We start from the raw sequence: 72089 nt of genomic DNA on the forward strand, positions 1-72089 counted from the left end.
AAAAAAAAATGTATTTTGGCTTTTTTTTAGACCTATAAGGGCTACATGAATAGAAAATTATGTACTTTACACACCGACGTGTATGAATTAATTAAGTTCTTTCGATTCTTGTTTCTTTAATTTGCTTTTAGCACCTTGGTTAATATTAATGTAAGTGCATCATCATGTACTGTTATCAACTGAAACATTAATCATTTAAAATATGGCATAAAGCAGGTACGTAGTACTATATATAACGGGAGATCATGAGAATAATCGAAATATTCGAAGTTGTAATCACATTAATATACCTCCACTATGCATGAGTGGGGCCTTGGAATAAATATATGGATCGAGGTATCAATTATAAGAATGCATATATATATATATATATATATATATATATATATACATGCAATGGGTGCATGGCTAGCTAGCTAGCTAGCTTGGATGATTCACAAACCTTCAAACAGCAACGCCCCAATATCCCTTGTCCCTCACATCATTTTCGCCAAAAAGTTATATGAAAGGGTTGGTAAACCAAATGCCTCTCTGAACTTAATGTACATGAATAATGTTATATGTCATGATATGCTCACATTTGCCAATAATACCACACCAATATGCCATTTTTAGGAGTGGTTGAGCTACTTGCTAGCTAGGATTAATTAACACATGCACTTGACTTTGTTGGAGTTTATTTGGAAAGATCCCCTACTTTGAACTTTAGAAAGATAGAGAAAGAAAAAAAAAGATCATGAAAACAATGGTTGCACTATATATATACTACTCCATCTCACTAAATTAGGATGATGATGAATGGGTGGGCATGTCTGCCTAAACATTCACAACTTATATTTTTCTCACAAAAGGACATGACTAATATGAGATCTATTTTCAATATTATAATGTGATCATGATATGCCCACTTTTGCCAATCATAGCATACCAATATGCCATTTATAGGTGGATGCAACTTGCTAGGATTACTTAGCACAATGGACTTTGTTGGAGTTTCTAATGTAGAAACATATGTCCCCTAGCTGCTCTCAACTTTCTATTAGTTCGAGAAAATTAAGAGAGACGAAATATAGTTCTTTATCTTGAATTTTATGGTCGTGATGATTAGTCATATAAGGTGATATGAAACATTTTAAATGATTTGGTACGTTAGTTATTTCAATAAATTAACTTGTTAGGATTACTTAGCACAATGGACTTTGTTGGAGTTTCTAATGTAGAAACATATATTCCCTAGCTGCTCTCAACTTTCTATTAGTTTGGAAAAAAATAGGAAAGATGAAATATTGTTCTTCATCTTGAACTTTATCGTCGTGATAATTAGTCAGATAAGGTGATATGAAACATTTTAAAAGACTTAGTACGTTAGTTATTTCAATAAATTTAACTTAAAATGTGATATATTAGTCAATCTAACCATAATAAATTATAAAATTTAAGATGAAAAACAACAATTATCCCTTAAAAGTATAATTATGTTCACACTAAGTTCGATCTGACTAAAAGATAAAATGAATGGGTGCGCATGTCTGCCTGAACATTTACTATTCATCTTTTTCTCACAAAAGGACGCTATTATCATCATGTCCTCGAATCTTGATTGATTACAAAGTGTTGTCGTTTCCTTTGTTTTTTTATGATGTGGCTTAATGCCATGGAGTAGGACAAGTTCTAAAATAGGTGCAATTAGAAGCAACCACTTTAATAAATCTTCATATAAATATATATATATATATATATATATATATACACACACATATAATAAATATACAAATAGAGTGATGTGATACGTTAAATCTACTTTACAATAAAAATAATTTTACAATCTAACGTACAACATCAACCCACGTATATCTGTGTGTTTACTTTTTGTGGGATGTTTTTGTGATCGATTAAAGTATTTCAAACTTTGAAATAAGGTCTTTTTAGCCTCCAAATATCTATAATATTTGTTTTTTTTTTTCTTTAGAAATAAAAAAGACATGTATTTTACATTTCATTAACTAAGAATTTAGCCCTAAATTAGAAGAAATATTTTTATTCCTTCTTAGATTTCAAAAGTTTTGTTACCCTAAAGTTTTTTAAAATGAAAAATAAAATATTTAAAAACAAACTCGTAAAGGCAAAGCTGATTTTTCTATCTCTTTTCTCGAGTCCCCTTCAATCTTCTCCATGTTCTCATCTACTAATTTCTCTTTTCTCCACAACTCCAAGAAGAAACGTTGAATATATTTTAAAGTGAAGATATTTTTCTACCATAGGTCCATATATAGATGTGCATCAAGCATATTAATTGATCATAATATCATTGTATCTTTGATTTACAATTATAATATATATATTATTTTATATTAAATCATTTATTAAATATATATATAGGAAATCATTTAACTTCACCAGTGATATCAGAGCACAAATTTTTTTTTTTACCGGTAAGTAAAACTTTATTGATCATAAAAAGAGATAAATTAAGGCCTAATAAGTTGTGTACAGGACATATACAAGAACAACGCATATACATACTAGTTTAATGATACAAACAATTCATGAAGAGTCATGCCATTAAAATCAATTTCAATCGACAAATATTGAAATAAATTATTTAAAATATCACAAAACTTATTTTAATTAAAAGTTGATTTATACATGTGTGTGTGTATTTTTATGTAATATATAATCTCCTGATTCTGATCATGAGCATGCTTTATCATAATAATACGCATGATAATGTTTTTTTAATTTAAACTGAAACAAAATCAGACCAGTACCAATTTAGAATCGTCTCTCATATTCTAGGCCTTTAATTAATTAGGCCAAAAGTATTAATCATTAACAGGTTGATCATTATTAATTAATTAAATAGTCAAATTTACAATAATATCGAAAAATTAACCTTGAAATTATTAAATGGTACTCAAGAGTACTGTGATGTTTTCCACTTTATGATTTAAAGAAAATTAAGAAATGATGATCAGAAGTGCTGAGATTTTTTTTTTTTTTTTTTTTAGGGGAACGAAGATGGGTTTTCTTTTTTCTTTTTTCTTTTTTCTTTAATGAGTGAGATCAGACCAATTTTAGGAGTAGGGAATTAGGAGGCTAGGGGGTCTAAAATTTGGAAAATTATAATTAAGTAGTCTTGAATTAATATAGATAACATGGTATATCTATTTTATCACTATATATATATCATGACCTCATAATTAATTATTTGCATAATTAAGCACTAATATTTAATGATGAAAGCATTTATATATGCATATATAAATGATAAAGTAGTTCATCCTATTTGAAAAGAAAATGGGCTGCTTTTGCTTCTAATTCATAATTTATGTATATTATTGTTCTAATTCATAGAATTTGGACAAGAAGGAATGGTTTTGTTTTTTAAAATAGTTTTAAAAGTCCGATAGTGATATTAGAATTGGCTCGAGATGATCTGTTTTCTTACAAGCAAGTGCATCAAAAGAATTCTAGTCCAGCAGTGACAAGTCAGATAGAAACAAAAGGACAGAGATGGAAACTAGCTTTCTGGCCTAATTTGACAGTTAATTTTGATGTTGCTTTTGATAAGGGAAAGGAAAGGATAGGTTTGGGAGTTTTTATCAGAGAGAGTAGAGGGAATCTACAAGCTGCTATTTCTGCTCCTAAGGATTATGTTAACTCAGTTTTTGTTGCTAAAAGCTATGCTTTGTTAAAAGAGCTATGGAACTGTGTATTGACTTGGGTTGTCATCAGGTTCACTTTGAAGGCGATGCCAAGGTTGTTATTGATGTTGTTCAGTCTAATTCATATGATAATTCTTGGTTGGGACAAGTTACAGATTATATAAAGCAGATGTTGTCAAGATTTCCATTGTGGAGACTCTCTTTTATTCATAGGTCCGGTAACAAAGCTGCTCATATGGCAGCTAAGTTGGCTGTTAATACTAAATATAAAAGGGTGTGGTTAGAGAAGGGTCCAGCAGAGGTTTTGTCTGTTGTTTTGGAAGACAAGTTATGTATTGTTTAATGTTTTAATGAGATGAGGTTTTCCTTTCAAAATATATTTATATATATATATATGTCCTAATTCTAATTACTTAGAGTGGCATATATATGTTTTAATATTTGAAACTTCCTAATTTATTATTGTTATCATTTTTAGGGCAAAATTAAATATACTTTCCTCCTACGCAACGTCTATGTACTCACATACATCTAGTGTTTTACACTTTGTTTAACCTCCAATTACCCAAAATTAATAAAGAGAAATGATATTTTGCCGTCCTAGTTATATCACTCATATTGTCCCATTGACATAGCACCTCCACTTAATGTCACTTGACTTATTAAAAAAAATAAAAATATATATATATTCAAAACTAAATGGCATCTGAAAATCCAAAAAAAAAAAAGGACTGAAACCATAGATTATCTCTATCATTTTTATATTTGTATTTTTAATTTCCTTTAATAAGCCAAGCACATGTCGTCAATGGGTCAAAGTGATCAGTGGTATATATAACTGAGGAGGCATAGTAGCAATACTCGTTAATAAATATCACCCTCTCCTCCTATTATGACCGATAAGAGGAATGGAAATTAATAATTAAGGTGATATGTTAGATCTTAATGAAGGATTTGAATTAAGAAGTTTAATAATTTGATCAATTTTGGTATTAGGGTGAAAAGTTAGTTAGTTAGGGAAGTACCATATCAATTCAAGCGTGGAAACTATATTTTTCCCAGAAGAGTTGTATCAATTCTAAAATTTAGTAGAAGATAATATATATTTAGTTTGAGTTATGTAGTACTCTAATAATAACTATATATATATTCACTCCTCTATGTTGCAGCTTTTTAAAACACTAACAGGTTCTATGGACAGTCAGATTCTTCAAGAGTTTGTGGGGGTGGCAAAGAAGACTTGGTGGAGAAGGAACTGCTTTATTTTCAACAATGAGTTTTCACATCCTAAGTTCCTAACTCTATTGTGAAGGAGGCTAGAGTCATTCTTGACATGCTAGCTGAGGAGGACTTTAAGAGCAACAACATAGTTAGACAATTATGCAGATCATCTGAAGAATGGAAGGCCCCTCCTTCGAATTGGTTCAAGTTGAATTGGGATGGATTTGTTGATAAAATTCATGGTCTGATTGGAGTTGGTGTGGCTGTGAGGGACAGTGAAGGACATATAATTGCTACCTTGAGGCTAATTAGAAAATAATTATTTCCAGACCCTCTATTGGCTGAGACGTTTGAAGCTTTTCAGTCTATTAAGTTTGGTTTAGATCTAGGCCTCAAACAGGTTATTATTGAGGGGGACTCGTTGCTAGTAATCAATGTATTATAGGGTGATAAGAAAGGTTAGAGCAGTGTTAGTATGTTTGTGTGTGAAGTAAAACAGTGAATGAAAAATTTTGTAAAATGAGAGGTTTCTCATGTCAGGAGAAATGTCAACTTTATGACTCACTTATTGACAAAAAATATTCTTTTTATTTTAGATATAATTGTAACTTTGAAGGATACTCTTTCTTATTATATCTCCTCTTTGTTATAATAGAATGGTAGAAGAGTTTTTCCTTTAAAAAAAAAATAATAATAACTATATATATTATAAGGATCACATAAATGACCACCAAACAATTAAATGAAGTTTATAAGATAAAAATGTGTGGTAGTTTGCACTTCAGATGAATACTAATGAGCACATGACGCGTAACACATTGATTTGGCGGATATTGATATGCCTATCACGACAACCAGATTTGGCGGATATTGATACATCATCAATCACATCAACCATTAAATGAGTCCTGTTATTCGCATCACTCTTGGTACAACGTTGTCCGTATGTTTAAATTAATTTTAAATATCATAATTATGATATGATTTTATATATGGAAAACACTACTATGTTCACTTTATTTGATACCTTTATTTGACCGCTGGTCAATTATTTTTTTTTTTAAGTTAATGATTAAGAAAGTGATTTTGAATGTATTGGTGTATTTTTTTTATTTTTTAAATGTATTTAAATATGTTAAAAAAAATGTGAGAAGAAATTGAAAAAAAAAAAAAAAGTTTTTACGCTGGGCATAATTGCCCAGCGGTCAAATTGGGGCGGCAGAGTAGCCGCACCCTTTATATATATGGACCTTTTTTTTAAAAAAAAAATTTAAGTTGAACAAACAACCTAAAAACTTTAAATCATAAACGTTATTAAAATTAAGTTTTGAAATAAAAATAAATTAAATAAAATTTTTTAATTTTTAATATTATTAAGATAGAGTTTCAAAATGAAATAAATGACGATTTTATTATATATTATTTGCTAGTCTATATTAAGAAAGAATATAATAATTAATTAAAAATATTGAGATCAATTGATATGTTAAATGTTTTTATTTTTTATTTTATATTTAAAATTAAAATTTCTTATATATTTTTCACGCTTTTAAATAATTTTCTAACTTTTATTATATATAAATTTTTATAAATCCTACTGCTCTTCTCTACATAAAATCTGTCTTTGTCCCTGAATACAAGTACTCCAGAACGTACGTCATGCAAATCCCATTCAAATCTTTGGAAAAAAAAAATGAGCTTGACTTTTATGTTTTAAGACTATTTTTTTTCAAAGGGTTTGTACCAAACAAATAACACACCCAAGATCTGCACAATCATTTTTTTTTTCAGTATCTTGTGTTCAACTTTCAAGGACCAATCCCTTTGATTTATGGTCATAAGTCGCTTTCAGTCTGTGCCAATGAATATATGCTAAATAATTAGGTAGATATTATATATATATATATATATCCAGTTTAGAATGGGTATGGGCTATATATAAAGGGCATTAATACTGATAGAAGAGAAATGCTAAAAAAAAAAAGTTTATATAAATCCTACGTATCTATCTAATTAATATGTGAGGTATCATTTATTTTATTTAAATATGTATATTTAAAAATTAAAATTAAATGATGAAAATAACAAATTATATATCAATTAAATCTAGACTTCTACATACAATTTCTCATACTCTTATCTCATCGATACTATTATCATGCCCATTAAAGATAATGCACTATTAGAAAATAATGAAAAAAATTGGATTCAATTGTCAATGGTTCCTATGAAAAATAGGATTGACTACGGATTCGAGCATATATAGTAATTATCATTTTCAAATAGGATAGATGGCTGAGTGGACTAAAGCGTTGGATTGCTAATCCATTATACGGGTTTTTCGTACCAAAGATTCGAATCCCTCTCTTTCCGCTTTTGTCAATGCCTTGGTATTTTTTTTATTTATCTTTCAATTTAGACGAGTCAATTTTTATTATTTAATAGTTAAAGATGTGGAATAGAAAAAATCTTATGTATATGTATATATATGTATATGTATGCATATTAGGGGTGGCAATATGTGACACGACCCGTTAACCCAATACGAACACGACACGATAAAAGCGGGCTAGGGTTTAGTGTTAACGGGTTCGGGTCAAAACAGGTTGACCCGTTAAGACACGATTGCTTAAAATTTTAAAATTACCCTTATATCCTTTACCCTTATAGCCTAAAGGCTAAAACTAAAAATAGTAAAAAAAAACCCTAACTTGGTCTAATGATCTAACCAGCCGCCCCCCTTTCAAAATTTAGTGTTTCTTCGTTTCTTCTTCAGAAACTTGAACTCCTCGCGATGACCACGCTGCCCTCCAGGCTTGCCGCTCCACTCCTCTTCACAGTGCCGTTGCGTCGCCTCCAGTAGTCCAATGCCTTCAGTCTTCACTCCTCACGGTGACGTCGAGTCGCCCACACATATTTAAACCACGGATTCGCACTTGCCGCCACCAGCGCCCCGTCGCCCACGCCCGTCGCCCATGCCCGTCACCCACGCCGCGCCCCGCCGTCCATTATAAGAAAATTTAATTTTCGAGATCCCCACAATCACAATCTCAATTTCTCAATTGATTTTTTACACTGATCTAGAACTTTTGTTTGGTTGATCGACACTGATCTCGGCATCGTTGAGTTCTCTATTCCTTTGTTTGGTTGATTACCCAAAAAAAACCGTAGGAGAAATTTGAAAAAAAAAAAAACCTTCCCCTAATTAATGACTGCATAGCGTCATAGGGTCAAGCATCTGGTGTTCTATATTTTAACAACTTTTTCTCGGCATCCAAACACCTATGGATTCCGTCATTATACTGGTCATGGGCAACAAGACAATAATCTGAAGAGGCTGCTTTTTCTTATTGGGTTTTGTGTTCTTCTTACTCTTATCTGGCAATAGTTTAGATCTGTTATCAGAACTAAAACCTGCTAACAGATGTGGGGGGTCAAACTTATGCAATTGTAATTTGTTAGTGCATTTTGGGTTTACTTTTCTATGATCAAGGAAATTTTCCATAATATACTTTGTGCGTACTTTTCTATTTGCTTTTAAGAATGTAAAGTGTGATTTTCTTGTCTTTCTCGCTATGTTTCAACTTCTCTCCTATTAAAAAGTCTTTTTAACTTCTCTCTCTCTCTCTAGCTCTCTCTCTTTCTCACACACACACACGCACAAACCCAGAAATGAGATTTATCACTGTGGTAGTGTATTATGTAGCCATGGTAAAGCAGTTTTGGTGTAGCAGCTTTCCATTTTTCGGTAATTGTTCTTTTGTTGAGAGAATAGCGTGGTGATATCTGATGATTTTATTGTTTATCTTGTTACCATTTCTCACTGGCATGCCTTATTCTTTTTGTGGGAGGGAATTTCTCTACCATATATATATATATATATATATTGTGACTGCAAATGCTAATTTATTCATATGGAGATGTTTGGGTTGGCTGAAGTTGCTGTTGAATTATACTTTTTCTTGAAGATATGGTCCTTATCATGTTGTAATTATATTAAATAATTCTTGAACTTTTTCCGTCCAATTTCAGTTACATCTTCATTTGATTACCAGAGCTTATTTAATATGTTGAGCTAAAAGTACCTTATATATAATGTCCTACTCTTACATTTGTTCTTGTTGTTTGTTGTCAGATGAGTTCGGCAGCAAGTAAAAATGACAAGATGATTGATTTGGACCCGTTTGACGCAGAAAGTTTTCAAAATGAGGAAGTTAAAACAAAAAGAAGGAAACAGTCAAACATGTGTGCTTTTTTTGAAATGGCTCCTGATTCTGAGATCAATGATGGCAAGCCATGAGCCAAGTGCAAGATGTGTGGAGTTATTTATATGGCAGCAAGCAAATATGGAACCGGCAATATGAAGCGTCACATTGACACATGTCGTAGGAGAAGTTCACGAGATATTGGTCAGATGATGTTATCACAAAATAGTAGAAATATTTCGGTAAGCACTCATAAATTTGACACTGAACAATATAGAGAAATTTTGGTAGCTGCCATTGTGAAGCATGAATTGCCTTTTCGGTTTGTTGAATATTCGGGGGTGAGATCTTTATTACAATATTTACGTCCAGATGTTCCAATTATTTGCAGGAATACTGCCAAGGCTGATTTGGTTAAGATGTATCATCGAGAAAAAAAAAATGATTAAATGCATGTTAAATGATTCTCCTGGTAGAATTAGTCTAACATCTAACTTATGGACTTCTATAACCACTGATGGTTATATGTGCATTACAGCACATTTTCTAGATAAGATTTGGGTTCTGCAGAAAAGGGTTTTGAACTTTTCTTTTATGCCAGCACCACATAATGGCATATCTTTGTCTGAAAAAATTTATAATTTGCTATGTGAGTGGGGAATTCAACACAAGATTTTTTCATTGACTTTAGACAATACTTCTTCTAATGATGTTTCAGTAGAGTTGTTAAAAACTCAATTGAACATTAAGAAAGCTCTTCTTTGTGATGGTGAGTTCTTTCATCTTCGTTGTTGTGCTCATATTCTGAATTTGGTAGTACAAGATGGATTAAAAGATATTGATGTTGCTATCCAAAAAGTTCGTGAAAGTATCAAGTATATCAAAGGATCACAAACAAGGAAAGTAAAATTTATAGATTCAACAAATCAAATGTCTTTGGATAGCAAGAAAGGGTTGAGACAGCATGTCTCCACTAGATGGAATTCTACTTATCTTATACTTGAGAGTGCTCTTTTCTATCGTTGTACATTTAGTTGACTGATTCCAATTTTAAGCATTGTCCATAAATATCTGATTGGGAAAGAGTACAGAAGATTAACAATTTATTGAGAGTTTTTTATAGCAGTCCCACTACGTACAGGAGATTTTACGAAGGAGAGTTACGTAGGCACGACATATCAGCGTGTATTAAAAAATTAAAAAAACTAAATAAAAGAAGGAAAAAGCAAATAAAGATGGAAAGAAAAAGAAAACTCTGCACACACAGATACTTCAAACAATTTCCGACTCGTGAACCCTCGAAACTGCAGTTCTCCATCGTTGTAATCCAGTTGCAGTTCTCATCGCTATAATCCATCTCCTACGGAAAGCATCTAGCATTTCAAATGCCCCCACCACACAACCAGCCAAGATCCCTCATTTAATTGTTTTACTTTTATACACAAAAATCTGAATCCAAAAAACCTCATTCCCCTGCCCCACACACACAGGTTTGCTTGAGTGCGAATTTTCTCATTACTGTTTGGGAAGAATATACTCGAAAACTTTCACACTATTGAGTTTCTTTCAACCCAAATAAGGATTTTAGAACCTGTACATAGCGGGACTATTAAAGAAAAAGAAAAAAAAGATGACCCAACACAAACGAAACTGGGAAGGAGGGCTGAAACGTATAAAACACGAATGGAAGCCAGTTCTTCGTCGTTCCCTACCGTAGAAGAATTGCAACCCATTTCCTTGCCATTCACAAACAAACCTCCCCATTGGCTTTGCTGGCTTCATTTCATTTCCCAAAAATTTGTGCCTCATGGCTGACTCTAAAAACTCTTCTTCTAATGGGGTTAGAACTTAGGAATGAAACCCCTTCCAATGAAACTTTCACCGACTCTAGATCAGGTACGTACCCCTTTGTTCATAATTACTTTCTATGCTCTCTCTCCATATCTCTCTTTTTTTTCGGTTCCCTTGCCTTAGAGTAGGAAGTTTCTATTAAGTTTCCCTAAATGATCTTTCATTGGTTTATTTATTCCAAAGGAAACAAGTGAAGAATCTAAGCTAGAGTTCTCCAGAGATGAGGAAATGCCTAACATAAGAATGTTCAATCTGATTGCCAGAAGGATCCCAGGAAGAACAACTGAGGAAATTAATAAGTACTGGACTTCTTGATATTCAACAAGTGAAATAAAATAACATATCAAATAGGTTGGCGCTTTTCTCCAACCAAAGCAAATTAATTGGGTTTAACATATTTGAGGAGAGAACTCCCAGTCAAGGGGATTCATTCCATCCCATTTTTGCAAAATCTGGGCAAGCTTCAGAGAGGAAGAGAGTGAGGTGGAGGAGAAACTTTGGGGGAGATGAACTGCAATCCGAACAGTGAGTTTGTGCAAGACCTGTGGGAGATGGAATTGCAATCCGAATGTGTTGGGTTTGTGCGAAACGCACCGTTTCATTTTCCGTTCGTGCGCAAATCCTGCCCCAAGTCTCCTGTATATATAATTTTCCTTTTTATAGAGACACCTGTAATTTTTCTGGGATAAAATACCCTACAGCCAATCTCTACCTTTCATCAGTATTTTTGATTTATTGTACATTAAAAAGGCACTCTGAGGGTAAAGATGACTACATGAAGAGAATGTGTTGTAAAATGTTTGCTAAGTTTGAGAAATATTAGTCCGAGTTCAATGTGTTATTGGCTATATCAGTTATATTGGATCCTCGATACAAGCTTCATTTTGTTGATTTTTCTTATACAAACCTTTATGGAGAATGTTCCATAGAGTATATGAATGTTCGGAGCAAAATGTCATCTCTTTTCATGGAATATAGTTCTTCTAGTACTCCTCCAATGACATGTTCTACCACGACTTCTGATAGCATTGTTACTAGAGGGGAAAGTCAGTCTTCATATGATAATTTTTTATTGGAGGTAATATCAAATAATATTTTTTGTTTAATGATTTATATTATATTGTTGTTTCATATCACATATTGGCTTGAAAATATTTTTATTTGTTTTTTGTGTACAGGAATTTGATACATTTAGACCTGATGAACTTTCTGGCTATATGAAAAAAAATCAATTGGATCTTTACTTGGATGAACCTAGGGCAGAAAGAAATGCAAAGATTGATATTATTTCCTTTTGGAAAGGAACTGAATTTTGTTATCCTGATCTTGCTCGTATGACTTGTGACATTTTGAGTGTTCCAGTTTCTACAGTTGCATCTGAATCTACTTTTAGTGTTGGTGGGCGTATCATTGATCAGTTTAGAAGTGCACTAAAAGCAGATATTGTTGAAACATTAATTTGCCCTAGAGATTGGTTATATGGCGAGGAGCAAGGTAATATTATTTTTATTTTATTAAATAAATGACTGTAATTTTTCAATAATATAAAACTTTACTAATGTCTTTTTTTTAATAGAAATATAAGAAAAAGTTAAATTGGATGAGTTAACTGAAGATGTACTGGAGTTGGAGAACAACAAGGGCAAGGGCTTGGAGGACGCTTCACCTCATTCTTCAACTTCTAGATTTGTTTAGATTTGTGTTTTTAATTTTTATTATATTTGGGATTATAATATTAATATATTTACTATGTGTATTTTGTTTATTATATTTGAGATGTAATTTTAATATATTGTTACAATGTGTGTGGATATTTGATTGGATTGTAATTTTAGACTTGTAGTTTTTTTTTTTTTTTTTGTAGATATTTATATTTAAAATTTATAATGGGATAAAACGGGTCGGGTCGTGTCGTATCGTGTCTATTCAATCTATTAACGTAAACGGGCTGGAACGGGTCGGGTCTGTCAATTTATTTCCTAATGTGTCATAATGGATCGTGTCGCGTTAACCCGTTATTAAACCATGTCGTGTTCGTGTTTGAAATTTTGACACGAAACCCTTAACGGGTCGTGTTCGTGTTGACCCATTAACTGTAATGTATATATTCTGACACGACACGAACACGACCCGTTAACACGATTTGACACCCCTTGCATATATGCTAAGAGAAAAGGTAGCAATACAGAATTAAATTATTGCATGCTCCTATAAAAAGTAGCCTACAAAGAAAAAAATGTGAAATATTTAATGTACTATATAGTATAAAAAGTACAAAACTGCTACGTACAACCGTGTGGAGAAACCACGATGTAATCGGATGATGTCAGATGATTTAAATAAAAAATAAAATAATAAAGGCAAATGAAAGAAAAAAGAAGAGAAAGTGTTCTCAAGTCTTCCATGGCCAAACCAGCTAGTGATTTTCTATCCAACAATTTATAAAATACTTTGCATGCATTCTTAACACCCATCGCAACTGCTCTTCTGCATTTACATCATTTCTTCCTTGATACAACCAAGCCAATAGCAAGTTTCTAAGACTCCAAATACAGGAAAATGCATCACCTCTCCTTAGCGGCCAAGTAGTGCCTCGCCGAGTATCCTCGTGCGGCTTCCTCGCCCTCCCCAAGAATAGTAAGTTAATTGAATTTCTCATGTTCGAACCAAGATTGTGAAGAAGTCTTCATGCCAGGTGATTGAGAGGTACTAATCTCGGATGACCTTGGACTTCCACACCTACAAGAAGATATTGGAGGAGGTTGCCATCATCCCCTCAAAGAGGTTCCGCAATAAGATTGTTGGCTTTTCTACCCACCTGATGAAGTGGTTTCATAGGTCCAGTGCGTGGCATCTCACTGAAGTTGCAACAAAAAGAGCAGGAGCGTCGTATGGACTTTGTTCCAGATGAGTCTGCTATTAAGACTGATGAAATTAAGGTTGATAAGGAGACCCTTGATATGCTTGCTACTCTTGGTATGTCTGATATCCCTGGGCTTGTTGAAGCCGAGCTACAGCATGTTGTTCCTACACAGGTGTTTAGTCGTGGTGCAAGTGGTGCTCCTAGGAGGTACTGAGATGATGGAGTCTCTATTCTTTTAAGAATCAATATCTTAACTTTTATTGAAGTACGGGAAGTATTTTGGTTAGTTTTGATTTTTTTTATAGTGACGAGGTATTCGGATTGTTAGTTTTAGTCATAATTGAGTGTTTAGATGTTTTTGAAGTACAAGTAAGTGAGTGAACTAAAACTGGTTCTAGAACCCAAACTTAAATTCTCCAGAACTCTCCAGCCCACACTCTGATACTTTTTTTTTCTTTGTTGTGTGAATTGTGAGTGTTTAGCACGATGAAGAAGAATCTTGCGATGCGGAACAGTGAGCGTGGCGTTGTTACTGTCCATGAGGAGTACCAAGGAGCTCCTGATCCTCACGCTTGCGTAAAACAAAAATGAGAGGAAAATCAGTAAATTAACTAAATCAATTCGTTAGATTAAAAAATTTCTCTATTTCTCCAAAACAACTTCTCAACAACCAAACAATGGGCGGCCCCCAAAACTTTAGATTAAAAAATAAAAAAGAACATACTCGTGAAGCAGTCGAGTTCCCAGGCAAATGTGAGGGCCTAGAGTGATTTCAGAACAAGGGGCCATGGTATTTGAGCATGCGGCAGAGGCAGAGGCAAGTGGCCATGGTATTTGTGCTTCCATTCGTGCAAAAAACTCATCTCCAGAGTTTAGTAAGGGAATGATTAGCGTCTTTGAGGGGAAGGGAGACGTCCGACGGAGATGAAGATGGAGACGAAATGAGGGAGGGAGAAATGAAATTGAGAGAGAGAGAGAGAGAGAGAGAGGGGGGGACGAAATGGAGAGGAAGATGAAGTAAAAAATGAAATGAATGACATGGACAAGTATCTATCATTTTTTTAAAAAGTATGGATACATGCACAAATATATAATGTAAACTTAATAATTTGGAATATGTAGATGATCCCGTTGAGCATTTTGGTGTTTGATTTGGTAAAAGTTTAACCTACTTTTAGTTAAAATCTAAGGAGGTCTTTTTTTTCTATTTTGGCTAACTAATATGAAATGCATCAATAGAGGTGGATTAGCTCCCTTTTTTTCCTATCCTATTAAAATATTATTTTCTTATTACTTTTTATTTTTTATCTACTTTTATAATGGTCACATCTTTTAAAATCTAGTAGTCATATTTTGTTCTTTTATCTAACCATCGTGTTTTTTTTTTAATTAAATGTTTTTAAGGGTCTTTTTTTCTATCTACTTTCCCATGGCCTTATTTTTCATAATCTAACCATTACATTTATTCTTTTATCTAATAGTCAAGAAATTTTATATATAAAAAGAAAAGAAAATCCTTTTAACACACAAAAAAAATTATTGTCTATAACGGTCAAATTTTTAAATTCTATATAGGTGCTTATAAGAATAAGTAATTTTATTCACAATTCTTTTTATCATCATTCTCTCATTATTTCATAACGTTGTATTAAATTATTAAAAACTATTTGTTATGTTGTACTTGTGAATCAATTATTTGATGTCACATCAATAAATGCTGAGAGTATGATGATAAAATAAATGATAAATAAAAAGACTTCTATGAATTTGGGAGAAACTGTTGTGTATTACAGGTTGTTTTGTTAGCCAAATCAGCTCGCATTTTCTTATTTATCATGACTATATTTTTTCTATATCATGACTATTTGTTTGTTGACTATACTTCCTCTTGGTCGACAGTGTGGCTAGGTTATAATGACGTAATAAATAACTAACTCTGTCGTGTTTGGTTGTGCAATAATGACTGTGAAAAAGGGTTGCGCATGTACTATTACTTGATAAAATTATGTGTTTATGCTATCATGTTTCAATATATTTGGTGAGGCAATGTAACTCTCAAGATCATTTTAGCTAAGTTGTAGCTAATTATTTAATGTGGATCGAAATAAGAGTGTTTTCTCTAGGTTTTAGTCTCTTCTCTGTTCTATCTCTCGAGTTAATAGGTTAGAGTTTTTGTAAAATTCATTTTTCCTAATCTTTACACTACCACATGTGGTGTTGAGAAAAGGAAAGGGAGGAATCAGAGATGGAGGAATTGGAGGATCAATGGGGAAGATTAGCCTTAACGGAAGAGGAAAACTCAATAATTGAAGTAAATGGTGATAGTTTGTTCGAGACTTAGAGGAAGGTCGAATGTAGTCCAGTTGGAAAGGTTTACACTGAAAGAACTATTGGGAAGAAAATCATCGCTTCAACCATAGTTAAAATATGGAAGGTGAGCAGACCAGCAAAGTTCTAAGATTGTGGGGATAATATGTTCACAGTAACATTTGCTACACATGTGAATAGACAGAAAGTAATGGCAAGGAGGCCAGGGTTGTTCGATAATAATCTATTTGCTCTCAAAGCTATTGATGCTTTCACCCCACCTAGCAAAATTCAATTTGATAGTAAAGTTTTCTGGGTTCAGATGCATAACCTAAAATTTGCATGCATAAATAAGGAGTGTGGTGAGCAAAAAGGCAAGTCTATTGGTGAGGTGATTGATGTGGATATACAAGAAGATGGGATAGGATGGGAACCTTTTTCTCAGAGTTAAAATTGAAGTTCCTCTGCAGAGTGCACTGGCTAGAGGACGTACCATTTGCATTCATGGTGAGAAAGTATGGATCCCACTAAAATATGAAAAGTTGCCTCGAATTTGTTTTGATTGTAGATGGATTGTACATGGTGCTAAAGGGTGTCTGTCTAAAAGGAAAGAAAGAGTATAGAAGGGAGATAAGCAGTCTCAGTTTGGGTTATTGCTGAGAGATGACATGAGTTTGATGAGGAGGATACAAGGTAGGCTGGGAAAAGGTAATAGTGGGGAAAGGAAAGAAAGATTGGTGGAAGACAATCAAAGCTTTGGAAACAATGAGGCTGATTGTAGTACCATGAAAACAAAAGTAAGGCCAGCGGAGGGGAGAATTCCGGTGACGGAGTGTCGACCCTAGGGGAAAGAGATCAGAGATTATTGTGGAGGAAATCTTAAAGGGATATTGGAAGTTGGTGATCAGATGAGCACAGAAGAGGAAAAAGGGGAACATAACAACCAATTTTTTTTTGAAATTCAGATGATGAGAGAAAAGAGAATAGTAGATCAGAATAAGCAAGATGGCATGGATAAACAGAACAACCAAGGAATACATTTTGAAAATGCTAAGGATACGGGAAGGATGAGTGAAGATTTGAGCAATTTCCTATGGTTCAAAGTATGGGCTTTGAATGGGAGGGAGGAAAGCCCAATAACAGTACGTTGGCTGTTGAGAGTAAAGAAGGGTTGAAGAATAACCAGATAAAGGAGTTGGATTCAATAGTGGTCCAAGACAATGAGATCAAAGACAAACAACAAATCCCAACATACCAAACTTGTAGCATGAAGCAGAATAAAGGAAAGTGGAAGAAGACAGTGAGAGCCAAAGGTACAAAGAATTTGACTGAAAATTCAAATATACTAAAGAAAATGTGTCTAGTAGATGAAGTGATAGAGGACGGCTTGGGAGAGCTTAACAAGAAATAGAAGATGGCTAACTCTATGGTGGATATTTGTGAAAATGAGCAATTGGTGGAGGCTGCACAGTAACCCTGCCAAGAGCCATGAAAACATTATGTTGGAACTGTCGGGGGCTTAGGAACCTCCAAACAGTTCATAACCTTCACTAGATTGTGAATAAAAAGATGCATGATATAGTTTTCCTATTGGAAACTAAATTTAATAAGGGTAGGTGGAGACTTTGAAGAGGAAGTTAAAGTATGATGAATGTTTTGCAATGGAGTCGTGTGGTAGAAGTGGTGGATTAGCTTTGCTACGAAAAATGGAGGTTGAGGTTGATATTCAATCTTACTCTCAAAATCATATTAATGCTTTAGTTAAGGCTGCAGTTGGGTTGGAAAACTTGCAATTCACTGGATTTTATGGGCATCCAAAGGCCAGTAAAAGGCAACAAACGTAGGATCTATTAGGCCTTTTAAAACCTAAGGATCAAATGTCATGGCTTGTTTGTGATGATTTTAATGAAATAGTCTCACAAAATGAGAAAGTTGGGGGAAATCTGCGGAGCAAAAGTCAAATGGAAAAGTTCAAGAACACTTCAGAAGCTGGTGAGCTGTATGATCTGGGATGGTGGGGTTCCAAGTTTACTTGGCGTAATAGGTATAGAGATGACACGTATACAAAGAAGATGTTGGATTGATGTGTTGCAAATGCACAATGGATCAGTTTGTTTAAGAATGTGAGAATTGACATATTGGTGACAGGTTGTGCTAATCATAGACCACTACTAATTTGCTACAATAGATAACATTTCAATAGGTTGACTTACAAAAGAAAATTTAAGTATGCTGGGGTATGGAGGAAGATTGTAGAAAAAGAGTGGCAAGCTTGAGGTGAGGAGAATAGCCTGCTTGGTGACATACAGAGGAAGCTTTAAAAGTGCAGTACTACTTTAAAGGAGTGGAGTAGACAGAAAGGTTCAGAGGGAGAGAAGAGAATAAAGCATTATATGAAAAGATAAAGCAGATGCAAGATGTTGAAGGTTAACACAACATGGAAGAATTGCAAAAATGTCAAGAGGAGCTAGAACTGCTGAAAAAAAAAAAAAAAAAGATCTATGGTGGAGACAAAGGGTTAAAAGTCACTAGTATAATCTTGGTGACAGGAACAATCTTTTCTTCCATGCTTGTGCTATACAAAGGAGGAAAAAGAATTTTACAAAGCAAATCCAAGACAGTGAAGTAAAAATAGTGTATGAAGAGTCTGGTATTGTAGAAGCCTTCAAGAATCATTTTCAGTCGATCTATTCCTCATCTGAACCTGAAGATGTGCTGATAGAAAAATGTGTCAATTATGTAGAGAGAAGAGTCACTAAGGAGATGAATGTACAGCTGGAGATGTGTTCTAGTTATAATGAGGTTTATGAGGCACTAACATAAATGGGGCCTTCTAAATCTCCTGGACCAGATGGCTATGGTGTTAGGTTTTTCCAAGAACATTGTAACAGTGGGGGAAGAGGTATGTAAGGATGTACTTGAATTTTTAATGGTGGAAGTATGCCAAGGGATCTAAACCATACAAATATAGCTCTTATCCCCAATATCAAATCTCCTTGTTCTGTTAATGACTATAGACCAATATCACTTTGTAATGTATTTTATAAATTGATTGCAAAAATCCTTGCAAATAGGCTCAAAAATATGCTGCCTAACATTATCTTGCAATCAGTGTGCTTTTGTACCACGTAGATCAATAACAGACAATGTAATAGTGACTTATGACGTTCTTCACTCCATGAAAACAAGAAAGAAAGGAAAAACTGGATGTATGGTACTAAAACTTGACATGTCAAAAGCGTATGATAGAGTAAAATTGAGGTTTTTGGAAGCCATGATGAGAAAGATGGGTTTTAACGAAAATTGAATATGGTTGCCGATGGAGTGTGCCAAGTCAGTACCATATTCAGTATTGATAAATGGGAAAGAAGGAGAAGTGTTTAAACGAGGGAGAGGTTTAAGGCAAGGTATGTGAACTTGTGTTGATTATAAGGACTTGTGAGAGGCCAACATTCAGAACTGAAGGTGCGCAGAGATTCATGGTCAGGGTGTTTTTGATGAAGAATGAGAAAATGAGATGAGTTATTTAGAGATGAAGAAGATAACAAGTTAATTAAATAAACTGCATGAAGAAAGGCATATGACCAGAATTTCAATGGAAGCGACGCATAAGAAAGGAGAGCTAATCTCGTATCGACAATGTGACGATATTTTCTTTCAATTATACCGATTTGAGTGTGGGTATGGAGACAATTAATACGATGGATAATATCATTAGTTGCTAGGTAATTTTGAGAAAGGCCGAAACTCACCTCTCCAATCCGATTGGAATTGTTTAATCTTGGTGTTAAATTGGAGTTCGACATGTGCTTTAAACTTAAGAAAAATATCAAAAACTTGAGATTGGATTTTAAAAGGAAAAGCCACGTAAACCGAGAGAAATCATCGACAAATGAAATATAGTATTGATAACCATCATTGGATACATGAGGAGATGGCCCCCAAAGGTCTGAGAAAATTAAATCAAAAGGTGCAACAGATTTATGTGGCCGTGTGTGAGCCGGACGCCTATGTGACTTTGCTTGAGCACATGCATTGCAAAAAGAAGAAGGCTGAGAAGGATCATATGGCAGGCCATGTTGTTATAAAATAAAGTAAACAAGCTTGATGGAGGGATGGTCGAGTCGAGAATGCCATTATGGAATCGAGGAGATAGTGCTAGTCAGTGCAGAGGGATGGACAGATGATGGTGAGAAGGAGTAGAGACCGTTATATGTGATACCACGGAGTAGAGGTTTCTTCGACTTGCAATCCTTAACACAAAATGAATCAGAGAATAATTCAAAACAGACATTATTATCAATGCAAAATTGGCCGACATAGATAAGATTTTTTTGGAAAAAAGGAACACAAAGCAGTTTATTGAGAAGAAATGTAGAGGTGAGAGAAGAGAGGGAGGTTGAACCAGAATGGGAGACGAGAATAGCAATTCCATCACCAACACGTAGTTGATCCTCTCCATGGTATTCGACAGCTTGGAAATTCAACTTGGCCAGATCATTTGTGATGTGATTAGTGGCAGCAGTGTCTGGGTACTAGTTTGCATCTGAGGGGTAATTGGAGAAGTTTGCAGTCGCAAGTGGTACAACAATATATGCTTGATTGAAACGATATAGGCAGGTAAGGGCCGAGTGACATCGATGATTGCAAACCTGACAAATCAGTAGGGTCAGTAGTAGATGAAGAACTAGTTCTTACTTGAAAGACCACCACGACCATGATTAGGAGTGTATCGGCCTCCACCACCACATCCACAATAAGAATTGCTAACACGAAATGGGCCTCGACCATGCTAAGCAAAGGTGGATTTAGCTATGAAATTGCCAGAGAAGAGGTTTGTTTCACAGTGATGAAGCAGTCTAGTTTCATGAGCTAGTAAATGGCCAAGTAATTCCTTAGGAGTAATAGGGTCAAGACGTGTTGCAACAGATGAGACAAAAGCATCATAGTTAGGTCCCAGTCCAGCAAGTAAATAAGGAACAAACTCAGCAGGTGTTAGAGATCGCCCAATTGTTGCCATGGTGTCTGCTAAAGTCTTGGTAGACGAAAATAGATGGAAATAGAATCAGATTCTTTCTTTAACGAAGCAAGTTGGAGTTGGGCTTGAATTAATCGTGCTTGGGAAATAGAGGCATAGGTGGATTCAAGAGAAATCCATACGACACGAGCAGAGGTGCAACCAACAATTTGAGCAATCAAAGGTTCCAAGAGAAAGGAAATTATCGCAAACATTACAAGTTAGTCTTGTTGGATCCAAATATCATATTCTGGATTTGGAGAAGAATCATCAAGAAGAGGTTTAGGTACTGGGCAAGAGCCATCTACATATTTGTAAAGTCATTGACCACGGAAATAGGGAACAAGCTGGACCTTCCATTGGAGATAGTTCTCGGTGTAAGTTTTACATAGATGGTGTGGGAAAGATTTGGGATGGGTAGGGTGGGAGAAGAATGAGTTGGAGAAAAAGCCATGGACGTTAGTCCTGTGTAGCTCTTGATACCATATTGAAGAAGATGTTTCTATATTCTCATTAATTCCAAATGTACTACACATAGGCATTTTATAGTGAGATGTTAAACGAATTTTACAAAGAATATTCTCTGGACTACTAATGGTTTCTAGTTTGTTACAAATGCAAAGGTGCAACTCATGCACGTAGCAGCTGGCAATTGCTGGAAGAATAAGTTGTTATGAGAGTGTGCTTGGTTCACTTGGCTATGAGGACTGTGATGGTGCAATAGTTCTAGAAGGAATATTTTCCTTAACAAGAGGTTAGAATGAAAATCTGATATATGAGATTTTCGAGAGAGATGAAGCCGTAAAGATCTGCAACATTCCTTTGAGCAGAGAGATGTTAAAGATTAGGTTATATGGGGATATATTAAGGATGGACTGTTTTCGGTTAGAAGTGCATACCACTTGGGAATGTCCTTGGAGAAAGATAAGAAATGAGAGACATCAATTTGTCAAGAACAAAAAGCAATGTGGCAGAGATTGTGGAAGTTAAATGTAGTTGGTTGAACAAAACAATTTCTCTAGAGAGCTTTGCAAGCCATCCTTCCTACAAAGCAGGTGTTGTTCAAAAAGAATATCACAAAAGATGAACTATGCACAACCTGTAATAAGGATATAGAATCCATAAGTCATGTGCTCTGGTCTTGTCCAGCAACTAGTGATATATGGGCAGAAAAGAAAAGCCTGGTGCACAAGTGGAGCAATTGTGATATGGATTTTGTACACTTGTGGGAGAAGTTGCCAGAAAATTTTAATCAAGAACATCTAGAAGAAATGGTAATGATATTTAGAGGACTGTGGCATAGAAGGAACATGTATGTTTTTTAAAATAAGTATAAAAGTTCAAGTTATATTTTAAAAGCTACAATTTCTAGCCTTGAAGATTTCTTTTAAGCACAAAAGAGAATAAAAGACAGCTATAAAATGGGGAGGCAAACAGAGAGAGGATGATTTGATGGAAACCACCTGTAGAGGGGTATACAAAAGTTAACTTTGATGCAGGGGTGGATAGAGCAAACAAAAAGCTTGGGATTGGTGTAATTGCTAGAAACAACAAGGGTCAGATTCTTTTTTCATCAAGCACTTGTTCTTCTTTCATAGGGCAACCTTTCCTAGCTGAAAGTTATCCTGTCCTAGTGTTTGAAGGAGATGCAAAGAATGTGATCCAAGCTATAAAAGAGAGCGAGCAGGATTGGACTTGGACAGGATAGTTGCTGACAGAGATAAAACACATCATGTTATTGAGGACAAATTGGGATGCATAGTTCACTTATTGTGAAGGGAATGCAGCTGCTCATGTATTAGCATGGAAGGCACTTCAATTGAATAGGGTAGGGGTGCTACCCGCACCATACAGTGCGGGGTAGCCCCCTCCCCGCTCCCTGCCCCTCGCCCCACATAGGTCGGGGGGCTAGGGTTTTTACTCCCGCCCCGCATGCCAGGGGGTCCGGCGGAGTTGGGCCTTGCCCGCCCCCCACCACCACTAGGGGGCTAGATGCAGGGCGGGATTGCCCACCCCGCCATGCGGAGGCGGGGCCCGGCCCCACTGCCCACCCCTAGAATGAAGATAAAATATGGATAGAAGACGAACCTAGTGAGATTAGTACTTTTGTATTGAAAGAAATGGATGGCCTGTAATTGTTTTGTTGCAAAGTAATGAAAAGAAGTTTTGGTTGATTCAAAAAGTTACCTATAGATTTAGCCAATACATAGATTTTGAGGGAGCATTTCTAATAGGTTGGACATTTTGCATTTGTAAATATGTAAAAATAGTTAACAAACATTCACAATCCCTTTTACAAATTAAGAAAATGTACAATGCATATGGATTTATACTATTCATGAATTTATAATTTCTTATTTATGAAATTGGTCTATTTTCCTCTTCTTCTTTTTTTTACAATATTATTCGGATTGAGTAGCAACTCTATTTTATCAATGTTTTCTTTTTGAATTTGGAGTTCAAATGTCGAATTTTAAAATTTTCACCATTTGCAGTAGTTGATATATCAGCACATATAATTATATAAATAAAATTGCAAGTATAAATAGCATTTTCCTTTTCTTTATATATCATGTTTCTCTCTTCTTTTCTTCATCTATCTTTTTCTTGATCATTTGGTTCTCTGTCTTTATATTTCTCTTTCTCCAATGAAATAGAGAAAAATAATTAAATAATTTTTAGAAAATAATTAAAATTTAAAAATGTTTTTAATTAACTATTTCATATATAAATGTAGAAAAACCAATGAGAATGTAGCCCTTGATCTCTATAAATTATGAAGTTTCCCTCCGAGTTGATCCAAGAGATCTCTAGACGCATGAAATGAATAGTAATTTTATAAAATTAAAATTTATTTTAATAAAGTGACATGATCGTGTTAATTAATTTTAAAATGAATTGTAAAATAATAAAAAAATTATAAATACATTATTCTCCTTCTCACATCATGGGTATATTTAAAAAAAAAAAATGATTTTGAGCGGGGGCAGGATCATCATCACTCTCCAAAATAATGATGGTGTCAGAATTTTGTTTCATTAAATATAAGATTTTGATATCTTAAATAAGTAAAAGTTGTTAAGGTATTATATTTTGTTAAAAATAAAAAAGTTATTACTTCAATAAATAAATAAAACTAAATTTATTGTAATTTTCAAGTCTTTTAATTACTAAATTCATAAAAAGATATCATAAAAATAAAAATAAGTTTACAAATTAATGTAACTAAATCTATTTTATTATAAAAATAATTTTACAATCTAATACTTCACAACAAGTCACGTCAATTTGTGTTATTTTGTTAGATCTCTTTATAAATTAATATTTTCATTCTTGAAAATATTGTATAATTGCTTCATCACAAATGTTATAAAAATAAACAAAGCATTGTCAGTCTTAATAGGGATATTAAGAAAATTATTTATCCAGCCATCTTTCATTTCTCTACATTATATGCCAGCTTTACAAGAAAATGCATGCAACCAACCCTCATCACAAATGTTACAAAAAAAAAATCATATTGTTAAAGCCCCGTTTGGATATAAAAATGGTTTTATCTTTTTTCATATCATCTCATCTTATTTCATCATTATAACTTTTTCAAATTTTCTTACGAAATATAATAAACAATTCAACTTTTTCAAATCTCAAAACAATAATAATATTAAAAAGTAATATTCTAATAATATTTTATTTAACTTTTAATTTTCATCTAAAATCTTCTCATCTCATCTCATTATCCAAACAGGGTAATATTATAATAAAGAATCCAACTATTTTTTTACCCAAATATATGATACTTTTTGGAACCAATGATTTTTTCTAAAAGAATTGGAAAAATATACTGACCAAATTTGCAAATAGGTATTAAATAATTCAAAATTTTTAAACCCAAGCCATCCAAAACCCTTTTTTTGTAAGAAATCTCAAAGGCATCTATTATATATATATATATATATATATATATATATATATATAGCTGCCACAAGCCAAGAGACCCACCAAAACCATTCTACTGTCATCCATGCATCTACACACACCTAAAAGTGCATGAATGTAAACCAACAAAATACATGTGCATAAGTTAGAGATCTGAAAATCCCTTTCAGATTTCCTTTTCAGAGAACTGAGATGTTACAAACATGTATGTATACTTAAGTGGGAACAATTTTTACGAACTTGCTATGGCCCTCCTTCCATGTTCATCCCAAAAGGTTGGAGAACCCATTCCCAAAAGAAAAGAAAAGAAAAAAAGATCAGCATCTGAAGTGTCAAAGGGACAAAGAAAGGGAGCCCTCAAGAACCTCCAATGGAGCTCAAGGGCCTAAAGGTGTACTTACCCCACATCCTCCTCTGCAGCTTTCAAAAGAAAAGTAATATTTCATCAAACTGCTTAGAAAAAGAACTTGGTTTTGGAGCATTAAGCATCTTTATCCTAGGAAATGTCCAAAAATACCTGCTATATATAGAACTATATATCAAGCAAGGGCAAAAACTCACATATTTTCAAGTGATGTATTGATCAAGGCTCGAACAACCTTTGATTGGATGAATGAATCGTAAGGTGTATTGTAGGCTCCAACGACAGAGGAATATGTTTTTGAAGATGAGCTCATCTCCTACTACTTATCCAAAAGCAATGGAAGATGTGTCCGTCGTTCGTGAAAATGTGAGTCATTCGTGATTAAAGTAGGTTGAGATTAAAATGGGCTCATAAATTTTGCATTTCTAAGTGCATATTTTTCGAAGTAATTGCATGTGTTCATTCATTTTTTGATTTCCTATATGAATTTTAGGATGAAATTTGCAAGAATTAGACATTTAATACTCCAACAGACACATGATTTCCCTATAAATCTCACCTTAAATTGGGAAAAATTCCGAGTGGATCACAATCATGAATCTCTTCAAAGAACATGGTAGGGCTCTGGCCCCAAGATAAATTAAGAAAGGCCCGAGTTATATAGGAGACTTGGGCGGCCCGTTACGGCCCAATAGTGACCCGAGTTGTACATAAGCTCGTAGTGAGTGTACTGCACGCGCCCCCAAAATACCCGCCAATTTCTTTCCCGCCATCTCGGCCATAGATATATACTACCACTACTCAGGAAGTCCATAACATGAATTAGCAAGCCTGAAGAAGAAAGAAAGGGAACCCTAAGACAACTGCAATGGTCGAGAATTTTGAGGAGCAGAACAAGCTTCCTGAGCTCAAACTAGGTATAAGTTGAAGGGGAGAAAACCCTAGCTTTTGTTCATTGATTCCTCTTTTTTTGCAACTAATTTTGTCTGATTTTATTTTAGTTTTTTGGGTGTTTTTTCTCATTGATGAATCTTCGTGATGATTGTTTTTAATCAATAAATTTGATGTGTTGTTGGCAGATGCTAGGCAAGCTCAAGGGTTTCTCTCATTCTTCAAGACCTTACCACATGTAAGTCTCAAGGGTTTCGTTGGTGGGAAAATGGGGCAAAAAGAGAAGGAAAGGAAACTTGGGCGTCATTTTTTTTTAACTTTTATTTCGTGTCAAAGCTCAATTCTGATTAGATACTGAACAGATACTGGGGGTTGGCTCTCTGTTGCTTAGGATATGTAGAGAATGAAAAGGAAAATAGATAAAAGGATTGACTGTGATTCTGCATGTTTGGCTTATTTAGGATTAGTATTTTTTTTCTCTTTTTTTTCTGTATTTGGATAAACTATAATAGGGGTGTGTATAACCCCTTTTTGCAGCCATCTCAATGATCCAAGTCCTTTACATAAACATACTAATATTAAGGATCCAAATATTTCACATTTTGCATGAACTACTGAAATCAAATGATTAAAATCTTGGCTGATTTTTGAAGGCATATAACATTGCATATATAAGTAGAGAAAACTAAAGAATATTTTTCTTTGAGAAAATCAAGTTTATGTTTTCAATCTTTTTCCTCTCAGAAGTGATCACTTGACTGTATTGAACAGTTTTAAGTTGTTCAAAAATGCTACATAAACGCAAAGAAATGGGTGATGCACAATCATTCTCGAGGGGGCTTCACCCTATCATTCTTTGCCCTTACTTGTTTAGTTTCATAATATGATACCAAATTCAACCAGAAGTAGGAGTGTTAGATCAATTTCCTTGCCTACACCTTTCTTTTGCTTACCAAGAAGAGGGTAGATATAAATGGTGATTAATAATTCCAAATTTATTTTGCCTTTTTTATTGCAGGACCCAAGGGCTGTACGGTTCTTTGATCGCAGGGTCAGTTCAAATTCTAAACTTTTTTCCCGTATTTTCTGGAGGGCACTGTGGTTGTTACCTATCAATGTCTGTTTTTATTATTATAACTGATATTTTGCCCTCTAGCCATAAGGATAAGAGTAATGCTAGATACTATTAAAAAAATCATTTTTTCATGTGGGTCCTAGATTTGCTCACTTTTTTCAAATGGAGTGCGCGAGGCTTGCACACCCTGACTGCAAATATCATTTCTCTAAGGATAAATATTTATTGAGTTTTCAAAGCATCTCCATGATATTATAGCCGTGACTCATATGAGTTTTCAAAGCACACATTGACTGCAAATATCATTTCTCTAAAGATAAATATTTATTGAGTTTTCAAAGCATCTCCATGATATTATAGCCGTGACTCATATGAGGTGGTCAGTGGATCTTAAGAGATCAGCTTTTCTTCTTGTATACATCCTGCATTTAGTGAGTTTCTGAAGTAACCCGTAAAATGAAGGGATAATTACTTTCAATATTCTTGCAAGTTTATTTTCAACTGTGTTTTCATCCTCCAAATTTCCAAAGCAAAATTTTGAAATATCATCGAACAAGCTTTAGGGCTGGGGAAATCTGATACTGTTGCTTAGTGCTATAGGAGATAGGCAATATCCACATGTATCTCTTTGAAAGAAACATGTTTGTATTCTTTGTTTCTGTATGTTATGAGTGTAACCGTCGGTTAAATAAAAGTATCGTCTAACTTTCTTTATCTGCCATGTACATGCATGCATCTTTAGGGATTATCTAAGTCAAAATACTGTCTTTTATACCTAAAGCAAATTTTATTCAAGCGCAAAGGGCTGCAACCATGTTTATTGAAAGTATACAATGGGGAGCACACAACTATAAGGATGAAGAACACAATTCTATCAATTCTAGACAGCTATAGAAGCAAAGCCTTTTGTCCTCCACCATCCATACATAAAGAGAGTTGAACATAAGGGCTGTTACTTCTATTTCCTTCTTGTCATCTTCAAATCTACGAGCATTGTGTTCCCGCCAAATACGCCACATCAGACAGAATGAGACAATCTTCCAAGCCTCAAAATTGAACATAAGGGCTGTTACTTCTATTTCCTTCTTGTCATCTTCAAATCTACGAGCATTGTGTTCCTGCCAAATACGCCACATCAGACAGAATGAGACAATCTTCCAAGCCTCAAAATTGCTATGACCACTAATGGGACCATGGCAACAAGTTCACCAACCATCAAGGCACGAAAAAATCAATCCAGAACATGCGAAATATCAATGCGCATAGATCCTCATCCACTTTACAGTGAATCAAAAGAGATTGATTCATTCTCCACCCTCTGTACGCATGCAACACTAGACAGTTATTGCACCATTTTTTTCCTTAAGTTATCTGCCTTTAAGATTTCCCTAGCGTTGTCAACCAAACAAAGAATACTAGACAGTTCTTGCAACATTTTTTTCCTTAAGTTATCTACCATTAAGATCTCCCCTAGATTCAATGCTATCATTTCTCCAATTAAGTCGACAGATCACCTCTTCCAACAGGTAACCCTCTACACATCACTGATAATCTCCCCCTTTCATAACTTCTCCGCTTTTGATAAATGCCTCTCTTTTTACGACACATCAATGCCTTGTAAATCATTCAAAAGGAGACGTATCCTTTTCTTGATGTGACCAAAATCCTCATCATTCCATCTTTTTAAAGTTTTCAGCTTGATAGCCAAAATAAAACTAGGATAGCTGTGAGAACTGTATGACGACCACCATTGTTTTACCTTGTCCAGAAAACCTTCAGCCATTAACCACATATTTTTAAACTGAGTACCGTTTCCCCCATATATTTTCTTATGCATTTGTTTATTCATTAGTACATAGTTGGTACCACAGCGTGTTGGGTTTAGTTGAATATATCTAGTCAATACAAAATATTTATAAATATGCATATGAGAGGTTATCAATTATGTTTTTTTTTTTTTTTTTATCTCCTTGAAGATATATATCAGCACTTGCCATATTTGGGTGGTTTTGACTTATTTTGCATTTGTTTGCTTATGGAAATCCTTGTTATTAAACAATAATAGGAAGACTTAATCCTTTTTTTGATGGGGCGGGGTGGGTGGGACAACTCTTATTTTACTTAGGGTTGGGGTATGAGTATCTTTAGACTATTCTAGGTTGCTGCTCAAATTAAACCCTTCATTCTGAATTGTTTAAAAAATTCGGAAGATAATGGGGGAACACTCCCCCTTCCTCCCCCAGCACCAAAATGTGCCTCCACTGTGCTTTCTGTTTCTTACATAGCTTGTTTTGGGCTTACTCTACTCTATCGAGATTTTCATTTTGAATGAAATAGTATTTCAAATGTATTCTTAGATGTATGTTAATATAAGTATGCTGTTTGGAGTCTGGCCACTTGTGCCAAACTCTTCTTACATTCTTATTTCTGTATTTGGTATTTATCTTTTGATAGATCCACTTTGCATTTTAAGTTCAACAGAGTTGCCCCAATTTCTTATAATTGCTCTTCATTATTTGGTTGTCAATTATATGTGTTTGAGTAAATAAATCAGGACTACTATACTGCTCATGGTGAAAATGCAACGTTTATTGCAAAGACCTACTATCATACTACTACTTCCTTGCGACAATTGGGTAGCGGATCTGATGCCCTTTCAAGTGTTAGCATTAGTAAAAACATGTTTGAAACAATTTCCCGTGATCTTCTCCTGGAGAGAACAGACCATACTCTTGAACTCTATGAGGGCAGTGGTTCAAATTGGAGATTGGTGAAAAGTGGAACTCCTGGAAATCTCAGCAGCTTTGAAGATGTTTTGTTTGCCAACAATGAGATGCAGGATTCCCCTGTTGTGGTTGCACTATCACCTACCTTCCGTGAAAATGGGTGCACTATTGGCTTAGGTTACATTGATCTGACTAAGAGAGTACTTGGGGTGGCTGAATTTCTTGATGATAGCCACTTTACAAATTTGGAGTCAGCTTTGGTTGCTCTTGGTTGTAAGGAATGCCTCTTGCCTATTGAGAGTGGCAAATCCAGTGATATCAGGAACTTGCATGATGCTTTGAGTAGGTGTGGTGTGATGTTAACCGAGAGGAAGAAAACTGAGTTCAAAGCAAGGGACTTAGAAGTGGATCTTGGGAGGCTCGTCAAAGGTTCTAAAGAAGCGGTTCGAGATTTAGTTTCTGCATTTGAATTTGCACCTGGTGCATTGGGGGCATTACTGTCTTATGCCGAATTACTTGCAGATGAGAGCAATTATGAAAATTATACTATCTGTAGGTACAATCTTGATAGCTACATGAGGTTAGATTCTGCTGCTATGAGGGCACTGAATGTCCTGGAAAGCAAAACAGATGCAAACAAAAATTTTAGTTTGTTTGGTCTCATGAATAGAACTTGTACTGCTGGAATGGGAAAGCGATTATTGCACATGTGGCTAAAGCAGCCTTTATTAGACATAAAGGAGATCAACTCCAGACTGGATTTGGTACAAGCATTTGTGGAGGATACTGCACTTCGCCAAGATCTGAGACAACACCTGAAAAGAATTTCAGATGTTGAGCGGCTAGTGCACAATCTTGAGAAGAAAAGAGCTGGTTTGCAGCATATTGTGAAACTTTATCAGGTAGATTATATCTTATTATTTTGTAGATTTAGAAGCATCCAGGTGTTGTTGGTTTGGGTGTTTAGTATTTGTATTTGCTATAACATGCTAAAATCTGTTTGTCTTTTTTGCTCAAACTGACTAAAATTTTTCATGGAAATCCTAATACTTGGTTTGTTTGTATTAATTTTCTCTTAGACAAACTTTTCATGGAAAACCTAATACTTGGTTTGTTTCTATTAATTTTCTCTTACACTTTTTCTTTAACCTTTTACTTTCATTTGTTAATTGTACGGGCCCTGTTGTGATCCAATCTGAGCTCATAATGAAAGGATAGTGGTAAAATAGTTTTGGTGATCATGAAATATTTCCTCTTTTGTTCAGTGGTTTGCAAGCTATAGAATGCTTTGTTCTGCATATTTTTGTTGTTAAATTTACCGTGATGCCTCCTTGCAGTAGTATTAAGTGCCAGCTTATTTGCTGTCCTTTACAGACTGTTACTTGTTCAGTCACAAGTTTGTATCTTGTAGTTGAAAGTGCTTCTGTTTTTAATTTTCTTCATATCTTCTGGATGCAGTCATGTATAAGACTTCCCTATATTAAAAGTGCCCTGGAAGGTTATGAGGGACAGTTTTCCAAACTGATCAAGGACAGGTATTTAGATCCCCTCGAGTTATGGACTGATGATGAGCACCTGAATAAGTTCATTGCACTTGTAGAAACTTCTGTTGACCTTGATCAACTTGAGAATGGGGAATACATGATTTCTCCAAGTTATGATACTACACTGTCTGCATTGAAAGAAGAACAAGAGTCACTGGAGCACCAAATACATAATTTGCATAAACAAACTGCAAATGATCTTGACCTGGCCCTAGATAAAGCTTTAAAGTTAGATAAGGGCTCTCAATTTGGACATGTTTTTAGAATTACGAAGAAGGAGGAGCCAAAAATAAGGAAAAAGCTCACCACTCAATTTATTGTCCTTGAAACCCGAAAGGATGGAGTTAGATTTACCAATACAAGACTCAAAAAGCTGGGTGACCAATATCAAAGGAAGCTTGAGGAATACAAGAGTTGTCAGAAAGATCTGGTTGACCGTGTAGTTCGAACTACAGCAACATTCTCTGAGGTAGTTGTACTTCATTATTCCTGTTGCTTCTTCTGGACTCGTGTTCTAGATTGATAGAACTTCCTCCCTACAGGTGTTTGGTTCTTTAGCAGGGATGCTTTCTGAGTTGGATGTCTTACTAAGTTTTGCTGATTTGGCTTGTAGCTGTCCTACTCCTTACACAAGACCAGACATCATTCCATCGGTAATTAGTTACTAGTTATTTTCAGCTTTTGATTTCCTTGATAAGTGAAATCATTTTTATTATTCTTTTTAGACAAGTTAACTTCATCACTGTTAGATTTTAATTGACTATGATAGGATGAGGGAGATATTGTCTTGGAAGGGAGTAGACACCCTTGTGTGGAGGCTCAAGACTGGGTGAATTTTATACCAAATGATTGTAAACTGGTGAGTTTGTATAAGATAATAGAAAAAACAATTCTTTTTTCTACTCTCTTAAATAAAAACGTTAATTTTTGCCTTTTGGGATTCCTTTCAAATCAGGTCAGGGGGAAAAGTTGGTTCCAAATAATTACCGGGCCGAACATGGGTGGAAAATCCACATTCATTCGGCAGGTGAGATTGATTGTTCAATATGTGCTTCTTCCCTACCAGTTGCAAGTAAATAGCTACCATGTTATTGCTCCAGCCCATTTACCTATAAGACCCTAATTTTGTGTTTTATCGATGATTTGTTAATGCTTACCATTTAAGGGATTGATTCCTTGATAGACATATAAATATCATCATATTGAACTCCTCTATCTATTCTAATTATCACACATTTGATTTTGTTTGATTTCAACATAACGAGCACTTCTATCCGTTATAGTCACCAACAACAAACTTTCTTGTCACCACAAACTCTGTAATTACTAGTTAAGATTTATATGGGTTTGATTTTCTATCTATGTATAATTTACACTTGCAGGTCGGCGTGAATGTTCTAATGGCACAAGTTGGTTCCTTTGTTCCATGTGTCAAAGCTAGCATTTCTGTTCGTGATTGCATTTTTGCTCGTGTGGGCGCTGGTGACTGCCAGGTGTGTTCAGCAGCGTTTTCTGGGTACCCCCTTAAAGTAGTATAATAAAGTGATTCCACATGGATGGTATTCATGCTATTTATCATTCTGATCTGCCACCCTGTTCTTATCCTAGTGTTTTATACTCCGCCACTAGAGCTTTTCTGATAAAGGCTCACTAATGAACCTCAGAAGATGGGGTACTTTTTAGAACTTGAATTCTTTGGTTTCTATATTATTTTTCATCAATCATAGGGTTTTGTGGTGAATTTAAAAATTATTGAGGCGGCAGCGTTGGTACAACTTTTAAAACATTGAACAATTAAGCACGCACATACCCATCAATCAAACTCATAAGTGATTTCTAGGTGGCCGGTGGCCCTGAACAAAGTGATACATTTCCTCTTTCATGCTCTCAGTTTGTAATGCATTTGCATTCTCTGCTTCTACAATTAAATACAAGAAAATAGTCACTAAGGACATAGAATTTTTTCTCTTTCATGGGATTCATTGCAGTCTGTTTATGATACTCTCACTCATTGCCAGCTAAAAGGGGAAACGTAATTTTACGTATTACTGTAATTCAAGACGAAATCTTTACATTACTCATTTTTAACATCCATACTCATCATAAGGTGCCATATCAATAGAAAAAGCAATTCAATTATGGACTAATTTTTTAACATTAGCAGCGTTGTTAACAATCATTTTGTAACACCCCGTTCCCCGTGGTTAAGAATAAAGTTGCTTTTAGAAATCTTGGGAACCGGAGTACTACTACTAAACTTGACTTTAAAATATTTTCTTATAATTGCGCCAGATACAAAGATTCTATATAATAAATAAAATCATTCTATATAATAAATAAAATCATTCTATATAATAAATAAAATCATTCTTTATTAAAAATACTGAAAATATAAAAGAATCTACACGGAAGCATTTATTTAAATTTCTCAAACTTTGTACTCTAAAAATAACTTAAAAGCTTTGTGCATGATCTAGGCCTTTGTCACACCTCCATGGACCAAGTCCCGTCCAGCAGCTCCACCTTCATAAATATTCTGACTTGAGGTGGTTTAAAAACATGAAATAAAACTAAAATAAATTGATGACTCGGTAAGAAACTCATTATAACACAAATGTAATAAACGTAGGATTTTTCATAAAACATTTCATGCTTAGAATTTAAAATCATGATTGTTCATACATATGCATATGACATGTATGACTTATCTTGAATTATCTAATTTATCTAACTTAACTGAATTATCTTACTTATCTGTCTGATCTGACTGACCAACACACTTAATCATGTATGCAAGGTTGTGCATTGATCCCACATCCTGTGACCACAAGTGGTGGACCACACTTGAGTCCATGGCTTGCACGTCCACCCTGACTCCATTGGTACCATGTATCTGAATGGTCATCTGATTAATCTTAATATGTATCTTATACTTGTCTTGTAAAAACTTGCTTGTCTTATGCGGTGTTTTTTTTTTTTTGATAAGTAAAAACTTTATTAAGCACAATATAATAGGCAAAGCCCGAGTACACAGGAAGTAGCTTGTCTTATGCAATGTGAGATGTATTACATGCATAATACATAAATAACTATAAAATGCAGAGTTAAACATAATCCTGAATTATGATGAATGACATGCAAATGTCATGGCATGCGTGGTACATAAACATTGAGAGTGGTGGTGTTATTTAGCTTCATCGGGGGCTTCGGGAGGTGTGTTGGTGATGTGGGATAAGAGAGTGGTGGAGATGGTCGAGGATTGCATGGGGCTATTCTCAATGGCTGTATCTTTTAGGAACATTGAGGATGGGTGGATGTGGGCATTAGCGGGTGTGTATGGGCCCAATGTAGATAGAGATAGAAGCTTTTTGTGGGAGGAATTGGCGGATCTTCATTCCTTATGGGATTTACCCTAGGTTTTTTGCGGAGATTTTAATATTGTTCGGTTCCCTAGTGAGAGGGCAGGGGCCTCTACGTCGTCAGGGGCAATGGCAGCCTTTTCAGAGTTGATCTTTGATCTGAATCTTGTGGATCTTCCGCTGGTTGGTGGGGCCTACACTTGGTCCAATAGCCGAGGGGGGTCCTGGCTGGATAGATTTCTAGTCTCCTCTTCTTGGGAGACAATTTCCGGACCTATGTCAGAAAAGGCTGCCACGTGTTTGCTTCGATCATTTCCCAATTTTGCTTGATTGTGGTGGTATTCGTGGGGGTAGACGTTCTTTCAAATTTGAGAATATGTGGTTGGAAGTTGAAGGATTTGCGGATAAGGTAAGGGCTTGGTGGGACAATTATTCTTTTGAGGGTACCCCTAGTTTCATAGTGGCGGGTAAACTTAAAGCCCTTAAGTATGATTTGAATAAGTGGAATGAAGAAGAATTTGGACATACGGAAGTGCAGAAAAATATCCTTTGGGATGAGTTGCAGGTTTTGGAGGAAGGGGTAGTTAATGCGGATTCTTTATTACGGAAGAAAGTGGTGGTGACCGAAATTGAGAAAGTTTTGTTGTCGGAAGAAATATCTTTGAGGCAAAAATCAAGGGCACTTTGGTTGAAGGAGCGGGATAAATGTACTAAGTTCTTTCACAAGGTGGCTAATTCACATAGGCGCAACAATGCTATTGAAGTCCTCCATTCCGGTTCAAATGTGTTACATTCTTCCGAAGAAATCCAAGACCGCATAGTGCAGTAGTATGAGGATCTCCTTGCTGAAAAAGAAGAATGGCATCCCAAACTAGATGGTTTACTCTTTGCTTAGCTGGATTTGGACGTAGCAGGTTGGTTGGAGAGGCCATTTGATGAAGAGGAGGTGCATCTCGTGGTGAAAAGTATGTGCAGAGACAAAGCCCCGGGTCCGGATGGCTTCTCTATGGCTTTCTTTTAAGAGAGTTGGGACATAGTGAAGGAGGAAGTGATGTAGGTTTTTCATGCTTTTCATACTAGTCAAAAATTTGAGAAGTCACTAAACGCCACTTTCATTGCTCATTCTGAAAATAGTCGGTGCATATGAATTGAAAGACTTCCGGCCTATTAGTTTGGTAGGTGGGATATATAAAATCATATCAAAGGTGTTAGCTAATCATATGAGTTTGGTCATGGACAAACTCATTTCCAATCCTCAAAATGCATTTGTAAGGGGTCGGCAAATCCTGGATTCAGTGTTGATAGCAAATGAGTACTTGGATAGTCGGTTGAGAGAGGGCATCCCGGGAGTTCTTTGCAAGCTCGACATGGAAAAAGCTTATGACCATGTGTGTTAGGATTTTCTCCTTTATATGCTTAGAAGATGTGGTTTCGGGGATAGATGGTGTAAATGGATTAAACAATGCATCTCAACCGCTCGGTTCTCGATCCTAGTCAATGGAAGACCTTGTAGTTTTTTTCGATCTTCCAGGGGTTTGAGACAAGGGGACCTGCTATCTCCTTTCCTTTTTGTTATTGTAATGGAGGCATTGAGTCGTATGGTGGAGGCTGCTGTTAGGGGGGGATTTCTTGCTGGTTTTTCAGTAGGCAGCATAGTAATACCAGCTCCATTTCTCACTTACTTTTTGCAGATGATACGCTCAGTTTTTGTGATGCTGTCAGTGGCCAGATTCAAGCCATTCAAGCCTTAAGGGCAGTTTTGTTGTGTTTCGAAGCTGTTTCGGGACTCAATGTGAACTTGGGGAAGTCGGAGTTGGTTCCAGTGTGGGAGGTGAATAATATAGCCTCTTTAGTGGAGTTACTAGGTTGTAAAATTGCCTCTCCCTATGAAATGTCTTAGACTCCCCTTGGGGGCGTCTTTCAAAGCAAAGAGTATTTGGGATGGAGTGGTAGAGAAGGTTGAGCAACGACTTTCAGGCTAGAAGGGGCTATATCTATCAAAAGGGGGGAGATTAACCCTTATCAAAAGCACTCTTTCCAATCTTCCCACTTACTATCTTTCTCTATTTCCATTACCGATGGGTGTGGCAAACCGGTTAAAAAAGTTGTTTAGAGCTTTTTTGTGGGGTGGAATGGAGGGAGGAATCCAAACCTCACCTTGTGAGTTGGCAAAGGTTGAGCTGTCCATTGGCGAATGGGGGGTTAGGGGTGCGAAATTTGTGTGTATTTAACAAGGCACTCTTAGGGAAGTGGTTGTGGAAGTACCATATAGAAGGGAACTCGCTGTGGAGAGAGGTTATTGATCATAAGAATGGTTGTGTGTGGGGGGGATGGTGCTCTAAGGAGGGTATGGGATCTTACAGCGTAAGCATGTGGAAATTCATAAGGGGTGGAATACCTTTGAAGGGAGGGAATGTTCATGAGTTTTTATTTTCTTTCTAGCCTACTAGAATGTAATTAGGTGTCTCACTTAGTATATTTCCTGTGTACTTGGGCATTGCCTAATTTCATTCACATCAATAAAGATTATTACTTATCAAAAAAATATCTAATTAGCTAACATATGATAATCATAATTTTGTGATTAAGCTGCTTACCTCGTAATGCTTCCTGATATTTCTAGCACAAAGTCAATCACCTATAAAATAGGCAAGTAATTTTCATAAATCTCTAATTAAGCACGTACTTTGTAATTAAAACCTAAAATACTAAAATAACCTATATATATTAAAATCCTAAAATTCTATTAACCCTAAAAGTATCCTCACTCCTCAAATACTTTGATTTTCACCAAATTTCTCTATAATAATTCATGAAACGTATGTTTTCTCTATTTCTATCAAGTTAATCTGGTTTTTTTGCAATAAAAAAAATAAAAAATAAAAAATAAAAAAAGAATCCTGTTTTGAATCCTAACCCTAACAATCCCTCTAAATGTAGCCAATCAGGTCATTTAAATTTTGATATGTTTGGCCTATGGATTGAGACAAAATTGTTATAAGAAATAGGCCGGTCTTGTGAATATGCTTGGAGCAGTACCTCTGTTGTAACCATTTTATTGCATAATACTTTTCAATGCATTTAGATATATAGTTATTTCATACGATACTATTCATTAAGCATCTTTATTTTATTTTTTATTCCTACACTATTTCCCAGGTAATGACCGTCTTGTGGCCACACATCTGTTACACAATCTCTGGACCAATTTCTATCAGTCGAAAATATTTCTTGTTTGTCTTGCAGAGAATTTGGCATTTCCTCCTTGTTGTAGAAGTTTAAGCAAGTGTGGTCTTTTTCTTTGTAGTTACGTGGAGTTTCTACGTTTATGCAAGAAATGCTTGAAACTGCATCAATATTGAAAGGAGCAACAGATAAGTCATTGATAATCATTGATGAGTTGGGCCGTGGGACATCAACTTATGATGGATTTGGTTGGTATCACTCTTGAAGAAATTTGATTGTTATATGTTTCCCTATCTCGATATTATTGCTCTTCATTTAAATTATAGTCACGAGAACATTCCAGAATAAGATTGAATAACCCTGCTTTTTTTTTGTAGGCGGATAACCCTGCTTATTGTTCTAGGAGACCACTTTCGAGAATAATTAGAAATATAATAACTGCATATAATTTTCACTTATCCAAGAAAAGAAATATATACTGCGTATAGTTGAGAACCTTGTGTTGATGTTGCGTCTAGTTTTTGTTGACTCATGGCCATAGTCTTGGTTGCATCAACTAGGGGTGTAACTGGTCTGGTCCGGTCCGGTTTTGGATAAAATCTAGGACCGAACCGGTATGTACCGGTTTTGTATTTTTCAAAACCGATTACGCACCGGTTACCCTCCTAAACCGGTACTTCCGGTTTTACCGGCTTCCGGTCCGGTCCGGTCCGGTTTTCCTGTTTTTTTTAAATGTAAATTTTACAATTTGTCATTAAAAATTTGTTTATAAAAAAAAAAAAAAATTGATTTAAAAAAAACTGTTTTATACTTTTATTAATATATTAGACTATATAATAGTATTAATATTAGACTATTGGTATAGTTATAAGTTATATATTAATATTAGTTATAAACTTTTAGTGATTTAGTATTAACATTTTATGTAATAATTTATAAATTATAATAAGAAATTATTTCATATATGAATATATATGTTATATATAAAATTTCACATAAAAATTTATAATTATACATTATATATAAAACTTATATATATTAATATTTAATATATATAAAATATTTTGTATAAAATTTATATATAAAAATATTATTTTTTATTTTTTTTAATCAACCGGTCCGGTCCGGTTCGGTCCGGTCCAAAAAATTCCGGAACCGGAACCGGCCGGTTTTTACGTTTTAAAAACCGGTTCCGGACCGGTCCGGTTCGGTCTGGTCCGGTCCGGTTTTCCGGTTTGAGTTTACACCCCTAGCATCAACCTTATCCAGGTATCTCATAAAGCAGGACTGATTTTTTTCATGGTTGCGAAAGGAAAAAAAAAAATGAAGTTATAGGTGTGAAATACACTAGAAAATGATATAATGCTGAAATATCTATTTTCAGTACTAAATGAGGTTATCAATGAGTCTTTAGTGAAATTTTCACACCTAACGCAGCTTGGTAGTTTTTTACTGTAATTTTGTCTTAAAAGAAATTTACTTTTGACTTTTATTTTGCACTAATTATTTTCCCAGCTGTCTAATCTTTGAAATAATGGATACCTCTGTAGGCATATTTGTTCAGTTTCTAAATTAAAAAACAACCTTTTGCTGAAAAATTTATATTTGTTGTGGGATACATGTAAAACTGTGAATCTTTTTACTTCATCAATATTGTGGAAGTGCGTGGAGATGGTTAGTGTGCATTACTCATTCTTGCTGGGTGATATTCAAGTTAACTTTATACTTTTATATTGTCTATAAAATAAGATATCAATGAACATGCAGTGCTCATAAAAACTAAGATGCACGAACAGGCCAAACTAGACATCCATTTTCAGATCTATTCAAGAGTAAATAAAATATCAATGACACTGGCACTTGAAACATCCAGCGTACTAAGTCATGTGAGGCTCATCTGGCAGACCATTGAAAAGAACTGCCCCACTAGATATATAGTTAATGCACACTCCCGTTGCTTAGTTTAATTTCTTTTTTCTTTGTTGCAGACCATCAATGTGTCGCAGGTTATGTTTTATTTTGTTGTGAAGAGACTACTTTTCTTGGGGGACATTCCATTTTAAGTATTCATGTATCACTACCATGCATACGCTCTAGGAAGTTTTCATCCTAAGAGCCAGGATTCAGAACTCTAGATGCTTAATATTTGTTCATGTTTAAATAGTAATATTAAGAATGGTAATTTGAAGACACGGCTCTCTTGCTAGGCTTGTTGCCGAATGATGATATAGCTGTTTTATCCGATCATTTTAGTTGAAGTATGGATTTAGTTTTATTTAGGCCATGTAATTATCAAAAGTCTTTTCTCTGGTGCTCAGGTTTAGCTTGGGCCATCTGTGAGCATCTTGTTGAAGTGATCAAGGCACCTACTCTGTTTGCAACCCACTTTCATGAACTGACTGCGTTAGCTCACGAAAGTCCTGATCATGGGCCACATAAGAAGCAAACTGTTGGTGTGGCAAACTATCATGTTAGTGCCCACATTGACTCATCAAGTCGCAAGCTGACTATGCTGTATAAGGTAGAGGCACACTCCAAAAATATTTTGGTTATTTTGCAGGACTCTTCTTTTTAACTTTTGAAGTGCCAATTTTGTTCTTTGCATAAAGGCTTAATGTGGTAGATTTGGATTGATTTAAGTTCTTAAAAACCAAGAAAATGAGGATGGAAGGAGGGATTTTTCTAACAAAAAGGAGCATTTAAGTGCTGAAAGGAACTGCTCTTCAAGTAGGGGAGCAGGCAGATCATCTCTGTAGTTAGTTCTAATTAGTTGAATGGGAACAGATTCATGACAAAGATAAACTGAAACACAGTTTCTTTTGCCTTTTCTGTATAGCAATTTAAGTTATGATAAATTTCAAGCTGGGGATGATTGCTGCGAGTCATACCCATGAGGCTTATAATCATCTTAAGGCAGATAAAATATTCCACCAACCTTTTGTGAATTAAGAATTATAAGTATTTAGTAACCTGGTGTGTTGGCTTCAAGTTGTCAAGGATGATAAAATGTGTTGGAATAATCATTTTCAAGGGTATTCTTAAATTCACTTCAGAAATTTCTGTTGAAAAGCAAGTCATTTGTCATATATATATATATATATATATATCAGATGTTTTTTGCCTTTTTTTCCTACTATTTTCTGGCATTTCCAGGTTCCTTTATGTGAAGATTGGAGATGGTGGTTCCATCTACGTCCCATGCTTATTTGTATGCTATTCATTCTTTGTATACTTGTTGAGGAAAACTGTATCCACTCAAACCCTTAATTTGACCATGCTCTCCAGGTTGAGCCAGGGGCTTGTGATCAAAGTTTTGGAATTCATGTTGCAGAATTCGCAAACTTTCCTGCAAGTGTTGTTGCCCTTGCTAGAGAGAAGGCAGCTGAATTGGAAGATTTCTCGCCTGCTGCAATCATTCCAAGCAATGCTCAAGAAGAGGTGCGATCTGTAATGATCTTTCAGTGCTCATGGCAAGAATGAATAGAAAGACTTCGTGTTAACAAGGGAAAGTCTATAGTGAATGAGTCTTCTGAAAACACTTTTTCTTTATCTGTTGTTTTTTTTTTTTTAACAAGGGCAGAGAGAGAGCTAAGCTTTCTTCAATCAACTTGGTATAAACATGATAATAACACTTGTGATGATAAAAAAATATATATATGATAATAATACTTGGTATAAACTTAGATTTCGAATATTTGATACTCCTATATTTTACAAAGAGTAATGTTACATGCAGTCGTGAAGTGCGCAAGCGCTGTGCAGTCATTTTGAAAAAGAGTGGGATCCACTATTAAAAAATTAATTTTTTTCATGTGAGTTCCATATTTATTCATTTTTTTTAAAGTGATTGTACGCCGCTTATGCACTCACGACTGCAACTATCATTTCTCTTTTACAAATTGTGATCGAAGTTGTTATTGCTGCACATTTCACCTTGAGGTAACAGGAAAAATATAAGGTGTAAAGAGATCGATTTCTCTTGCTAACTGAAGAAACATAATAGAATTTCTTCAATCATCTTTTCTGGTGTGATAACTGTAGCTTCTGAAGAAAAAAATGTCTTTTTAGGTAAAAGTTGAAATATTCGGTCATTTTTTAAAAATTGGGAACTTGTAGTTGTAATGGAGTGATTTTCTTAACTTTGGATGCCAGCTCAAAGTTCCCTTCAAAAGTACCTCTCTCTGAAAACAAGTACCAATTTCTTAATAACAAATAAATTGGCCTAAAGAATAGTTTATTTGCCTCTTTTTACATTTAATTCTGTTTTTGTGATCCACAGGTGGGATCAAAACGAAAGAGGGAGAGTGATCCTGATGAGATATCTAAAGGTGCTGCACGAGCTCACCGGTTTTTGAAAGAGTTCTCTGATCTCCCGTTAGAGAAAATGGATTTGAAGGAGGCCCTCCAACAAGTTAAGGAATTGAAGGATGGCTTACAGAAGGATGCTCTAAACTGTCAGTGGCTCCAGCAATTCTTCTAGATGTCCTTAAAATGGATGTAGGCTTGGGTTTTTCAATTTTTGGGGTATCTGTATAGATCAATGTTGTAAATAACATGCTTTCAAAATGGATTTTGGCTTTGGCTAAGGCAGAATGCCCTCTACCCCCGTCTTCCAATTTTGTCTGTCAAAATCTCAATGCAAATACAGGCTTCAACAAAGCTGGCAGCAGTTTCTTATGTTGGGAAGATGGTGCTACTCTTCACGGCCGGGAAGATCACTTGCTTCATATGCCCTTTTGCTTGGTTTGGTTTGCTTTGGGTGGCAGAAGGCCAAATTAAACATTATGTAAAAGCATTTTGCTCCTGTATTTATGACTTTTCAAGGTTACTTGAATGTTTTTCTTTTGAAAGGCGATTGGTCACACAGGTCCCAGCAAGTGGTTGGTAGGAACTAAATTTATTTCCTTCCTTTTATGATGATTTATGTTTTTCTTCTTTTGAAAGACAATCTTGTCTTCCACTGCTTTCCTTTATTGCTATGTTAGTGATAGGAAAGCTCCCTAGTTCTTTGTATGGTGTATCAAAGTAGCATCACCACCAACAATCTTAGTGGAAGTGGTGTTTACACCCCCACCAAGCTGAGCCTAACTCGTTTCAGGAGGCCTAACGACCTAAGCATAGTCGGCCCACGAGTCAGGTCAATAAGGAGGCACAAGGCCAGCACAGAAGGGAGTCGACATGGAAAGATGGGACGACATTTTCACTGACACGATCCTGTACGTGAGCGTAATAGCGGAACCAAGCAGCATTAAGGGGTCAAATACAGAACGTGGACAGAGATCTTGGTGAGGATTCTTCATTCTTGTTCTTGACATAACGCACGAAATGCGGCCGCCCTCACCATCCTATCACTTAGGACACAACCCGAGGAAGCCACACCTTGTTAAAGGCACAAAAGACGCGTACATCTGATATGAGATACGGGAACCATCTCAGCATAAGGTATAAAAACCAAATCTCAAGTTAGAATATGACTTACGTTCGCTCATACAAAAAAAAATCTCTAAAGATCAACAAACTGACTTAGACAATATAAGTGTTTCATCAATCCTAAGCCTCCACCTCATGCTGCAAGAGACCGAGCTCGGTGATCAATGAGCGAAACAAGTCGTTAACGCCTTAACTTATTAGATTTTGTATGTATGAATTCATTGGTAACAACACCAAATATACAAGTTTTTTGGTGCTTCCACCTTTAGGCAAACATGAGTTTTGAATTGAAAATTGCCAAGAAAATAAATTTCTCAGCCCACAACTTTTGTATGTTGAATAAAGAAATGTGTTTTGTAAATTTACGCCGATATTTAGAATATTTCAGTATATTTATGAATAGTTATGAAATAGTTTGAATCAATATTTTTTATTGAGTTTTGGCAAAATAGAGAGAAAAAATTGAACAAATATATTATAAAATTAAAAAATTGTTTAAATATAATTTTTTAATACTATTTTTATTTTGAAATTTGAAAAAAATATATTATTTTTTGTGTTTTACTTGGTAGTTTAGAAAAGTTATAAAGATTAGGTAATGATTAGATGAAAAATTCGAATATTTGAAATTGAAAAATATTTTGTATTTGAGTGATATTCAAGAATAAAATATTGGAGAATACTTTAGAGTAATTCATTTGTCAAACGGACCCTTAAAGCTACTTCACTGTAATCAAGGAAAATGATCGGGAACCCACTGTCCCTTTTTCTCTAAAAAAAAAAGTTGAATATTTAGAATTTAAAAATGTTGAATTGTTTATTTTATTTTGTATAAAAATTTTAAAAAAATATAATAATTAAATTATACGAGATAAATTAAGAAGTTTTATGAAAGTAGACAAAACCATAAACGCATTGCACCACAGCACTTCTCAAACATCAATTTAACAAATGAACTAAGCCCATCGCCATTTGACTTGGAGTCATGTGCTACCTTCATTGGCACGTGAGCTCCACAGTCATCGCGATATTTTCCTAAAATAGAATATGAAAGTAGTGAAAATGGAAAATCTCAAACAAAACGTGCTAAGAAGACTATCACAATGATTTTCTTACTAGTTGTTGCCTCCAACCGCAAACAATTGATTAATTTGATAGTTGGATTACATCAAATCATTTTTTTATCGAGAATAATTATATTTGAATGTCTTTACACCACATATTATCTATATAACATAATTTGATTTAAAAGATAAATTTATAAATTTGAATTTTATAAATCAAATTATGCAATGTGGATGATGTATGGTTCGATCGTCTCTTTGGTTAAGCCGAAGAATATGAGTTGTTTATTGTGCTTTTGTTTTAGTTTTACTCACAGTCTATACCAGGCACTCCATCCCCTCCTTTTATATTTCTAATTTGCTTTAATTGCAAAAAAGAAAAGGAAAAATGATCGAGATCTTTCTCTAATCATTTGGGAGTGTAGATATAGTGCAAATTTGTTATTGTTAGAATATTATCATACTTAGAATATATTCATAATATTTTAATATATGGGGCAATATGATTTATTCTATACCATATTTAGTTTATTATGTAAATTAATTAGTATATTTCTATTATTTCTCTAGCCTCATTCATATTAAATAGGAACATATGTGATGTATTCAAGTACAATTGACGGGGCAAGCAAGGTTGGAAACTTTTAACTTGGCTATGTTAGCCAAGCAATGTTGGATATTGATTCAAGCCTCTCACTCGACAGCTTCACAAGTTTTAAAACTGAAATACTTTCCAAAGATTCCCTTTTTTCAAGCTAAACTTGGCAGCAGACCTTCCTTTATTTGGAGGAGTATACTTACAACTTAGTCATTATTAGAGAAGGGTACAATGTGGAGAATAGGAAATGGAAAAGAAGTCCATATTGAAAGGACAAATGGATTCCAAAACCCATTTCCCTTAAAATTCAAAGTGCAGTGACATTATTGGATGAATATGCTAAAGTTCATGAACTTATTGATCCTGATACTAATCACTGGAGAGCCTCAATGATTGCAGATATTTTTTTCTAAAGGGGAAGCTGAGATTATTATGAAGATTCATATAAGCTGCTCGAATAGACCTAATAAATTAATGTGGAAAGGTATTTCAAATGGTCAATTCACTGTGAGGAGTGCCTACCATTTTCATAAAGAACTGCAAGCAGAAGCTAAAGGTCAATCTTCATGTCCTTTGTTTTGAAGCACAATGTGATCTGACATATGGAAGATGAACATATTCCCAATTGATAAGAGTATTTTTGTGGAGAGCTTATCAGGATGGTTTGCCCGCTAATCAGAACTTGTTTAAGAGGTAGGTGTTGAAAAAACCAAATTGTCCCATTTGTTGTGAGAGGGAGGAATCAGTGGTTCATGCTCTATGGTCTTGTCCTGCTTCACGAGATATTTGGTGCCAATATTCCAAACAAATCCAAAAGAGTGTCTGCTGGCAGAAGTCTTTTCTAGAGTTGTTTGCAAGAACATGTGCTGACTTTGAGAAAGAAGTGGTGGAGGAGGTAGCAATGGTAGCTAGAAGATTTGGTAGAGAATGAATATTTTTGTTTTTCAAGGTGAGTTCAAACATCCAAATGAAGTTCTTCATCCATCTATTGAAGCGCTGCAGCAGCTGAAGGAAAGTAAGACTAAAAGGCCCAGCAATCCTGCTCCTTCTAGCCACATAGTTCAAAAGTGGGAGCCTCCTCCCTCAGATTCTTTCAAGATTAATTGGGACATTACCATAGATAAGAACCAAGGCAGCATTGGTATTGGTATTATAGTCAGGAACTAGGAAGGCAAAGTTGTAGCTATTATGAGCATGACAAGATCTTTGTTTCCTAATCCCCTACTGGTAGAAGCAAATAGTGCTCTTCAAGCTACCTTGTTTGGTCTGGAACTGGGTCTTAAAAATATAATATTTGAGGGTGACCCACAGCAAGTTATTCAAGCAATCGGGTCTCGTTTATTTTTAGAAAATATCTCATTTCATCTTATCTAATAATTATAACTTTCACAACTTTTAATATAAAATAAAATAAATAATTCAATTTTTTCAAATTCTAAAACAAAAATAATATTAAAAAATATATTCTAACAATACTTTATTCAAATTTTAACTTTAATCTCAACTCATCTCATCTCATCTGCGAAAACAAAAGATAAAGATGATCCACAAATTATGTAAGAAGAGAAGCTAATATAGTTGCTCATAAGTTAGCTAAATTTGATCTTCTTGTAACTGATGTAATAGTTGACAATAGAAAATATGTAATCCTCAAAATCTCTCTCCCTCGTTTTCTCTTCTCCATCTCCTTTTCTATTTTAAAACCAACCAATAGCTTACACTTAACACCTATACCTCCAGTCTATTATAAAATTTTATAAACATTACAAATACCATTTAAATCTATATTTAAAAAAAAAAAAAAAGCAATCTTTTATTAAAATAATAACAAAAACGTTGAATTGAAAATAGAAATTTCATTAAATGGAAGAAAAATATTAGAAAACGAGAAATTTAAAAGTTTTCCAAATTAAAACAAACAAAATAAAATAATAATAATAATAATAATAATAATAATGAAATGGTGGAGGATCCATCGATGCCCTTCCGAGAAAGTCCCTCGATTCAAACGCATCAGGCTTCAGGGGAAACATCCTCTCCTTCCCACCAAAGCCTGACCCAATTTAAAGAGAAAGGAGACCTTTGTCCCAACCATCTTTCACTTTCTTTATTTAAAAAAAAAAAAAAACTAATACACGTGTCTAATTACATTAAAAAAATGAAAAAAAAAAAAAACTATGCGACCACGTGGTACACCGTACACGTGGAAGGGAGGGAACGTTTTCACTGCATGCGTGAAGGAGAGATTTCCCCTCTGATGGGGGGACATGCACGGTGAAGGAGCCGTGAGATAGTAGTCGTGAAGGACATTTTTTCTTTTAAGTTTTTAAGTTTTTTTTTTATTATTATTATTATTTTTATTGTCATGTCAACAATTTTGACTTTGATTGAAAATTAAACAGAAATCTTGAGTTTCAAACATTTTAAAACCTTTTTCACTATAATTGAAACATATTTTAAGCATACAAGATATTATATTTCTAAAGAATTCATTTAATCATTCACTTAAATTTCTGTTAAAAAAGTGCAGAAATAATAAAAAGCAACTTTCACAAAAGTTATATACAAAAAATAACTCTCACAAATATTTTTATGAATACAACTTTTTTTAATTATACCTACTCACTTTCATAAATTCAAATACAAAATACAAATAATCTCTTAGGGTAGTGTTAATGTGTCGTCCAGTTTTGACCACTGGACGTGCCCACTAGTATAAATTTTACTTTTTATTTTTTTATATTTTTTTAACATATTTAAATATCTTTTTAAAAAAAATCAATACACGAATAGTTAATTCCTTAATTAGTAAGTAAAAAAAAATTAAAAAAAATTAAATACATGAGCGGTCAAAATAATTAGACAAAATAAGGCGGTATAGTAACATTACTCTAATCTCTTATTCTACCTACATATTTTCACAAATACAATATACAACATGTTTTAAATTTACTTTATATTTTTTTTTTCAAAATTATAGACTTTTCACTATCAAACACATGATAATGTCTTTTTAATTTTGGCAAAAACAAAAATTAATCTTAATCTCAAGCAATAAAAAAAGTAAATGAAGTATTATCATAATTTCAAAGTTAATTGGTTTCTCTTTCTAGAAATCTATGATATATCTCCCTTATATAAATATTTCTCCCTTAATAATCCTCAAGAAAGGATGCCAATGTTCTTTTAAGGCCAAACAATAAATGATAAATTTCACATCACGCATGTATTCTAATTAGATAAATACAAATAAATAAATTTTATAAAAGTAAATTCATAAATTAACATAATTTGATTTGCTACATTGAATTATAAAATTATTTTTATTATAATTTACATCTAACGTATCATATAAAATTATTTTATTTTATTTTTATAAAAAAATTTGTACCAATAACATTTCTTTTAAGGCCCAGTTGGGAAGTTGAATTGAACTGAGATCAACTCATTTCAGTCTAATTTTAAGTTGAATCTAACATCTAAACACATAATTCTTAAATCGTTAAACTTATCTCAACTCAACATCTCTTTACATATAGAATCCATAACTTTTTTTAACTTCTTATAAATATATTTAAATTCATCTTAACATTCAAACACGTCTAAACTCATTTTAGATAAATTCTAAAAAATTCACTTCACTATCTAAACTTGTTATTATTCATAAAAAAAAAAATTTACTTCATTTCAATTCAATTTAACATACAAGACCTTAGAATTAATTTCTAAACAAGGTTAGGATTTTTTATTCTCCAACCGAGCATGTGCGCCGTAGGTACACTCATATTTATACATATTCACACGCAAAAGAAACTAAATTATTACTTCTTTTTTGTTTTTTTGGGCAAAATAAAGTCGTATTACTATTACTACAACTTAACAGGTGTCATCCGTACGTAAACTGCGAGCACGGTTTGGGAAATGGTAACGTCCAAATGTCGACAACCTCTTTCTTTCTTTGTTGACATGCTGTCTTTTCTTTGAACTTCCACTTCACTTATCCCCTGACAGACTGTTACCTCCAACTCTCACGAAGGCCATTCGTAGCGAGCCACTCAATCATAACAAAGGGCTTACGGCCAAGGAAAAATGGTGGGACAGTCTTACGTGGTTGAGTGCCATTGGACATTGGTGTGTCCCCGGACTCACTCGTTCAATTTAGGTGGTGTTTTTTTACTCTTTGATCGAGATTAATCACGTTGCTTGTTACGCAAAAACGTGACCCCGCACATATCTTTTTGGTGGAAAGTAGAAGCACGTACTGTCTAAACTTATTAGAGCATTAATATTAGATTGATTATTTTATTTTTTAAATTTTAATTAATAAATAATTTTTTTACCTTTAACTAATCATTTAAAATTTAAATTTTACATTAAATTAGTCATTACACTTTTTATAATAATAAAATATTATTATTTTTTATTATTTATATTTTATTATTAATTTTTATTTTATTTTCATAATCTTTAATAATCTCCAACAAATTATATTCATTTCTATAATATAATAATCTCATATGTATATAGATAGTAAAATCTTATATAAATAAAAATCTCATATCTATAATATAATAATCTTAAAAAATACTTTTAGACTTGTTATAATTCTTTTCATATTTGAAAAGAATAATAGATTTACTATAGCTTATAGTTTGGATGAAAACAATTTAGCTAATTCAATGTAGAGCAAATATGGATGATGTTTGCTAAATTTGAAAATGAAAAGACATTTAACTAATCCAATGCCAATGCTCTTAATGGAAGTTGTAAAGATTAATTTAGATACAGTCGTGTGATCAGTGTGCAAACTTGGTGTAATTTTTTTTGTAAAAGAATGTAATTTATTATTAAAAAAAATTAATATTTTATCATGTCGATTTTGTATTTATTCATTTTTTTAAAAAAATTATACAATATATATGTATTTCATGACTGTAAATATCATTTCTCAATTTTTAAATACCAAATTTTGTTATCAAAATGTCAATTTGAAATTCTACTTATTATTTTCTATATCACACACTAACATGTGATTTATCATTTTTATTTTTTTATTTATTTAAACAAGCATATATTAATGTATAAATATGTGTGTTCAAATAGAATGACAAAAATAACAAATCACATGTTGGTGTGTCGTGTGGGATGCTAAATAACATTTTTGCTATAATATTTTAATATATCTGTGAATAGTTGTAAGATGATTTGAATTAAGATATTTTATTAGATTTTGAAAAGTGAGAGAGTCAAATTTGAATAAAAATACCACAAAGTTATAAAATTGTTTGAATATAATTTTTATTTTGAAATTTTAAAAAATATTATTATGTTTTGTGTTTTGTTTGAGAGTTTAAAAAATTTATAATGATTAGATAAAACTTAAAATTAAAAAATATTTTATATTTAAATGAATTTTAGAAATGAATTTATAAAAAGTTTTGGAATCTCACTTTTCAAGCCTAGCCAAGTGCAACATCAAAGTATCATTTGACAAATCAAACTCGATCTAAACCACGTATGGATTATATCATTACAATGACTTTAACAACATATTGCGGGTTGAGCCGTCATCTTTCTATATATATTTTTTTTATTGCTTAGTTTGAAATTTAATTTATTTTTTATTTTTATCATAAGAGATGTTGACATTGAACTACTTACTATAGACATGTTGACCCTAGAAGGTCTATGAGTGAAATTAAGGTGACATGGTTTTGCTATTTGAAAAACAATTCTCAAAATTAAGATGATGCAATTTTTAAAACAAAAAATCTCAAATATCGAAAAATAATTTTAGGACTGGTTTGGATAGTGAATTAAAATGAGATAGATTTAGATAATTTGTGAATAATAGTGTGATATTTGAGTTGGAGTGAGATGACTCGTGAGTTGGAAATCATTTTAATTAAAATATTTTATGAAGTTTTGGAAAACGAGAGAAAAAAAAAATTGAATACAAATATTATAAAGTTTAAATATTGTTAAAATATAATTTTTATCTAAATATTTAAAAAAGTTGAATTATCTTTTATTTAAAAGTTTAGAAAAATTGTAATAATTAAATAATAATTAGATAAAAAAACTTAAAATTAGCATTAAATTTAAAAAAATTAAATTATTTTTTAAACATACGACATTAAATTTTCATGTCATAAAAACTTAGTATATAACATTACTCAATTAGAGAAGCTTCCCATACCATATATATATAGAGTTTGTAGTTGATGGAGAGAATAATTAAGTAGCTTGGACCAATCAACTTGTAATCATCAATTTGGACCAATTCACCCTATCATCATGAGTTGGATTACCTTGTAGTTTTGCGATGTGTGATGATGCAAATTGCAAAAGACCACGACGATATAATTTGAAAATAAAATAATTTACTTAATTTATCTATAAATTATTGATGACCAAAACAATGAAATATTATTTAAGATTGGTTTTGAATTTATGATTTCAAAACACGAGAATGAAACCCCATTAATTATTCGGGTCATGCTATAGGTATGATCAAAATCACAAAAAGGAAAACAAATTACTCACAAGTGTTACTGTTCATTGCACTATTTAAATGCAGGTAAATTTATCATTTTTTTTTTAGAAAAATACTATAGTTACAAATAGATTTCATAAAGTAAACTTATAAATTGACATGATTTTATATGATTCGTTATATTTAATTTATATAAAAGTAATTTTACAATTTAACGTATTACATTAACTCTTATTAATTTGTAAATTTACTTTTGTGACTTTAGGCTTGGTTTGAATATGAAAAGTGTTTCATCTGATCTGATCTGATCTGATCTTATTAATACAATTTTTTTAAATTTCTACATAAAATATAATATATAGTTCAACTTTTTCAAATATCAAAATAATAATAATATTAAAAAATAATATTTTAATAATATTTTATTCAACTTTCATGTCAATTCATCTCGTTTAAACTAATTATTCAAACAGTATCTAAAACATTTATTTTTTATTGTCTCGTACCTTTTCAAAGCTTCCTATACCATATATATTAGTTAAAAGAGAGGAAACAAAATGAAGTAATGACTAGTTTAGATAGTGAGATGAGATGAGATAATTTTATACGAGTTAAATAAAATATTATTAGAATATTATTTTTTAATATTATTATTGTTTTAAGATTTGAAAAAAAATTGAATTGTTTATTATATTTTGTGCGAGAATTTGTAAAAATTGTAATGATGAGATGAGATGAATTGAATTATTTATAAATAGAGTAGTGGATTGAGATGGTGTAGTGAGTTTTGTAAAATCCACTTAAGATAAGTTTATATATGTTTGAATGTTAAGATGAATTTATATATATTTATGAAAAGTTGAAAAATGTTGTAAATTTAATGTGTAAAGAGATGTTGAATTGAAAAATATTGTATATCTTACATATAAAAAAGTTTTAAATTGAGATAAATTTAATAATTTAAAATTTTAATATTTAAATATTAAATATAATTTAAAATTATACTGAACTCTAATCCAAAACGGTTGTTTTCTTTGTTCTCACCAAATAAGTAAAGAAAAAGACAATCATACAAAAAGGGGGGCAAAATGCCAAAAAATCTTTCCACAAGGAAAATTCTTTTGAACCCAAAAAAAACATGTGAAAACAAACACAACTAGACTTTGCTTTGCCGTGAAAGGAAAGTTAAGAGGGACGGAATTTTATAGTACACAAAATCTTCAGAGAGAGAGAGAGAGGAGAGAGTGAAATCAGCAGTAATGCGTTTTGTTTGTTTTATATTCATCAAAGAGATAGCTCATAGCATAGCATTAATAATGATGATGTATTCCTTTCCCTCCTCGCGCCCACTGAAAGCTGAAAACCTTCGTCTTTCCTCCGAGAAATCCAGCTTCTAGCTCTTCAGAGAGGAAGTGACTGTCTTGGGGATTATTCCTATACATTTATTTTCGTTTATCTTCAAATAGAAATTGCTAATCTGTCCCTCGGTCTCTATCTCTCTCCTTTTCTGGTTTGTGTTAAAGTTGAGAATTTCTGGGTTTCCAAATGACAAGTTGGCGGAGAGTATTGGAGTCCGTACAGGCCGTGGCAGCCCATGGCGTCCTCTTGTGCTTTACGCTTTTGTTCGTCTTCAAGCTCGACCATGTCGTCTCCTACTCCTGGTGGTCAGTTTCCCTATGTTTATAGGAAATAATATTGAAATTTTATTTGTACATATATATATATATATATATATATATATATTTCTCTGTGGTGTTTGGTAACTTTGGCTTCTATTGGTTTGGTTATGGATTTTGATTTCTTTGCAATGGCAGTGGAATGGAAGAGTGTTACAATTTTGTGGGTTTTGCTGGACCTTTTGTTTGGGGCATTAATTGATGTAGGAGCTCATGGGCTTAGTTTATTTTTCGTTATTTACCTCGTAAAAATTGTTTTTTCAGTTGACCCCACAAACCTATACCCCGCTCTCCTTCGGAATATAATTGAAGAAAATGAATTATGGGACCTACAGATTAATGTTCTGTTGTTTTCAGAATGTTTCAGATTTTTTTTCCTTTTAACGGTGAAAAGCTGGTAGCAAAGTGTAAAAGCTTCTTCCCTGATTAGCTTCACTGTGGAATTGTGTATTCGGTTGTTTTTAATAATCAAACAAAACAATGTAATTGGAGAATGCCTGTAAATTCTCTAACAAGTTTAGTGAGAAAAATATGTGAATTAGCCTCATCTAATTTCTAGTCTGATGCGTTGGCGGTAAATTTAATTGTGTAAAAAATGCTTATGCAATGAAGGATTCGTATTAGATTGGGATAAATCATGAATGGTTTAGAATCATCCGATCTATACCAGGAGCTCCTTAATGGATCTATCACTGGGTTAGATATGTGGTAAATTTGCGTTTCTCTGTTGTTGGCTGGATTTCTCTTTCTCCTGATCCAAAGGAGTTGTTCACAAATGCAGTTCAAGCAGCAATATGCTAATACCCACACCTATGAAAGATATCTTCTAGATTATTGGAGTATGGCTTTGTTAGCTAGTTCTAACTTCTACTTGTAAAGTTCAACTAGGCTTTCTCATCATGTGTCCTTACAAGTTTGCATTTTTGTGGTGTACTTCAGTTGTTTTGGAAAGATTGTATTATGAGAGAACTGAAACCTATGAAAATCACCATAAACAATGGGATACCAATGATTTGGTAATTATGGACATTTATGACAATGCACACGCATGCGGACATGCACATCCACACCCCACCCACCCACCTAGACAGACTATAAGCACACATTGGAATAATTGAAGATGGAGTTATTTTCTGTTATTTGTGAGTTAATTAGGATGGCATACAATTATAATAATCAAAGTGCAATTTTATGAAACTTTCAGTCAAAGTGGCAAAATGCTCGAGGCGAAAATCTAGAATGATGTATAGTTTCACAAATGCCAAAGAGAAGTATTTCCACATCAAGTTTATTAATTGAGGAACAGGCATACCGTGTTTAAAAATTGAGAAATGCTACTTATCATCCCCACACCACACACCAACATGTGATTTTTTATTTTTGTTCTTATGTTTAAACACACATATTTACACATCAATATGTGTGTGCTTAAATAGAAGGAAAAAAATGACAAATCACATGTTGGTGTGTGGTGTAGGGGATGATAAACAGAAATTTTCTTAAAGATTTATAGCAAGATTGAGCTGACTTATGGCTCTATTCAAACTTTTCAATGTTTGTATTGCAGAACTACTTATCTGGCTGGTTAAATTATTAACTGAGAAGGAACTTGTACATTATGTTGGGTTTAGAGAAAAATGGTGATTTGTTCCCTTATTCAGTCCGTGCTCAATGTGTATGAAGTGGTTGAAAAAACAGGCCAAAACTTTTCTATGCAATTCCCTCCTTTTCAATAGTTTGGGGATAACTAGTGTGGTACGGTGCTGTGATTTTCCCCCTTCCGATTTGGATAATTTTATTACTAGAGGAAAGATAAATACATTAGGAGGGGTGAGGTCCAACAAACACTCCAAAACAACAAATACAATGTAGAAAACAAAACCCAATTGGGAAGTGACATCAAATAATTGGCCATTTCCCCTATTTGGCAGCCATAAGGTGGTTGTTGGAGCAATCCGTTGGTTGGATTATTTTGAAACATGTTGTAGTTGTAATCCTGCAGCAGAAAGGTGTGTATTGAGTTTGAATTATTGAGATGATGGCTGAAGATCTTCAATCCGTGACCTGAGTGTTTTCAGATAAGGGTAGATGGATAAAAACCACTTCTTGGCAAAAGAGATCACCAGCATAGTTTGGAAAGTTGTGAGAGCGCTCGACACTTCAACTATGGCAGTAGATCAAACTTCCGAACACCCACAAGCCAAAAAAAAAATAAATAAATAAATAAAAGGAAGTACAAAGATCTACTGGTTAGGTGGGGTTTTTGCGTGGTTGGGAAGGAGTGGGGGGAAGGGATGTTTTTAGGTGGGGATGGGTTGTGCATAAGCCACATAAGCGTTAGCACCAGCATATGTGGCTCACACGCTGGAGCGTGTGGGGAGGAGGTTACTTTGGAGTTGCAGATCTAGCTTTCAAAGTTATCCTTGAAATATCTAGAGAAAAATCTAGAGGTGGAAGAAGAAGGTTGGAAAGGAGGAAACAGCTGGCTAATGGGGAAATACGGTGATGGGGGGTGGAAGGGATGAGTCTAAGGCTCTAAGCTCCTCCCTCTGCTACGGATGTGGCTGCTAGCCTGCTAGGGTGGTTTAGGCAAGGTGGGTTTGGGGCTTGATAGAGAAGAATTGTAATGCATTTATGTAAGAATTGTACCGTGTTGTGATTTTAGTCCCTGAAAAGGGATATATTCTTGCAATCTAGAGCTCTTGATACTCTCACTGTACCAAATCCCCACTCACAAAAAAAAAAAAAAAGTTTAGTTACCATGTGTGTTGACATCAATGTGCAGGATTATTTTTTTCCCACTTTGGATATTTCATGCAGTTGTTGCCCGAGGGAGATTCTCATTACCTGCTCCATCAGTTCCACATAATCGTAATGTATGTCTTTATGCTTATCTACAGCTCTGAAGATTATTTCATTAGACTGATTCCCTCGTTACTTTTGTGAATATATATATCTCAAAAGTATGATCTAGATATGTAATGGGTGCCAATAAAATCTCTCTGTTTTGGACAGTGGGCACCATGCCATGCAATTGTTGCGACACCATTGCTTGTAGCGTTTGAATTACTCCTTTGTGTATATCTTGAGAGCATTTATGGTAAACAACTGTCACCTTGTTATTGGTTATTAAAGATTTGTTGTGACAACTAGTTCTAAGGCCTTCCAGTTATTTTGCTTTTATACATCTTTTCATGTCTTGGGAATGAATTTTGGTTTTTGACTTATTGACCTCATCCGAGCTAATTCATGATTGCTGGGCTTGCAATTATCCAGTGATTCATGATGCTAATTAATGCATTACTTTTTCATACAGTTCATGGTTTTGCAGCTGTAAACTTGAAGATGGTCTTTCTTCCCCTACTGGCACTTGAAATAATTATTCTGGCCGATAATTTCAGGTATTTTCTTTCTCACTGATCATGCCCAATGACACTGATCGAGTAGGTCCCCTAATTCTCTTAGTAATCCATAAAACTGAGAACCCTTCTTCTGCCAACAGCTCAAAAGATTTTCTCTCCAAGTGAAAGATGACTGAAAAGTATAGAATCTATCTCTCCTATGAGTGGTTGAGAGATTAGGGATTCATTTTTGAATCCAGATTTAAGAATCTTGTTTGCGATCAGAGTTTGGTGGAAGGAAGAAGGTTTCCAACGGGAGTTTCTCTAGCCCGGTATCTTGGTCTTCAGTTTGTTTCTTTTCCTTCTTCTGAATTTCAAAAATCATCCTTTACAGACTGAATTTATTTCCTTATTATGCGTGATGTGTCAATTTTCCTTGATTGTAGCACAATAGTGTTACTGTTATTACTACTTTCATTATTAGTTTCCCTCTAGATATGGTAATTGCAACTTTTTGCACAGTTTGTGATGCAGCCTCTATTGCCTCTACTGCTCAATTATAAAATAGGATACTTAGTTATTGACACACACAAAAAAGGGGAAAAGGATAAAACTTTGAAGAACATTGTCCAAAGGCCTTCGACACACTGTCATGTGGCTGTATAACCTTATGCTTACATCGCATCAATTACCGTTAATTTGTTTTGAATAAGTATAGTTCAGGCATTGTAACTGTAATTTTTTCAGAATGTGCAGGGCTTTAATGCCTGGAGATGAAGAAAGCATGAGTGATGAGGCTGTATGGCAGACGCTTCCTGTAGGTCTATTGATTAGTTTCTCAATGGTCAATGGGTTTCCGTATATGATTACTACTTATTGTGGATTCACCAATTCATATGACAATCGTAGCTATATTTTTTATGAATAACAATCCTAGCTATATTAACATATATTTAATATAATAAACTTATTTTAATGAGGAGAATGTTAATGTTTTTACCGTCAAACAAGATGACCAAAGAATGTTCTGAGGTGTTAAACCTCAAGAACTTATGACATGCTGGAAGTTTACAATCTTTTGAAGTTTATATAGGAGAAAAAGTAGTCTTTATAATAGAAAGTTTTGCAATGAAATCCATGCCACATTGTAGATATTGCAGACAGATATAATGGGGGAAACAATGTAGTTGTTTTTTTTCCTGTTAGGGTTGGCTTAGACTTGCCAACTGATCAAATGGGTATGAATGACCTGAAGTTGGATTGAGTTTTGCATTGGGAAGAATTGAAAGATATAGTCTTCATTTGTGTGTTCTTTTTTCTTTCTGTTCCTTTTTTTTTTTCGTGTCCGATACTGAATAAGCATTGCTCGTCTCCAATATCAAAATTATGCCTCCTATAAATTTACTTCTTCATGGAAACGTAATTTTTTGTTAGAAAAATGCAGGATTTGTCAAACTCTTGTTCATTTAATGACATTCATTGGGTTTTAACATAAACTGTTGGATAAATTTTGGAAGTGCATCTGTCAAAATGATTTGGGTACATCCAGTCTACCTGTGCTTTCATTTCATGTTCTTTGTAAGAGATGCATGTCTGGATTTTAACTTTAACATCCAAGTATATTGATCACAAACTTGGGGAATTTTTGAATGTCTTAGTTTGGAATATGAACTGTTGATTTGATATTGGCCATGAACCTGTTGAGGATTTCTGAAAATAATCTGGGTTTCATCCTCCGCATATGTTCACTTTTAAAGTACTGTTATTGAACTTAAAAATGAACATTTGAAAGGACTAAAGTATCTGCCAATGTGTTGCTTGTAGCACTTTTGGGTAGCAATATCCATGGTCTTCTTTGCTGCTGCTACAGTCTTCACCCTCCTGAAGCTGAGTGGTAATTTCTTTTACTCCCCATAATATTCAGCATTACTACAACAAAATGCACTACACTCTCATAAGCTTTATGTTGCAGTCTCATGATCCGGCTTTAGGCTGCAGTTGCTTGATCCATTGTATTGTAACTGTTGCACATTTATCGTATGCATTAAGTAGCACCATTTTTATGGCCATCCAAATCTACATGACACAACCCATTTGACTCATGTACCTTGTTGATGGCACATGTACCATGTACTATGTACCTTATTTGCCTCATTGTGCCATTTTTTAGGTTCCCCGCTGTGCTGTCTTTATTTATTTATTTAATTGTTTCCATGTGTCCATGTAGGGCTGTCAATCGGGTCGGGTCATTTTGAGTTAACCCGACCCGAATAATTAAACATGTCAATAATCCTGATCCAAATTCAACAACGTTTGTTTAACGGGTTGACCTGACACAACCCGTTTATTTATTTGGGTTGTGTACGGTTAGGTTGACCTGATACAAGCCATTAGACTTGTAAAAAAATTAAAAACCAAAAAAAGGAAAAAATATTCACAAAAATTAATTCTTCTTGCCATTGGATAACAAGGCAAAGGTTATGTAAGAAAAATTAAGAAAAGACTTAAAATAAGTGTCATACTTTTCAGTGTAAAACTCAATTTCTGGGAAAAAAAATGTGGCAGGTCAATTGTGTCATGGGTTGACTGACTAACCCATGATGGATTGACTTTTTTTTTTTTGGCTAATCGGGTCACTTGGACACAATTAATCTGGTCAAATTTGGGTGAAATGAGAACTTGATTATGCTCAAATCTAACCATATTATAACGTGTCGGGTTTGCGGGTTGTGTAAAAAACTGACAGCCCTACATGTCCATGGTGTGTTGGATGTCTTGTTTTGCGTTCGTATCTTTGCTGCATACATGGTTAGATTTTGCAGAGAATTTTTCTTTAATTCACCTGAATTTCTAAATTCCTGAATCGTACTAATTTTTGGACTGAGAATCTTCGGTAATTAGGCATTGCTGTTGTTTGTCCCATTTTGGATGGTATCTTGCTTTCTGTTAATTATTCAGCAGTATACTCTGTCTGTATACATTAAATTGATCCATTGTACTCATGTGCACATGATGTAACAGGTGATGTGGGTGCTCTTGGCTGGTGGGACTTATTTATAAATTTTGGGTAAGCATTATATTGTTTAATGTTTATTTTTTTAGCAAAGTTACTTGGGACATTGACATTTCATTGTTTATATTCAAGGTTTTGAATGACAATGAAATTCTGAACCTTTTTTTTTTTAATAAAAACTACAGTATTGCAGAATGCTTTGCCTTTCTTGTTTGTACGAAGTGGTCTAATCCGATGATTCATAGTAACTCTCGCACAAGGGAAGCTAGTTCATCTTCTGCGACTATCAGATATCTTGACTGGCACAGTGGTTTAGTAGTCTCTCCAGAGGACGAACAGCAGGAAGATAGAATGTGCAGTCTGCAGGACATTGGTGGTCATATCATGAAAATTCCAGTGATTGGTTTTCAAATCCTCCTTTGTATGCGCTTAGAGGTGTGTTTTTAAGTTGTGGAAATGACTAGTATTTGGGATATATTCTCAAAGGTAATGATACCCTTACACCTCTTTTACTACTGCTTTACTATCCAACTATTTTTTTTCTCTTGTTCTTTGAATCTGGATTAAAAATCTCAAAACATGACATTCTTGCATAATCTAGAAGAAAATACATTCAATCAACTAAAGTAATCATGTAATTTAATTAAAAATAAATTCAAATTTATAAAACTTGACCTTCTTTTTACTCTGAGTCAATTTTTATAAATTGACTTTATTTTGAATTAATTTACATGATTACATTGGTTGATTAAATTTATTTTCTTTTAAATTATGCAAGAAGGTCATATTCTGGGATTTTTAATCCAGATTCAAATAGCAAAAGGAAAAAAATAACTGCCAAGTAGTAAAACAGTAGTAAAGGAGATGTAAGGGCATCATTACCCTATTCTCAATAGACCTATAACAGTTTCTGATTTCAGGGAACACCTGCTGATGCTAAGCATATACCACTGCCAGTTCTCTTCTCTCCAGTTTTTCTCCTGCAAGGTGTTGGTCTACTACTTGCTGCCTCTAGGCTGGTGGAGAAAATTGTACTCTTACTTCATAGTGGAGCTGGCACAGGATTATATTTTAGATTTTCTGAAAGAGCTCATGACTGCTTGGGCTTCTTGCACCATGGTTCCAGGTAAGGGCTTCTTTCCCCTCCCTAGAAAATCTTGAATAGGCAAGACTCTGAACATACAAATCAATAATGCTCTGAACATACAAATCAATAATGCAATCATTGAATTTGCTATGAACCGATTCTTAATCTGAAAGTCTTCAACAACAGGCTCTTGGGTTGGTGGTCAATTGATGAAGGTAGTCGAGAAGAACAGGCCCGGCTTTTACAGCAGGGGGCTTCTGGGTTAGTATTGTTTACTTTTGATTTGGTATTTGCAAGTGGACTATATGCAAATATTATAAAAGGCAAAGAGTTGCCACATCTCGGCATGCTTTGATTGTTTATGTGAACATATGTGATTGGGTAAGTATCATTTTGATAAGCATTCAAAATATTTTTAAAAGACAAAATAATTATGCACTGAATGATTGAATACATCCTGTCAGCAAGTCTTCACTTTTTTCTCCCCCTTGTAATTCTTTGAAGCCTTGTGATTTATATCCAAAAGAGTGAATTAGAAATTTAAAAGAAAAATTGGACGTGTTAGAGGAAAATTATAAGAAATAAATTTAGCAATAGATGCAAAATCACTGACGTAAAACATGTCAAATAAATTTGGTGGCATGTGAGTCCTGAAGGTGAACATATTGCAGCAACTAATTGACTCTTGTTCCTTGAGGTATGATATTCATTGGGTAGAAAATGCTTGCTTTTAATGCAAGTGACTAGAATCCGGTTTGTAAATTTCAGATTTTTGGGTATGGGCTGAAGTTTGGGTAATTTATCATAATCTGGATTTAATATATTATTTTATGTTTTTCTCCTATCATTTATGGTCTTAAAATTCTTTAGTTTCAATTAAGTCGTCAGAGCTTCAACTGTTGAAGTCATCTTAGAAGTCAAGTCTTACTGAAAGTTCAAGTCTCATCAAGAGTCCAAGTCTTGTTACGAGCCCCAATTATTATCTTTTTTTATAGGTAATCAAGAATTTTTATTCATAAGAGAGGGAGCCCCAATTATTATTAGAATTGGGTTTAATTGTGGATTAGTTTTCTATAAACATTGATGTAATGCAGAGTTTCCTGAACGTTTTACTGCAATTCTGCTCGTGATATATGATACAATTCTTCTCCAAGTTGTGTTACCAAGAAAAGCTGAATCTGATTGGAATGGCTAGATCTATCTTTTTCATCCTTTTCTTTCTCTAATTCTCAGACTATACAATTTGACGTTGATAACTTACCCATAGAATCCAAAAACTCATATGATAAAAACTGTAGCGGCACCTGCCTTTCATTAGCCTCCAAACTCACAAAACCAGATCTGCCAGAATTCCAGATTTGCTGTGAAACAGTCCCGACAGCCATCCAAGAGCTTGAAATCTCTTCCTGTTACACCTCCAAACCATTTTTTTTTTCTTACCCTATTTGAAACCCCACTTAACCTACTATTTTCCAGTCTTTTTGACCAGACCCCTACTCTCTCTCTCTCTCTCTCTCTCTCTCTCTCTCGGGTAAGTCACAAATTCCTAATTTCAAAAACTACGATTCCCTTCAAGTACCTGCTGCCAATAAAATTCTGCAGCCTTGTTCCTGTTTCCAGCACCTCTTGAGACCCTTCACAACTCAAATCTTTCGGAGCCTGAATTGAATCATGAGCCTTCTATGTCATTTTCCCATCTTTTAGAATTTCAAAGTTATAAGCTTCCCTAAAATCTATCGTAATTAAACCATATAAAAATGCCCATTTGCTTATCAAAAGAAGAAAAACATCCATGTGCTGCTCTGCGAAGAATTATTCTGTTGTACGGAATTTTTCTAATGGCATCTACCAACTTGCACTTGATTTTATTTATTTATTTATTTTTTCCATTTGAGTAACATGTTTGAATCAGTTTTCTTTCGGCCTTTATATTTATATTTTTATTATGATCATCTTTCTAGTCCTTTTTATTTTCCATTGGCCGTAATACTAAGTGCATGTCCTACCAGATTTTGAGAAATTCTACTTAGATATGTCATTTTGTGATTGTCTACTCCCTGTTTGTTGTTGTCATGTTCTTCAAACTATAGTTTCGTGCAAATTGTCAATCGTAAATGTGCATTAGACATTATGCAATTTTTTATTTTTTTTGTCAGGCAGTTTTATTAAGTGCAGTATGTTACTATATATAAGAGAAAGAACCAGATTTGGAAGAAAAGAGAAAACAAAAGTGTTGACATCTAGAAATAAAGAGTTTTTAGCAATATGGTTCTAAGGTCAAGCAACATTCTTCAAAGGGAAGGCCAAACTTGGGTTGGGCCGCTTAAGCCCGAAATGGAGACCGAAGCTCCATTGGCCTGTGTTTGAGAAGGGCTCCACTTCTGGGCCAGTTTCATGGTCCAACGGAAGTCCTGGACCAGATAAGACCCTTATCTCAAAGCCGGTAACCTCCGTCGTCGATCACGACCCCTACGCAGGCATTCCTTCGTATATGGCGGAGAAGGCATGTATGGCGGAGAAGGTTTCTGACTTGTCCCCAGTCATAATCGGAGAAGGTGACATGTAGGGTATCTGAGAAGTCCACAACAGGAGTAGAGTCTGTGGAAGACTTGGAACACAGTGGGAAGACACAGATAACAACCATGTGTCCCTTGGCTTTGGTTCCATCCCCGTGATCATGGTGTAACACCGACGTCTAAAGGGTCCGTTGAAGTTGCACACACAAGGTCGCCAGAGGTGAAGGGACTTGTTGCCAAGCCAGAATCTCCAATGGAGAGTACCATTGGTGTTGTTGAGGAGGCACAGGTTCTGAACAAGGGTTTATCGTTGGTACCATTTGGATCTACTTCAGGCGCTATATCGGGGGAAGATGTATTCCCCTTGGTATCTCTTCCTCCATTAAACAATATAGATGAATCATCTTCGGATTGGGTTTTGCAAAAGGTTAATGAGATTCAGCATATTGTGGGAATCTCACATGGAGGATGTGAAGACCAGTTTAAAGCTCTAATCACTGTGATTCAGGCAAGCCACCGTGATACCAAATCAAGCTTCAAGAAAAGCAGGGAGTTGAAGCGTCTTTTTAGTGCAATCAACTATGACGCTAAGGGTGGTAGCTCAAGTCGAGGGCACAGAGGTTGATGTATGTTGGGAAGTCTTTCGCATAGAGGGTATTTTGGGAGGTGTGATTTATGTTGGGCAATGGGAAACAAGGGGTTGGGGTTGGAGAGGGGTGAGTTATTCTATCTCATGCTTGATGTATGTTGGGTAGTTTTTCGTGGGCTTTTGGGGCAATAGGAGCTCTCTAGTATGGGTTAGGGATTTTCTTGTATACATCCAGTGTTTTGGTTCCTCCTATTGATATATATATGTATATATATAATATTTTTACTTATAAAAAAAAAAAAACATTTTTCAAAGTTTTTAGAATTATGTTCAAAAAAAACATTCTTCGAAGTTTTTAGAATTATGTTCATTCCACAAGTACTACATTTGGTATAAAACGGAACCATTCACCAAACTACCATGCTGTTATGACCTACGTTTGGACTTCTCCAACAAGTCAGCAACTCTACAACCCTTTGGGGCATCATCCAATGAACATCAAGAAGTTGGAAGACTGAGGCCCATACTATTCTAGCAGCTTCATAGTGTAGCAATAAATCATCAATTGTTTCACCACTTTTCTTGCAAATGCAGCACCAATCCATCACTAAGATTCTCCTATTCCTCAAATTATCCATAGCTAGAATATTCCCCAACATACCCCTTTTTTTTTTGAAAAATGGACGAAAGTCACTTGTCCATGAGTGACCCTGCCCCAAATTTATTAAAAACCTTCACTTGTGGCGGATGAATACCATGGTAACAATCCCAAAGACACCGTAGAGTTATCAAAATTTACAAGAAAAAATATACTCAGTTGCCAAGAAAATCCCAAGACAATTATCAAAAACCCAAAGCCAAACCAACCCACCAAACACAAAATCACCGTCTAAAATAGGGCATGCCAAGTTTGTCTAAGCGAATTAATCCCCGAATACGACCTTGAATGGAGATGCGTCACAAAAATCTGAAGTTAACCCTTGAATCCCCTGCTTTGCCAAGAAATCTGCCACCATATTAGCTTCTCTAAAAATATGACGAAATCGAACATTTAGCTCACATACCATGTTTTTCACTTCCTCCCAAAAATCCCAAAGGAACCAATATTTGCACACCCCCGATGCTAACCAACCTACTATAACCACCGAATCCGATTCTACCAAAACATCCCGCAAGCCCGAATAATACCCCCTCCACCAGACTCACCCGGGTTGCCACAAGAGCCTCCATCCACATTTTGCTTTACCCTTCCTCTTTCCAGTGGAGGGGGTTCCCCAACTTACCTATCCACACAGCATGCCGTCTGCAATGGAGATTTGTTCAGAAAAATGTCTAGTGGAGTACAAAAGGTTTTTCACACAATAGTTGATATCAAGTTTTGACCTCATAATTTCTTCGTCTGTACAGCACCCACCAAATTTTATCCTCATCACCATCACTTAACCTAGTGGAAAAGGCTGAATAATGAGGAAAACAAATCCAAATCCCAATCTTGAGCTGATTGAATAAAAGTGATTCCAATGTCTAGTGTTGTTGGAGAGTTGCTAAGAATCTAGCACCAAGGCCTCCTGATTGCGGGGAAGTCTGAACAATTCCAAAAAAACTGCCTTCAAAGTTTGATTGCTGCACCCAATGTCATGAGAAAATCTAATCTTAGTCCCATGCCCGCCTTGAATCCGATAAAGCTAGAGAAAATCCCCCAACCTTTTTTTTTACACACCAACCCCATAAAGGCCTGCTGATTTCATTAGAACACCACCCTCCCACATAATGCCATAGTGAACTTAGCCATTTACCCATTAGAGCATGATTGAACGCTAGCAAAGTTCTGACTCCCAACCCTCCTGGAGAGATTGGAGTGTGGATCTTGACTAGTTGATTAGATGAGACTTGAACTCCTCGACAGTTCCCCCCATAAGAAATCTTTTTGAATTCTCTCATATGATTGACCACACCAGCTTGTATGGGGAATAGAGGCACATAGTAAGTTGGCATAAAAAGTGCTTCAATTTTATATTTTCGATTATTTTTTTATAAGTAAAATAATTTTTATTAATATGCAAAATAGTCATAGCCCAAGTACACTAGATGTATACAAAAGAGTATACCTACTTAGGAGCTAAGGATAAGATACAAGGAAATCATGAGAACCGAGTCCATTGAAGTCTATAGCTATGGCCCAGAGAAATGAAGTAATGAGAAGTAAACTTTTTTTTTTGATAAGTAAAAGTAAAACTTTATTAATAGAAAAAGGCGTAGCCTGAATGCACCACAATAAGAAAATGGGAGCCATATTTCACACTGCAGCAATTTGGGGATTGATACAAAGACCTTACAGGCATAATGATGCTAACCCAACTCTGCTGAAAAAATCATTCCGGCCTAGCAGCCTCATAGTGGAGGAGCAATTGACTCACTGTTTCTCCACCTTTTTACACATACAGCACCAATGAAGAACGATGATCCGACATTTCTTTAGGTTGCCCATGATTAGGATCTTTTCTAGGGAAACTTTCCAAACAAAGAAGGCAGTCTTATGAGGTGCCTTACACTTTTAGATGTTCCAAGGAAAAGGATTATTGTCCTGACTAGTGATGGCCTCGTAGAATGAATTTACAAATTTTTTTCCTTTCCTAGAGGGAACCCAAAGCATCTTGTCACCCTCTTCATTACTTACTCCTAACGAGCACAACAAATTGAAAATTTTGTGAAAGCTCCAACTTCCGAATAATGGGCTGCCCTAATAAAGCACATTCCACTGTGGTGAACCATTAGAAATTTCTCTTAGCTCGGCCACGGAAGCCTCCTACTCACACACAATCCTATTATCGGTACTTAAAAAAATATAAATTAGATTGTTTATGTATATGGATGCCAAATATGAATGAGGACTCTCCTTATTTCATGTGAAATGCGTTCATCTCTAGAAATGCGTTCATCTCTAGATCATTAAAACATGGCTTGTTCACCTTCTGTCAGTGGTGTTTTGGCTCTAGCTGCTGCATTATATCTTTATTTGCCATATGAAATTCTTCAAAGGTCTTTGCACTCTGTATTGGGCTGATATTGTACATTGATTATTTACCACCCAGGTATAGCACTTTCTGTGGTTATCCGCCAGAGATTGTGAAGAAAATGCCTAAAAAGGATCTCGCAGAGGAGGTGATCACAATTCTCTAAGCATGTTTCTTTTGGCTAGATAATCATCTCCCCATATGCATATAGATACATTATTTTTGTCTATATTGCTTTAGCTTATGTTTTATTTTGTTGTTTACCAAATATCGGCTACTTCCCTAAATTATAAATGAGACAATTACTGTTCTGTTGTGTTGAATTTATGATTCTCGTTTGTCTCAGGTTTGGAGACTGCAAGCAGCTTTAGGTGAGCAGGCAGAAATCACAAAATACAGCCAGCAGGAATTTGAAAGACTTCAAAATGTAATCTTCTCATCCTTGCCTCTAGTTTAACAACGGCATGGATATGTAATGTGACCTTGTGCATATGTTAGCCTCATACATCCAAAAACATTGACTTGCAACTAGTTTAAATTTCTGTTGGTGGTCAACTTAATTTCACCTCGGGGTTTAGTTTATCTAGTTGTAATTAAGGTTTTATAGCTCAATCATACAAAATACCTGTATGTGGTTTTCGAGATTAAATTTGAATAGTATTTCAAGAAAATATTCAATTTCTGGAATGTGCATGAGTTTCCATTATAGTCAATTATAAAACTTGATATAGTTTATGCATCAACACTTGTTAATAGGCATCATTATAGTTGAGTCCTGATAGACAATCATGCATACATAGGTGTTGCTCTAGTATATGTGCCGTGTACTTTGGGCTATGCTTACTTTTCTCATCAGTAAAATTATTCTTTACTGATAAAAAAAAAAAAAATTTGAGTCCTTATATCTATAGATGTTGTAGCCTTGTTTCTTTCGAGAATTTGTTCAACTCCAATATTTATCTGTAGGGCCTTACTAGTTATCTTGTTAAAACAGTTGCTGAAGCTTTTTTTTGCAACTTGAGGTTTTTATCACATAAAATTGTTTATAATTATCTCCATTTTGTTGTTTAAACTTGAAAGTGAATTGTCCCAAAGGTGTTATTTATCTGTAGGGCCATAAGCACTCGTTAGTCTCACCATAATAGCAATTAAAATGAGATGGCAAAAGTTGGCCTTTGGCGAAAATCATAGAGTTTAGGATATCTGAAGGCTTTAGTCACTCTGAAAGCATTGATTGCCAATTGAATATCAGTGGTGTTCATTGGTGTAATCACTCACCCGAAACAAAAGGTGCTGCGAATATATCCTCAATTATGCTAGTTTTGTTTGTCCAATCAGAAAGTGATGAGTTTGATGTTGTTTGTTCTTGAATTTGCGGAAGCATCTCTGCATGTTTTCATTCTAGCTTGTTTGGGTCCGTTCTTTCCCAAATTAATTCTTGTTATAACTTGAATTCACCTTCATCCATTAATGTTGCCTACATGTGCTGTTCAGGAAAAAGTTCTATGTAGGGTTTGCTTTGAGGGAGAGATAAGTGTGGTCCTGCTTCCATGCAGGCATCGTATCCTTTGCAGGTAGCCATTTCACCTTGATACTTACACATGTAAATCATCTTTTTTTTCCCCTTTAGCTGGTGTGAAGCTAATTGTTTTCCAATGCATTGCAGTACCTGCTGTGAGAAATGTAAAAAATGCCCGATTTGCCGCGTCTCCGTTGAGGAGCGCTTACCTGTATATGATGTTTAGGTTGTAGCTCCCCCCCCCATTTTGTTTTTCTAAGAGCACAAAATGGAGTGCATAGGGAAATGTAAAAAATGACAGTGGGAGAATGTTTTAATACGGTTTCACACTTTTCAGTGAAACTTGTTCAAAACTGTATGAAGCTGTTAATCTTTTTCTCTTCCTTTTTTGAATTGTAAATATAGTGAGCCTTTTATAGGGGAAATGACAGTCTGCAGGTTTTAAGGTCTTGTGATGCTGCAAACCAGCATTGTGTTACAAAACTAACTGTGATGCTTTACTTGGAAAAGGCCGGACTACAAATTATAGACTGGAATTGTACCATGACATAAAGTCCATATAGAGATGAAAATATTTAATTAATTTTTGCTAATTTATGTTTGATTCAACTATTATACCTACTCCACATCTTTTTATTTTTATTTTTGAGATTTTGTTTTCCACTTCCTTTTCTTTTTGGTTCATAGAGGCTGATTAACCTTTTGCATGAATACGCTACCAGTTGCGTTTGGGTAGTAAGTTGTTCTCAGGTATTCTGTGAATAGTAGTGAAAAAATACTGATAGAATATTGAATATTAGTGAAAAATAGGTGAAAAATAATAATAAAATAATGAATAATAGAGAGGTATTATGAGAATAAGGTATTCTCAATACCCAAATTAGGCCAAGAGAGCTCAATTTGAACTTTTCAAGATAATTACAAAGAAAAAAATGTGTTGCAGAAGAAAAAGAGAGAATAGATTTTGGAAGAAAAGAGAGGAGAAGAAAGGGAGTTGGTTTCATTGTTTTGCTACAGTTTTAGCCAAGCAATTATGCCAGTTTTATCTTGAGTTAAAAAAACAATTGTGGGGAAGGTTGGACCTCAATTTCCTCTCACAATGCCTTTGAGGATAAGGGCACTTCTTCGAGGATCATATTTATCTCTTGCCATGTTTTTTTTTTGTTATGTAATGATCTTTGTAGGGAAGCTACATGTATTATTAAGTGGCACGATCCTATAAATAAAGGCATGATTGAAGTTAACTCGCGAACTTGTGTTTGAAAGAGGCCTATGTTACCTCTAATAACCTATTTTTATCATTAAATGCGTGCCATCATCCGGACTTGTAACAATTGATATCAGAGCGGGTGATGCTGGGCTGACGTATGAATTGTAGAGAAGAGCGCTAAGAACAACAAATGATCTTAATTTATGTCACTTTGGAGCAATTAATAACGAGAATGAAGACACTGGAGTTAGATATTAAACTCGATAGCTTCAACTATAGATGTGATAATATGCAAGACAAGCCAGTCATCAATGTTCAAGACAGTATTTATGTCAAATGTAAGACACAAAGTTCTCTTGTAGACAATGATGATATGGTTAAAATGGTTTTGAGATTTCAATGAGTGGCAATGCCCTCCTTTTAAATTTATAATATTATTAAAAAATATTTCCTTAATCACGGAGTAAAATAAAAAAATATTTTTTTTACCTTCATGATTAAGGAAGTATTTTTTAATAATATTATAATTTTTTTAAATATTTAAAATTGTTAAAAATATTTATATAAAAATAATTATAAAAAAAACATATCAAAAAACATATAATAGAGCCAGCGGTGGCTCCCAACGGGAGCTATCAGCGGTAACTCTATCATTTTCCTACAACCAAATCCTTCAATCTAACTCAAATTATAATCAAACACATGCTTCAAAAATTTGAATAGAAGGGTGGGCTATGATGATTTCCATATTAAGCTCGACTGGATCTTTATCTTTTCTTCCCAAATGAGCAATGATCCTATGGGTTTTGGGTATTTTTTTAGAGGATGATGCTACAGCCCCCGTTGGGAGCTCCCGCCCGTTGGGGGTGTAGTATTTTTTTACATGTGTTTTGTTTAAGTAATTTTTATTAGGGGTGTAAGTTGAAACCGAAAAACCGGAAAATCGGTCCGGATTGGACCGGTTTTACCGGTTTTGAACTGGTCCGGACCGGACCGGTTTTACCGGTTTTGAACCGGTCCGGTCCGGGACCGGTTATTAGAATGTGAAAATTGGCCAGTTCCGGTCCGGTTCCGGTTTTAGGATTTTTCGGACCGGACCGGACCGGACCCATTGATAAAAAAATATATAAAAAAATATTTATATTATGTATAATTATAATTTTTTATGTGAAAGTTTTATATATAATTATATATATTTATATATGAAATAGTTTCTTATTATAATTTATAAATTATTACATAAAATGTTAATACTAAATCACTAAAAGTTTATAACTAATACTAATATATAACTTATAATAAAAGTATAAAACAATATTTTTTAAATTAGTTTTTTATTATTATTATTTTTTTTATAAACAAATTTATTTATAATGACAAATTGTGAAACTTACATTTTAAAAAAACAAGAAAATCGGATTGGACCGGACCGGAAACCGAAGTACCGGTTTAGGAGGGTAACTTGTGCGTAATCGGTTTTGAAAAATACAAAACCGGTACATACCAGTTCGGTCCTAGATTTTGTCCGAAATCGGACCGGATCGGATTGGTTACACCCCTAATTTTTATATAGATCTTTTACTATTTTAAAATATTTTAAAAAAATAAAATAAATTCAAAATATCATTACAAAAATACTTTCTTAATAAAAAAGTAAAAAAAAAATATATTAAAAAATATATTCTTAATCACGAAGTAAAATAAAAAATTATAAAAAATTTTACTTCGTGATTAAGAAAGTATTTTTTAATAATATTATATATTTTTTAAAAATAATATTTAAAATGGTCATGCTACAGTCTCCATTAAGGGCTCCCGTTAGGCTTAACATGTACTTTTCTGTGTATTATTTTAATTTATTTTTTATATAGATTTTTTTTACACTTTTAAATATTTTTAAAAAATAAAATAAATTTAAAATATCATTAAAAAATACTTTCTGAAAGTAAAAAAAATCATTAAAAAATACATTTTTAATCATAAAGTAGAATAAAAAATTATATTTATTCTACTTTATGATTAAAAAAATATTTTATAATAATATTATAATTTTTATTTTATTTTTTAAAAATATTTAAAATTATTAAAAATATCTATATATAAAAGAAAAACTAAAAAAAACACATTAAAAAATGTCAGATGCCCAACGGAAGCTTCCAGTTAAAGCTACCAGCGAGACATCTAGTATTTTCTTTTTTTAGAAGACAAAGAAAAGGTGATGTGTCAGGTGGCGTAAAATGCAGTTTCGCACCTAATCAATCAGTTTTGCCTTCGAATTTTCTCTCCATAAATTCTTTTCGTTATCTTTAAATAGAGATTGTAC

General features: G+C 34.2%; 2 protein-coding genes across 4 annotated transcripts; both read left to right on the top strand.

The window, feature by feature from the left end:
- The first annotated feature begins 26191 nt into the window (after nt 1-26191).
- LOC109012023 (DNA mismatch repair protein MSH2) lies at nt 26192-43056 on the top strand. The gene is made up of 13 exons (XM_035691047.1): nt 26192-26349; nt 26512-26561; nt 27342-27374; nt 29953-31026; nt 31583-32137; nt 32211-32321; nt 32438-32527; nt 32624-32695; nt 33051-33161; nt 38335-38461; nt 40532-40734; nt 41499-41651; nt 42493-43056. The coding sequence occupies exons 1-13, from the start codon at nt 26301-26303 to the stop codon at nt 42691-42693; spliced, it is 2829 nt and encodes a 942-aa protein (XP_035546940.1). The 5' UTR covers nt 26192-26300; the 3' UTR covers nt 42694-43056.
- A 9969-nt stretch (nt 43057-53025) lies between these two features.
- On the top strand, nt 53026-69002 carry LOC108981901. Of its 3 annotated transcripts, none has more exons than XM_035691254.1 (14): nt 53029-53465; nt 56263-56353; nt 56493-56577; nt 56794-56878; nt 57566-57635; nt 58643-58712; nt 59840-59885; nt 60017-60266; nt 60752-60957; nt 61105-61179; nt 67116-67185; nt 67384-67464; nt 68532-68611; nt 68704-69002. In XM_035691254.1, the coding sequence occupies exons 1-14, from the start codon at nt 53347-53349 to the stop codon at nt 68780-68782; spliced, it is 1407 nt and encodes a 468-aa protein (XP_035547147.1). In that variant the 5' UTR covers nt 53029-53346; the 3' UTR covers nt 68783-69002. The 3 variants fall into 3 exon arrangements, with proteins under 3 accessions (XP_035547149.1, XP_035547147.1, XP_035547148.1); XM_035691255.1 differs by having other exon boundaries at nt 57575-57635; XM_035691256.1 differs by lacking the exons at nt 67116-67185; nt 67384-67464; nt 68532-68611; nt 68704-69002 and adding an exon at nt 63079-64075 and having other exon boundaries at nt 53026-53465.
- The last annotated feature ends 3087 nt before the right edge of the window (nt 69003-72089 follow it).

The sequence above is a fragment of the Juglans regia genome, chromosome 6 (genome assembly GCF_001411555.2).
Source record: "Juglans regia cultivar Chandler chromosome 6, Walnut 2.0, whole genome shotgun sequence".
Classification (NCBI taxonomy): Eukaryota; Viridiplantae; Streptophyta; class Magnoliopsida; order Fagales; family Juglandaceae; genus Juglans; species Juglans regia.

What these genes read in the sequence shown, in the direction of transcription:
- LOC109012023 (XM_035691047.1), top strand. Translation starts at nt 26,301, where the DNA reads ATGGTCGAGAATTTTGAGGAGCAGAACAAGCTTCCTGAGCTCAAACTA. An exon ending in AATCCACATTCATTCGGCAG is followed by an intron (nt 32,696 to 33,050) that starts GTGAGATTGATT and finishes TTACACTTGCAG; the next exon opens with GTCGGCGTGAATGTTCTAAT. An exon ending in TGGGCGCTGGTGACTGCCAG is followed by an intron (nt 33,162 to 38,334) that starts GTGTGTTCAGCA and finishes TTTTCTTTGTAG; the next exon opens with TTACGTGGAGTTTCTACGTT.
- LOC108981901 (XM_035691254.1), top strand. Translation starts at nt 53,347, where the DNA reads ATGACAAGTTGGCGGAGAGTATTGGAGTCCGTACAGGCCGTGGCAGCC. An exon ending in GACTTATTTATAAATTTTGG is followed by an intron (nt 59,886 to 60,016) that starts GTAAGCATTATA and finishes TAAAAACTACAG; the next exon opens with TATTGCAGAATGCTTTGCCT. An exon ending in TTACAGCAGGGGGCTTCTGG is followed by an intron (nt 61,180 to 67,115) that starts GTTAGTATTGTT and finishes TTTACCACCCAG; the next exon opens with GTATAGCACTTTCTGTGGTT.